Source organism: Rhinolophus hipposideros, assembly GCF_964194185.1.
Source record: "Rhinolophus hipposideros genome assembly, chromosome: 12".
NCBI lineage: Eukaryota > Metazoa > Chordata > Mammalia > Chiroptera > Rhinolophidae > Rhinolophus > Rhinolophus hipposideros.
In genome coordinates, this window is record NC_138058.1 from 43996535 (window position 1) to 44068623 (window position 72089).

General features: G+C 35.2%; 1 protein-coding gene across 2 annotated transcripts; it reads right to left on the minus strand.

Moving 5' to 3' along the window:
• Positions 1–5638: 5638 nt before the first annotated feature.
• FOXN2 (forkhead box N2) lies at positions 5639–54590 on the minus strand. Of its 2 annotated transcripts, none has more exons than XM_081069159.1 (6): positions 54379–54590; positions 29247–29797; positions 17828–17952; positions 16263–16327; positions 11279–11347; positions 5639–9995 (listed from the first exon to the last, which is right to left on the minus strand). In XM_081069159.1, the coding sequence occupies exons 2-6, from the start codon at positions 29781–29783 to the stop codon at positions 9472–9474; spliced, it is 1320 nt and encodes a 439-aa protein (XP_080925285.1). In that variant the 5' UTR covers positions 29784–29797; positions 54379–54590; the 3' UTR covers positions 5639–9471. The 2 variants fall into 2 exon arrangements, with proteins under 2 accessions (XP_080925285.1, XP_080925286.1); XM_081069160.1 differs by lacking the exon at positions 54379–54590 and adding an exon at positions 53914–54257.
• Between the last annotated feature and the right edge of the window lie 17499 nt (positions 54591–72089).

Genomic DNA, 72089 nt, shown 5'->3' on the forward strand with positions numbered 1-72089 from the left:
TTTCACTTAGCAATATGCATTTAAATTTCTTCCATGTCTTTTTGTGTCTTGAGAGCTCCTTTCTTTTCTTCCCTTCCTTCTCCCTCCCTTCTTTTTCCTTTTCCTTCCTTCCTTCCTTCCTTCCTTCCTTCCTTCCTTCCTTCCTTCCTTCCTTCCTTCCTTCCTTCCTTCCTTCCTTTCCTTCCTTCCTTCCTTCCTTCCTTCCTTCCTTCCTTCCTTCCTTCCTTCCTTCCTTCCTTCCTTCCTTCCTTCCTTCCCCCATCCTCTCTCTCTCCCCTTCCTAATTGTGGTATAATATAACATATAACATAAAATTTACCATTTTAACTATTTTTAAATGTACAGTTCAGTAGAGTCAAGTACATTCACATTGTTGTGCAACCAATCTGGAACTCTTTATCATCTTGCAAAACTCAAACTTCATGCTCATTAAACAACTCCCCATTTCCCTCTCTCCCCAGCCTCTGGCTACCATCCTTCCACTTTCTGTTTCTATCAGTTAGACTACTCTAGGCACCGCACATAAATGGAATCATACAGTATTTATCTTTTTGTGGCTTGTTTCACTTAGCATAATACCCTCAAGATTCATCTGCAATACAGTATGTGTCAAAATTTCCTTTTTAGACTGAATATTTCATTGTTATGTATAATACATTTTGTTTATCCATTTATCTGTCAAGGGCCACTTGAATTGCTTTCCTTTTTGCTACTGTGAATAATGCTGCAGTGAACATAGTAATAATAGTAATGATACTATTGTTTTTAAGATTAGTAGTTGTTTTTATTCTTGAAGATTTTCACTTTTACATCTAAATTTTTGTATATTTTTTTGCTAGCTTTATTTTTTTTGCTAGCTTTATAGGTGTACAAATATCTCTTTGAGAACCTTTTTTTCAATTCTTTTGGGTGTATACACAGAAGTACAATTGCTGGATCATATGGTAATTTTAGCTTTAATTTCTTTATACTTCCATATACTTTCCATAGCAACTGCACCATTTTATATTTCTACTCGCAGTGCACAAGGGTTCCAATTTTTCCACATCCTCATATGAGGTGGTATGTCATTATGGTTTTGATTTGCATTTACCTAATTACTGGTAATGTTTAGCATCTTTTCATATGCTGTTACCTATTTGTGTATCTTCCATGGAGGAATGTCGATAGCTCATTTTTTTATGGCTGAATAATATTCTATTGTATAAATGTAATAGTTTTTTATTCATTTACATATTGAAGGACATCTTGGTTGCTTCCAAGTTTTGACAATTCTGAATAAAGCTTCTACAAATACCAAGGAGCATGATTGCTGCATTATACAGTAAAAGCATGTTTAGTTTTGTAAAAAACTGCCAACCTGTCTTCTGAAGAGGCTGTGTACCCTTTTCCATTCCAACCAGCAGTGTATGAGAGTTCCTGCTGCTCCACGTTCTTGTTAGCATTTGGAATTGTCAGTGTTTCCGATTTTAGCCTTTTAATAGGTATGTAGTGGTATCCCATATTTCTTAAAATTTGCATTTCCCTAATGATGTTGAGCATCTTTGCGTAATGTTTATTTGCCATCTGTTTCTCTTCTTTGGTGTCTGCTCAGATATTTTGCCTGTTTTTAAAATTTATGTTGTTTTCTTATTGTTGAGTTTTAAGAGGTATTTTTGTGTATTGTTGATACCAGTCTTTTTTGGTGTTTTGTAAATTTTTTCTCCCAAACTGTGGCTTATTCTCTCATTCTCTTAATAGTAACTTTCACAGAGAAGTTTTTCATTTTAATAAAGTCCAACTTATTATTTTCCCATGGGTTGTGCTTCTGGTGTTCATCTGGCTGGAAGGTTTTTAAATTACTAATAATTATTAATTCAATTTTAAAAAGGACTAGATCATTCAGATTTCTAGTTCTTGATTTAGGTTTGGTATATCTTAAGAAAGTTGTTCATTTCATCGAAGTTGTTGAATTTATTGGCATAAAGTTAACAATATTCTTTTATTATCCTTTTAATATATGTAGTATCTGTCTTTGTCTTCATTTTTGATTTTGGTAATTTGTGTCCTCTCTTTTTTCCTGTTAATTACTCTGGCTAGATAGAGGTATCACTCTTATTGATCTTACCAAAAACTGTTGCTTCAGGGTCGGCCTGGTGGCTCAGGCAGTTGGAGCTCCACGCTCCTAACTCCGAAGGCTGCCGGTTCAATTCCCATATGGGCCAGTGGGCTCTCAACCACAAGGTTGCCAGTTTGTCTTCGGCAAGGGATGGTGGGCTGTGCCCCCTGCAACTAGCAATGGCAACTGGACCTGGAAGTGAGCTGCACCCTCCACAACTAAGATTGAAAGGACAACAACTTGACTTGGAAAAAAAAAAGTCCTGGAAGTACACACCGTTCCCCAATAAAGTCCTGTTCTTCTTCCCCAATAAAATCTTTTTGTACAGTTTTCTTAAGTTGTTTACAGAGAAGATTAAGTTTGATCCTGTGACTCCATTATGGCCGCTACTCAAAGTGTCAGGATAATCTCTAAAACTGCACTGCGTATACCTTTAGTGGCTTCCCTAGGTTCTTAAAATAAAAGTCAAATCTTTAATTTGACTGACTTGGTTTTGTAAAATCTGCTTCCAGCTTTTGCTCTGTAGCCACACTAGACTTTTAATTCACTGAAAAGCTCATGTTTTCTATCACAGGGATCTCAGTTGAATGCGCTTACCTCCACCTAGAACAATTTGCAATACATTCATTTCCAAGTTAATACCGGTTTAAGATCTCAACTTAAATCATTCCTCAGCGTAGCCTCCCGTAAAACCCCAGATTAAATGTTTTATGCTTTCTTAGTTCCCTATTCTTTTCTTTGATGGCAATCACTATAATTCACAATTGCATTTACGTTATTAAGAGTGAAATTGTCTATTTTTGCTTCTCAGTATATATTATACGTCCAACACTTAAGGCCCAATGCTTGAGTGAGAAGATGCTCAGTTCACCTCAGGTGTGAAACTTTTTCACAATTCCTCTCCCAATACACAAGATTACTGATATACAAAATTATCATCTGAATTTAGTTACATTGCAGAATACTTTAATCTGGCTGAAGTCTCTACTTAGAATTCTCATTCAGTAAACAGCGATTTTTCTTCAGTTTCTTAAATCTCATCTAAGAGATTTAAACTCTCTTTTCTAGCCAACTCCTCGTTTCCTTTTATTAAATTTTCCCAACAGGAATGATTTATAAGTATTTACTTGAACAAAAATCTCAAAGCTGAGAAAAATCTATAAGGGAAACCATTTATACAAATATTCTGTCTAAGAATCACTTTCAGTTAAGTAGGGATTTTTATTCACTACATTATGAGGTAAATAAGGCTTTATAATTTGCCTTGAAGGCCAATGAAAAATGTTCCTATCTTTTCAACAACATATTTGTAAACAACTTTTGGAACACGAACTATCCTTAAATATGAGTTATATTCTGTGTAGCACGTAGCTATTTAAATTTTCAGCTGACAGTTTCTAGATATTTCTAAACTTAAAAATTCATGGAGGGGCAGGCCCGGAGGCTCAGGTGGTTGGAGCTCCGTGCTCCTAACTCCAAAGGCTGCCGGTTCGATTCCCACATGGGCCAGTGGGCTCTCAACCACAAGGTTGCCAGTTCAACTCCTCGAGTCCTGCAAGAAATGGTGGGCTGTGCCCTGTGCAACTAGCAACGGCAACTGGACCTGGAGCTGAGCTGCGCCCTCCACAACTAAGACTGAAAGGACAACAACTTGAAGCTGAACGGCACCCTCCACAACTAAGATTGAAAGGACAAATTGACTTGGAAAAAGGCCTGGAAGTACACACTGTTCCCCAATAAAGAGTCCTGTTCCCCTTCCCCAATAAAATCTTAAAAAAAAAAAAAAAGTTCATGGAGTATAATACTATTATTTTTAAGATTAGTAGTTGTTTTTATTCTTGAAGATTTTCAGTTTTACATCTAAATTTTTGTATATTTTTTTGCTAGCTTTATTTCCAGTTAAAAGAAAAAAACTATTAAAATAGTATGTCCTGAAATTCTTGAAGACTAAATGTATTTTTAACCCTATTTTAATAACAGCTATTTTTCTAAACATGGTGTATCTTTCCCCTTCTGAATTAGTATGAGCTAGAAAATGGTGAATGCAATAGTGAGAATAAAACTCTCTTAAGGAACAAACACATGATTCCCAAATGGCTATGATTTTTAAATAACTGTGTATTTCAAAGGGATACCTTGGAAGGAGAGTTTAGGTTGGTGGTAGTTTACATTCTGATGGCTCTCTCATTTGGCTCATTTTAAATAAATGACTCTATGCAGCTAATACCATTTAAATAATTAGCATAGAACTTCAAAGGGAAATGGGTGGGTGGGGGGAACCAAAATAAAAATGTTGGTTGTCGATTAGATTATTCCATTTTAAAATGGATGCTTCGATTTTTAAATGTATGGTATTACTGGAATTCAAAAATAATCTTAGGAACAAATTGGGTGTTATACAATAGTCATGGGGATGTAGGTTATAGCCTGAGGAATATAGTCAACAATATTGTAATAACTAGGTATGGTGCCAGATAGGAACTAGATCTATCAGGATGATAGATGGGAATGGGGTTGGGGGCAGGGTAAAAAAGGTGAAGGCATTAAGAAATATAAATTGATAGTTGATATAGTATGGGGAATATAATCAACAATGTTGTAAAGACCATGTAAGCTGCCAGATGGGCACTGGACTTACAGGGGGATCACATCATAGACTGTAGATGCCTGGCCAATGCGCTATTCACCTGAAGAGCTGAAGTAGAATAATATGGTATGTCAACTATAACTAAATATATAGGTATATATCATCACGGGATGTGGAGTAGAGCATAGGGAAGATAGTCATTGGTGTTGTAACAGCTATATAAGATGTCAGAAGGGTCGTAGCTTGGAGGGGGGTGTTATCACTTTATGAGGGGTTTAAATGTCTAACTATTACGCTGCTTTGTATACCTGAAACTAATAAAAAAAAAAGTTATGTAGCAATTGAAAATATTATTGGACTTGAATATAAGAGCCCTTATTACATGCAAAAAAACCCCAATAATTTCATATTACTCAATTCTTCTTAGTTATATGCCAAGCTATCTCATATATATGTATGCAAATTAGAAAAGAAGCTCACGTTAGAAAGAGAATAATTTAATCAACACTGTTTTAGCTTTCAATGATTAAATGACATGTAAAAACCAGGGAAAACAATATTTAAAAAATCAGATTTTTTAAAATTCTGAAAGATTTTGTTACTAGACTTATAGTAATCACTTCTACAGGCATACAAATGTTGAATAACTATGCTGTACAGCTGAAACATACAATATAATATTGTATGTTAACTATATTTTGATTAAAAAATCTTTAAAAGAAAAACCCCAAACCCAAAACCACCCATTAAATTCAAACTTGCCAGCGACATTGGATTTACATACTTCAAAATAAATGCAGAAAATAGAAAAAAAAAATCTAAAATCAAAACTTCATTTTTCATCTGTATGACTCCAACCTTCTAGCACTAAAATGGAAAGTGTGTGTGTATAGGAGGATGAGTCACCCTACATCTACACACACTATCCGCCCCAAAAGAACAGAGAAAGCACAGCAATTTTATAAAACAAGGTTTATTCTGCAATACTTTATCATAATGAATTGCATCTCTTTGGTAAAAATAAACTTTATAAACATTTTAATAATCAGAGATTAGATACAAAAACTAAACATTTGTTACATTGTTTTTAATAGGAGCAAAGACTGGCAACTGAGAAGTGGTTCACTTGGACTGGTCATCTACTGGCAGTTAAAACTCAAACTCAGGGCAATGTTTATGCTACATTAGAAAAGAGGATAAGGAAAACGGTTTTAATTCAAATTTCTTGAACCAGATAGCATTCTTACACTTTCATTAAAAATAAATAATAGTTACAATGAATTGGCAATTATACATTTTTATACAATATATGATGGCAACATAATACTTTAAAATTAAACACTTAGTTTAATAAGAAATGTACAATTACAAAAATTTTTTGACAATGGCACTGGCAGTTAGGCAAAAAATGTGCTTTAAGAAAAAAATGGCAGGTGTAACATTAAAATACTCTGTTTTTCAATAAATATTTTGATTACATCATTAACATATTGAAGTAAACTTTGTTTAAATCAAAGCTTACACATTTCAAACTAACAAAAACTATAAAATATATGCAAACCAGAAAGCCTCAAATTTTCTTATTTAAATGCTATGGTCTTCACAAAAGGTTGTTAAGTTACTGTAGTATGTAAGACAGTAGTCTTTACAGATTTGTGAAGTATTCATGTATGTCGCTTAAATTGCTGGGAAAGGCCTCCTGGTCTATCAAGACACATATATTCCCTCTTTAACACTTTCTCTAGCTTTGAATTCATGCTAACATATATTTAACTGACCGTCTAATATGAACCCTTTACATAATGCCTCAGAAAGTAGCAAAATAAAAAAAATACATATTCTAAACTTTGCTATATACAAAGAAATCTAAGTTAAGAGAAGTCATGCTGGCTATAAGAAAAGGAAAAGCTCAAAGGTGGAAACAAAGGTGATCCACCAATACTTAGCTTTTCTATGAGTAATGTTTTGTTTCTCTGAATTTTAAGAGTAAATAAAATATTAACTAATTTAGTAATATATTGCACAAATAAATTTCAAAAATATAGAGTATTCAAGAAACACTGATTCTATTTGGGATGTGAAAGATGAAGATTGTGTTGAGGCAAAACTTTTACTAGGGATCTACTTATAAACTGGAATTGGTTGTAACGATTTATATTGATGTAAGGCAAATTATAGGTTAGCTTAAATCACAGTTTTAAAATATGTTGGAAAGTATATAACTTCTCCAGGATTGCCAAGTTGTTTTTATTACAGTAAAATTTGTTAGTAATATATTATTGGAAATACAATTTCCAGTCTATAAAACTTGAAATGACTTTCATTAATTGGGTGGTTATTAGCCATGTTTTTATCTCAATACACCTGAGAAATAGGATCATAATGTCTATGGAAGTAATAATAGGGGGCTGTAATTAAAAAGGTTCTTCCCCTTGAAAATAACTGTGTTGGTAAATCAGCAAATGGAGGCACTGAATTCTGTACAATAATTAAGTGTACAATATTGTGTAACCACTTCCTGTTAGCTTTTAGTGCAAAAGTGTTTATTGCCCTTACTAGTGATGAATATAACTTAAACTTTTAAATTTGTGGGAAAAGTAAATAAAGAAAGAAAATCAAGTTTAAAGAGTTATTGTTATTTATATTAAGACAAAATAATTTTGAAGATCCCCATTAGAACTGGGAACAACTCTCCCCCTCTTTAACTTAGATCATTTTCCTTTACTTACAAAGAATAATTACCAATGGACAGGAACCAGAGAGAACATCTGTGGTACACAATTTCAGTAGAACAAAATAAACTGGAACCAGATCATTGAAATCCTGTTACTAAGGTCAATCCAGAGGGCCATGGTAAGTAGCTTAAAAATATTGTTAATAAAATGATTTTTATAATCTGAGTACTATTGGATACTGTGGTTAAGTAATTTTCAGCATTATATTCATTGTCTAAAGTAAAAGGTGTTAACTTGGGTTAGCCTCTTTCTGTAGTAGAGGTGACATACAGGAAGGAAAAAAAATCCAATACCTCATCCTGCACACTCAGGACTATTTTTCATTATCAACAAATTTAAAAATTACCAAATTTCAATAGCACCGATTCTATTAATGTGGCTATCCAGGTTCAATTACAATTAAAACAAAAACAGAACAGATAATATTAATGTTGCTATCCCTGGCTTAACGTCTTGACAATTGAAAAAGATGTTTTCATTATGCTTCTCATTTGACAGTTTTTCCCTAATAGAATTTAGAAGTTAAAATATTTGTCTCTTTAAAAAAATTCAAGGAAATGCTTTATAGTCATAGAAACCACTGAAAGTAACAAATAAAAATCATGAGACTGAGTGTGTGTGTGTGTGTTTGTGTATGTATGAAATTGTCAGAAAATGAAAACAAGGTTACTATCTATGAAACAGGACGCAGCCTAAGACTGAACTTATAGAAAGTTGCTTCTGCCATTTGTAAAAATATATTTAAGTTTAGTTTTATTAGTATCCCTTATTCCATTTGAATAATATAGGCTATACAAATAATATGAAAAAATGTCTCACAAGCAGATTTGTTCAAATACTTAAAATGCCTTAGTCAATGCACGTTTGGAACTGTAATATAAAATCCTTTAGCATTGATTAATGGCGGTTAATAGGTATTACACCGCCTCCTCCAAAGGGTGTATTTATAAGATTTAATTTTATACAAATTTTGAAATCCATAAAGGTATTGTCTCTATAGTTTTGTTACATTCTTTTAAATTTAATTTGGCATACATACAAATTTAATTCATACAAACTTGGACAGAAGTTTCTTTCTAAATGATCTACCTTTATTTATGATGATGTAAGTAATAAGTATTCAAAATGTTTATATTAGATTACACTCCATTCCTATTACAAGATTCTCAAAATGCAGTACATTTAACAAGCAAATTAAAGATCCTCTTATTGCAAAAGTGTGTCAAATGGGTGTTAACTCTGTAACATACTCTATGGCTATATCCTCTCATGGGATAGTTTCTATTCAACAAAGAAAGCTTGTGGCTAATATTTAAACAATGGTTGCAAAGCACTCTGGGAAAGAATAAAAGGCCCCAATAAATGCTATGCAACATTTGGGAAGTAAAAAAATTCCAAAGAGAATACTGTAATAGGAATTGCAGTGCTCTTATTTGAAATTACTCCACAAAGCTGCCTTTTCTAAATCTTAGAAATCCTTGCTATATTCTCTGTCTGTGTAACCAAAAAGAATGAGACATCTAGGATCTTTTCCAATTTGTATTTAACTTTGTCAGGCTTCAACAACAAAAAAAATTAAGACAAAATAAAAAATTCAAATCTCATCCTACTGGAGTACATGTATTAAGAGGAATATGTGAGAAAGACATCAGCAAAAATTTTAGCTGGATCAGCAGTTGATTACAGATTGAAAAAGAAAACAAAGTTGCCAGTTCTTTCATTTTGATATGTTAATAGAGTAAAAGATTTTTTCCTACAAGTTTAAGACAGAGGCTAGGGATTTTCTTACATAAAAATTTCAAAATCTTGGAGACACCACAAAAATTATGCTTTTAGGACTTCACATCATATTTATGGTTCGGCATTATCCTAAGAGCAATTAGTTAATAAAAATTTAAAAACAAATAAAAATGTTTTGAAATAAACAAGTAATTAGCATCCCTCCTCTACTCTAAAACAAAAGAAGTCCATATGGCTTTGATATCCCTTGTAAAGAATTAAGTAGAAGAGTATTGCCGCACTTTAAAATAATTTCATACTAATAGGTATTTCTATTTTTTCCGCTGCTTTTGATTTTGTGTCTTTGCAGTACTTATTAAGGAACCCAGACATGTACGAATTCCAGCAAGGTGGAGCAGAGACCCAGCTGCCTCTTTAAGCTCCTCATCAATTTCTTGACATGACTGTTTCCGCATCTTTTTGCCTGGCTGTCCTTTTTCAGAGGTATCTGCACAAGCCTGTGACACATAGCCACTGTCTCCGAGAGGATCATCTTCGTAATCGACGTCTGTATCTTCTTCACTGCGAAATCCTTCACTGCCATCACTTCCCACATGGCTACTCTTTGGGATAAATTCATATACTTCATCCACAGAAGACAGGGAAGACATGCTAGACCGGGACGCACAACGCTGTGCTGCCATGCTACTTGCACTGTAATTGTGGTCTTCTTTTGGATCAATGCTGGTGGCTAACGAATCATTCTCCTGTAATCGCATAGCACTGGGATGATGAAACGCATTGCCATAACTCCTCTTTTTTTGCATTGCTGTTTTAAGAGGAAGAGGCTTCTCACCTGTGGAAAATAAAACTTCTACCGATAGGTCAAATGCATTTGATTGCAAAAAATAGGTCAATTAAAACTACTGTGTCATTCCTGGATAATAAATGCTATAGATTAGTAATGTTTTGTAGGTTATTTTCTTTTATGCAGACCATATCATCCTACAGGTAGGTATTCAACTAAAACATTTTTAAACCACTTAATGATGTCTTGACCTTCCCATGGAAAATATAATTATTTTGAGCTGCTTGCACAGAATGCCTCAATATGAATGTATCACTACCCTGAATGTACCGCTACAATGGTTTGCTAACCATTTCCTTCTTGATATTTAGGTTGTTCCTAATTTTTCACTACTACAAATAACACTGCAATGAAAATACTTCTAGACGCCTTTTCTCACACATATGCAAATATTTTTCTAGGAGAAATAACAAGAAATAGTTATTAAGCAAAGGTATCTACACATTTAAAATTATAGTTGGTATTTCCAAACTGCTCTCCGAAATGGTTGTTCCAATATATCCTACAGTATATAAAAATACCAGTTCCCATACTTAACACCTAATAGTATTAATCATTTTAATTTTTCATAATTTCATGGGGGAAAAAAGTATCTCAATATTGTTTCATACTGCATTTCCTTGATTTCTGGAAAGGTTGCATATCTTTTCAAATGTGTGTTGTCCATGTTATTTCTTCCTCTGAGACCCACCTACTCATATATTTTGCTGGCTTTTCTGTTCAACTGGTTTTTTATTTCTTACCTATAGGACCCTTTTACACACATATTCAGTATTACCCCTTTATTTTATACAGTAAAAAAAAATGTTCTCCAGCTGTTTTGCTTCTGTTACTTTTCCTAACGATATCTTTTGTTGTCAGAACTCTAAAATTTTGATGTTTAATTAAATTTACCCATGTTTTCTTTCATGGATTTTGCAGTTTGTACTTTAAAGGATTTTCCTATTGCAAGGATTTAATTATACTTTCCTATGTTGTATTTATAGCTTTCATTTTTATTTTTAAATCTGCAAGCTTAATTTCTCAATATGCTATTTATTTCGTCCTTTCTTGGTCAATGTAAAATGATCTATCATAGAATTAACCTCAATCTCTCAATTGCTCATCAAGTTTATGGAAATATAATAGAACAGAAACTAAGTTATTCATATGAAAATAATTTAGATGAAAAGCATAATTTTGCTATAACATTTAAATATCTTGCATTCTAAATCACATTTGAAAAGGCACTCACAGCAATGTATTTTAAAAAGACAAGCATGATTACTTACAGTCTAAAATCCCTTGCTGTATAGAAGTATTTAAAAGCATCATTGCAGTGGCAGCATCAATATCGGATTCTGAAAAAGAAAAAGAGCGACAACATTAATGTCTTTTAGCATAAGCATCTGTATGCACCCAAAGGTAACCAACGTTGAGATTTTGGTGTATATCCTTCTACTTAAAAATTAATTAATTAATTAAACAAAACATAGCACACATTATTTTGCAATCTTCATTTGTTCATTTAAAATTATGAATAGTAAAAAAAAATAATAAATAAATAAAAATAAAAAATAAAATAAAATTATGAATAGTTTTGCAAACAGTACTGTTGTGTAAAAGATTGAAAGATACTATAGATAAGAGTTCTCTTCTTTAGTCACAATGAAAATAAAAACCTAAACTGCCTTTCAATAAGGTTTGCCCTTAAACAGATTAAGTTACCTAAGAATGTACATTAAGGTATTATTACTTTTTAGCATTTAAAAAATATTCTTTCCTATGCATATCTGCAGTTATAAAGTACTGCATTAATCACATGCTAGTTACAGGGGATAAAAAATATGCAATTGGTCAGTCTAGATCATGTGAGTCTATAAAAGCCAAATGAATAATTACTGCCAGCACAAAAATATTAGTACTAATGTCTTTAGTCTTAATTATATATAAGCCTATAAGTACTACAGATTTATATAATACTCAAGAAGTCAAACATAATTATGGATATTCCGTAAGAAAAATGGGCTTTAAAAGACTAGTAAAATCAGCAGGTTCTACTCCAGATAAGGTCATTATACCCTCATATCTACTTTTATATTGAAAGCTCCTCTCTATCACGGTGATCTATTAGTCCGAATAATTGTGATTGAATAAAAGTGAAATGCTATAATCTAAAATGTGAAGAAAAAGTTAGAAAATATTTTAAAATGTTGATTACAAAGGATAAGTTTAAAATAACACTCAGATATGAAACCTCCCATTTCTATCTCAAAGCTGCAAAATTTTTACTATCCCAAAGTTTCCCATTTTACTTGTAGTATCTAATTACAAAGTTATTTTAGATAATAAAGCCACAAGGACATTGGCTTTTTTCCCTAACTTGACTGTAAATTCTGTGAAGGCAGGAAAATGTTTTTACTGTTATTGACTTTAATAAACAAGCTTAAGTAAATCAGAAGATGGTTGCCATAAGGGAGCACATAATATTATAGCTCTTTTCCCTTAAGTAAAATGTGACCTCATGAAACAGTCTTTACATGAATGTCTTTCCAATTAGACTGTCAGCTTCCTTAGGGTAGCAACCATGTCTTATCCTCTATCTTCCATAATGCCTGGATCAGTAGGTCCTTAATAAATGTATAAAAAACAAGTATATTACATCTTTGCCCTCTTTTCTTAGATTAAATTAATTATCACCAAATTACTAATGGTCTTGCCATGTTTTAAATATTATTAACTCATCGAATACTCACAACTTTATGATATAGGCACTATTAGTATTTCCATCGTAAAGGTGAGAAAACAGATATAGAAGGGTCTCTAGAAATGAGACAGGTAGGATTTGAACCTCAGTAGTCCACCTCTAGAACCCAAGGATTCAATTTGTACTCCACTATCATCCCTTAACACTTAGTAAGGATCCATGACTAGAGCAGGAAATTCTACAGAAAATTACACAATATACTGGATATTTTCTGTTATTCATTCGATACATTGAGTGTCCTGTTGTGAGCCTGACATCATTCCAGGCTGAGGGAATACAGCAAAAAACAAAACAGGAAAATCCCTAACCTCTCAAAACACAAGAAATAATTAAAATACAGTATGTCAAAGAGTGATAAACACTAGGGAGATAGAGAGTATTGGGAAAGGTGGTTGAAATTTTAAATATAGAGGTTAAGGAAGGCCTCTAGGAGGGGTAACAGTTGAGCAAAGATCTCAGGAAGGTCAGAGAATGAAGGCTATCTGAAGAAAGAGCATTTCAGGCAGAAAGAACAGCAAGTAAAAAGAATCTGAATCAATGATTCCCACATGTCATAGCCAAGAGGCTAGCAAAACAAAGACCTCTGTAATTCCTGTCTTTGAGAATGAGACCTGACCACAATTTGATAGAGGTTCAGTATTTTAACATGTTTTTGAAGAGGAAAAGGTACAGCCGCTCGCCCATATTGTATCTCTGTGTGAACTGGAAAAAAGGCATCTCTGCCTCCAGGTGCCTGCTTCCCTGTATCCAGGCACACAGCTTGAAGACTGGAGTGTGGGCTGGATTTCAGACGCCACTCCCTGTCTCAGCCATTGTCCTTGTGCAGGGCACAACTTGCATGGCATTATGCAAAGGGCCTTACAGAGGAGATTCCTGCTCCGTGAAATAATTTTTCTTTTAATAGAAAAAGGTCTTCCTTATTTTCAAACTTATTTGAGACTGACACTGAAATGCATTATAAAGAAACAATTTCAGAAAATTTCTAATCTTATAAATGAAACACCCATAAAACCTATTTAGAATTTTAGCATATCTCTAACTTGACTTCTTAAAGTAAACTTTCATTACAAATCAGGGAATCATATTTCTGAAAACTGTATCTAAAACTAAAGAAAACTGATAAGAGGCTTATCCTGACAAGAAAGTTTCATGAATACCATTTCTTTTCTTAGTATCCAAATATTTAAAGTGACAACAAAATTAGGTACTGTTTCTAGTTATAGAAACACATTGCTGTTAAGCAGAATGATATGTTCCTTAAATACATTTATTTCTTTTAGAAAATTTATTATAGCCTAATTAATAAGGACTCCCCCATGAAATTAGTTTTATGGAACCAAAAACTTCTTCACAAAAGGTTTTTATCTACATCTGATTGGTTTGGAACATTTGTAAATATGCTTCCCACAATGCCTTGCTATATAACTCTGATAAAAAGCTTTACTTCAATGTTAAAATATGCATTAAAGAAATGACCCATAACATTTGGTAATGAAGAACACCTGATTATCAATGATTTGTCCAAGATACAATCTGAACTTCTTGGAACAAAAACAACAAAAAATTTCTGCATAGGCTTTACAACAATTTTTATTTATAGTATCCAATCTGTCTTGGTATTAAAATTAAACTGAAAACTTATTTGTTTATTGTCACAATTTAAAACTTCATGTTATTTTTTCATTGGTAAATAGTTAACGTTATTTTAAAGGTGGCTCTATTTTTAAAACATGTACTATCAGCCATATTATCTAACATATCCAGTTCACAAAGAATGAAAATTTTGTTTTTATCTTTTGTATATATTTTCTCTGACATTTAGATTAAGCAAATAATTCACTTTCAGCTGAAAGTCATCTGTCATTAGTCTCAAGAGCCATCTGAATAGTGTTTTGTATTTAAAAAAAACAACAACAAAACTGAGTTCAAAGTCATATTACTTTCCTTTTTGTCCTTCATAGTTCTGACTAGAGTTCAAAACATGATACTGATTTAATAACTGGTTCAAAATAAATTTCTGTCAAAAGTGTTAACTTGCACCTTCCCTAGCCTTGTTGCTGGGAAATTATTCACAATAGTTGAGAAAAAATTTAAAAGACACCAATTTTAAGTCATATGGAAAACTATAACTGAAACTAGCAGGAAAGACTTGTGGAAGTGTCTGCTCCCCAAAGAAAGAAGCAGAATTTAGATGGAATGGAACAAGAGCAAGATAAGATCCTAAATAAACCCTAGAATTCGCAAAGAAAATGTTTTCAAAATGTATAGTTGAATTGAGCTTGAAAGACTAAGGGTTAGAAATTAATGAGGTAATAAAAAGATAAAGAAAATTGCAGCACTGCCAAGATGTAAAGAGAAACCACATTTATGTAGAAACCACATTTATGTAGAAAGAGAAACCATCAGGTACACGAAAATGAATACTTACCTTACGTTAAGACAACATATCTAAAACAGACTTCATATCTGCCTAACTTCTTTGCAGAGTTCTCTTAAGCTTTTTCACATTCTTTCCCTCCCTTATTTTTACAGACCATCACTGCACTGCTTCCTATGCTCAGCTTAGTAGTTCCAAAAGAAGCAAATGTCTCTGATACACAGAAAGGCTTTTGATCAGAGAATTTCTATTTTTAAAGGTCATAGGAATGTCTCTAGGTACCAGAGAAACAATGCTAGTAAGTTTTACATTAATACATCACTAATCTATAACAATAATTATGAGTCAGGGGGAAAAAACACTAATTCAGAATTTTGATATACTTTCAAAAAGAAGCCTACAAAATTCTAAAAGTTAACTTACTGTCTTCTTAAAGTTATATACACTTAAATAACCTACAAAAGAAATATTCTGAACTATATTCTAGTCCAGTGGTTGGCAAACTTCTTCAGCAAAAGGTGAGTAAGTAAATATTTTAGGTTTTGTAGGCCAAGAGGCAAAACCAAGGATAGAATACAGAAGTCTCTGTTGCAACTACTTAACTCTGTCATTGTAGCTAATTTTCATAAGCCTCGAAATATTATTTTCATTATTTTCAACCATTTACAAATGGAAAACTATTATTAAATTACAGGGCATAAAAAAACAGGTGGCAGGCTATAGTTTGCCAACCCGTATTCTAGTCTAAGACGTACCTGAAAAGATAACTCTCTACTGAGGATAGTACTAAGAAATATTTTCCTATTCTCTAGGGAAAACACACACATAAAAGGAAATGAAAAATGGAATATAAAACTGTATATAGAATATAAACTCAGTATTTGGAGAAAAAGTGTGTGTGTGCACGTGTGTGTGTATGCAAATGTATCTACTCATGTATAAGGCATAAAAAGGACCAAAGCAATGATCAAAATGTTAACATTAGAGTAAAGGGTAAATTTTAGTTTCTCTTTTATAAGTGTTTTTATTTTCCAAATTTCTGCAATAAATGTGATATAGTTTTATAATTAGAAAAAAAATTTTTTTTTACCTGAGTTTTTAATGATTTAAAATACATACACCTTATACATACCTTTGAGGGTTCGCACCTGGTTCTGCTTGAGTACAGAGCTTAAGTAGTGAGGTGATAAAGAGACACTGAAAAATAAAGAGATACGACAAATGTGCTTATAAAAATATTTATTTCATTTTTTATAGAACTTAGTCACAAATACAAGTAATTTGTTCAAAAAATCCACCACAAACTATTTTTACCTTGTTTTCTTTGCTAATACAGTTTAAGAGCATGCCAAAGTAGAAAGAGCTTAAGATCCAAAATTAAATCAACCATTTGAACATTCTTAGACAAAATAATTAATCTCTTAGTTTCTCCATCTGTAAAATAGGAATAATTAAACCTCTCACATAGGGTTACTGTGCTAATTAAATAAGAATAAAGGGTGTTTTTGATGGTATACAAAAAGTTGTGCCAACTGTCCTAGTTAATCTTTAATAAAAATATAGCTAAATAAAACACAAAAGTAACCACCACAGAAATTATCATTAGTTTCTAATTATTTTTTAACTGGAACATAAGCACCAACATTAACTAATAAAGAAGGTAACTTCCAAACAATGAGTATATAAACTCTGATAATTTTTTTCTAGATTTCATTCATAAGGATAAACCACTGAGTAGTTCTTGTTACAATGATCCTTGTATCTACTAATATGGTAAACAAGCTTAAAATCTCAAATAGTAAATATATATATATGACATTTCAGCTTTAGCCTTACTAAGTTTTTACTGTATTTGAACCACCGCCACTCCTCTAAAAGTTATCTAATAATACTTTAAGAAATTAACCAGTATATGAAATGGTAATAATTGTTGCAGCTGGGGAGTTCATTACTTATAACTTTCTCCCTACTTTTGTGTATGTTTGAAATTTCCATTCATTATTTTATTAAACAGCTTTAAAATATTTTCAAAAAACAAATCAACTATTACAGACTACCCTTAAAAGTACCCTGACAAAATGTGTCATTTTTAACTGAAATGAATGTAATAGAATTCAAAAAAAGATTCTGAAGGTTTCTTTAGGAAAGGGAAACAAAATCAGATTTAAGTATGTTGTATCATTTTCAGATGTGTCTTAAAATGAGAAAGCTATAAGACAAATGGGGAAGCTATAAAAGTCACTGAGTTTGAAAACAAAAGCCAAGGAAATACATTACAATTATATTTACCAGCAAACACAAAACAGTATGTTATAATAACAAACCGTTAATCATCTTATTTAAAAAAATTAAATATAGTTTTAATTTCCCACATCTTTAGGTCAGCATTAGTACTGCAGACAATTAAAATGATTTAACCTTTTGCACCTGAAATCATGTAACTTTCTTTAGAGTTTAGTTATAATATATTCAGTATTGATTACATTTTCCAGAATTTATGTTCTTACCTATCCAATATCCTGTTTTCTCATAACACAAGTGAGACTATAAGTAAAAAGGCCTTAGGCTAATGTCTTATCCATAAATAATTCTCTATACAATAAAAAACCCAAAAGCCCCTACAACTTTTTTAAGGGTCTCTATCTCATACAAGGAAGTCATAAATCACCACTGCTGCTTATATGGAAGATCCTGTACCTTTTTGGAGATGCAGGAGGGGTATAAATCGTTAATGCTGAGGAACAAGGCTGCTTCTTCAGGGCCTGCATAAGGTTGGGTTTATATTCTGGATCAACACACCATAAGGAACCTTTTCCATTAACCTAAAATAAAATGCACAAGAATTAATAACCTGAAATTTTAAGATATATACAATCAATCAGTGTCTGAATGTTTTTAATAAATGTGTGAGGGAAAAACCTCCTATACTTAGTACCTTTTGAATACAATGTAAAAGTTGAGGTAAACTTGCCGGGAATGCAAGGATTTAAAGCCATGGAATGCGCTGTGATTTAAAGCCATGGAGGCTGACTCCCTGGGTTCTTATCTCCAGATCTGCCATTTATCTACGGCTGTGTGACCTTAGGAATGTTAACTATCCTCTATCACTCTGGCCATTTGGCCATTATTCCCTCACTTGTATGGTAGGACAGTAACAGCACACACAGCTCATGGTATTGTTCTATAAATAAAATTATGCATAACGTATTCTGCACAGTGCCTGACACATAGGGCCACAGGACTGCACAACGCTAGGACATGCCATTCACATCACAGTCTGTGAGAATGGTACATCCCCAAGTGCTGCAGTGAACAGCATAGCATGGAGGGCTGTACAAGGTGGCCCTACACATGCTAAGATGTCAATAAATGTAAGCCATGGTTATTGTTGTTCCACAAAAACCAAAAAGAAAAGGAAAAAATTAAATTTTCTATGCAGCATCATCTCTCCAAGTGTCAAGGAATATGGTATTAGGTGAGGCATCAAAGAATAATTTTTATTTTTTAATGGCATTAACAGTAATGTCTTCATTTCCCATTTATATTTATAGTAAGTTTAAATTTAAAAAGCAAACAATTTAATGAAAAGCATGGCAAAAGAGGTATGGAAAAGACTCCTGTAAAAAACGAAGAGGAATTAGCATCTTTCCTTCCCTCAAGATGGTTAAGTTATAACATCTGAGGGACTTCCGGATGATATGGCAATGAGCACACAAGCCCAAATGCCATTTGAAATAATCAATAGAATCTAAAAATAATGGAATTTGTATGATTACTGGAAACTAGAGAAACTACAGATAAACGTGCCTGCTAAATTACAAACGGGAGGTGCCTGAAAGAAGGGTCTGCCTGATCCACAGTTCCGGTAATATGAAGGAAGAATGTAAGTGGACAAGATACCTGAAGAACCTCACTAATATCTAACATGCAGGGGAAAGGCCAGGCTATGGGATAATTCCTTTGAATAGGTTTGAAAATGCTGCATATTTTACCTTCCTCTTTCTTAGGTCATACTACATATTAGCAGATTAAGGGATCTAGTAGTCCTGCTATATAGTTAAAACTGCTTTATGTGGTTTCCCAAAGTTATTTGACACAGAACCTTTTTCTCCCAGGTAATATATGAGGAGTTATTAATGTTCTGTGGAATACCTAGGAGAAAAACTGACGTAATTAATGAACTCTTGTAAAATATCCTTTCTGAATATTAATGGAAAAAACTATAAATGATGATTAGACCATGATGAAAAATAAATTCCTCCTTAAAGATCACAATTTTAAACTCCAGTACAAAAAGAAAAAAAATTAATAATCCCAACAACAACAAAGTTCCCTGACCATTTGGAAATTTATAAACTCTTGGACTACAAAGACATCCAAACTACAATTATAGATTATCTAGTAAATAAAGGGTATAAGAAACATTGTTACTATGTGGTATATAAACCAAAAAGAACAAGACAAACAAATGAGAAACAAAAACTCATAGACACAGACAATAATTTAGTGGTTACCAGAGGGTAAGGGGGTGGGGGGTGGGTGATGAGGGTAAAGGGGATCAAATATATGGTGATGGAAGGAGAACTGACTCTGGGTGGTGAACACACAATGGGATTTATAGACGATGTAATACAGAATTGTACACCTGAAATCTATGTAAATTTACTAACAATTGTCACCCCAATAAAATTAATTAAAAAAAAAAAAAAAAAAAAGAAACAACAAAACTAAGCAGATGTGGCCAAAGCTCTACTTAAAGGCAAATTCATATCCTCGTATACTCTCACTTTTAAACAAGAATTGAAATATCTGAAATAAGCTTTTATCATATCTAGGGGGAAAATGGGAAAAGAAAATTAAGTAACATTATGTAATATAAACATGTTATATAAAATTATACAAAAAGAAAATTGATTAGAAATTAGGGAAAGAAACTGATAAATAAATGCAAGAGTATTCTTAAGAAACATCAATATGCTACAACACTAGTTGAGTTAGGCAAATGAAATAACTGAAGTATTTTAGGAACTGTCACATCACCTGCTAACTTCCTTCAAGATAAATCTTTTCTATTTCCTTGGCTGAACATCCCTACCTGCACATCCTGAACAGAAATCTGACTACAAGCATATCCCTACAAATGTACCACATCCACACACAGCTTACAAACAGAACTCCACAGCCACATAAGGAGGAAGTCTTCCTTATCCCACTGCCCCAGAGCTAAACACTATTTGTACAGTGGTTAAGAGTACAAGCCTTGGAGTCAGATGGTTTACTCTGGCTCTTTCACTTAACAGCTGCGTAACCTTTAGAAAAATGTCTATGCTCTCTGTGTATTAGTATGCTGAAACTATATCTATACAGAAAATAGTAACTATTTCAAGAATTACTGTGTTATAAAAGTTAATTCATAGGGCTTAGAACACTGCCAGACTCATAAGCACTCAATAAATGTTCGCTACTAGATATTTTTTTCTCTACAAATGTCGAAAATTAAATATAAGATATAAACTGTGTCCTCTCCCACCATGTGATGGACAAATCTTCCTCAGAATCTTAGAACTCATGAGATTAGTGAGATTCAAACTATTAATTTTTGTTTTTATAATAGAATTTTTCTATTTCAAAAACTTTCTTAAAATATGAATTACTTTAAAACTACATTAACAATTAGACAATAAAATTTACCAGTTTTCTGTTCCCCTGCTCTCTTTTGTTTGTATGAAATCCTTTATGATGTAAGCTATTATGAATGCCAAAGATTTAAAGTGATGAATTCCAGAGTGCTTCTATTTCCCAAACTCTTTTACATGGTAATATTAGTCTACTACTGAGGAGCTTTTATCTTTGAATATCATGTCATAATTATTATAGCAGAATGACACAATGAAAAAACACTGCTCCACAGATTTAAAAACTGAGTTCCTTGACACTGCTTATTGATTGGCTATGTGACATTGGACAAATCAGTTTCTCTCTCTGAGTCAATCCTCTCATTCATAATTTATCTACAAAATAAAACACCAGGCCACTTGACTGAGTTGTGATGAGATTCAAAGAAGATAATTTATATGTGTGTGATGTAAAGCTGCAAAATAAATGAATACTAAGGGGTTAATCTGAAATTGGCATACGTATATTGAGAGTTTATATGGTTTAATAACAGTATTATTTCTACTCCTTTATTTTTAAGAGACGATGGAGTTTTTTAAGTCAACAACAAAAATCAATTAATTCTGAATAAAAGACGAAAGTTAGGTAGGAGAGAACAAGGGATAAACTAAATTTAGAAGGGAAAAAAGCTCTTGTCTGTAGAAAAGTATCGTAATTAAGTGTAAGGCAAGGCAGTTTTTAACACCCTAGCAACTTAAATATATAGGAAAAGAAAAACCATGGAAGTCATATCAAACTAATATGGAAAGAAATACACCATATATTGGCTTTCAACAGCAAGATATCACATGAACTACACTAAACAAGTATTTGAAATTTGGGTTTTTATCCCAAAGGAAGTCAAGTTTTATAAATGTATTTTTAGATTAAATGATGAAACTTCTTAAATTAGACATATATTCAATCACTTGGCCCAAATGATATGTTTTGATGATAAAGAAATAAAACTTTAAAAATGTTAGCACCCACAACATTCTTCAGTTTCATAGAGAAAAGTTATGCCTGAATTATTTTTCATATATTGACTAAGAATTATTTTAATAATTCTAGTCATGTTCTTTCTTGGTATTCCTGAGATTACACTCCAGGAAATTGTATAGCTCAAGTCTACTTTTCAAATTCTATTGTGAGAGAATTGCAAATTGTTTTGATCATGGTACAATTGCTATTTCCTTGAAATAGAAAATTAGAAGAACTGGTACTAAAACTTAAAGTTTGGGGCAGTTAAGTATCTTGAATCAGGTCTCCAAATAACAGTCTGGTTTCTGTTACCATGGAAGCACTTCCTTTCACTGGGTTTGTTCATGAACTATCAGTAACAAGAGATAAAACTACGTATTTGCTAATCTATGTTTCAGAGTCTACAGCAAAAAGGAACTTATTTTTAACTAACTCTCACCTAAAATCTTTGCCTCTTCACTATTGTGCTTAGGTGATAGAAAACAAGTAATAAAGAGCTTTAGAAGTTAAGAATTGTTTTAAACTAAATTTGCATGAAACAAATCTTTTGTACAATGGCAACAGGAAATGTGCATTCTCTCATTTACTATTATACATTTTGGAACTCTAAGGCTTCTGGACTTATTTGGTAGAGAATCACTGAAGATTTTGAAGAAACGAGGAATATACTAAAAGCCAAACTTTAAAAAGATTTATCTACTGGAAGTTGAAAAGCATAGATTGTGAGAAGAGGCAACAACGTTCACTATTCCTGAAATGTTTTTAATGTACTTGCACTATACATTTTAGTAGAGTTTCTCCCACCTTCACTACCTTTTCAGTGGTTTTTAGTACAACTGAATTAAAATGAATTAACTAATTAAAAATGGTATTCATAATTCTTGCTTATAGCATGAACTTTTATAATTGTTAGCATGACTTTTTTCCCTGGGATTCAGCTATCGAAACAAGTCATCACCAAACAAATATACAGACTAAAACTGTACTAAACCAGGTAAAATGTCCAATTTCATCTTTCACAGCTAAAATCTCAGTATGTTTTGGTTTAGCTTTATAAAGATTTGGAAAAGTAGGTATAAGGCTTGGATGTTAATGTTTAAAACAAAAACAAAACCAGAACAAAAAAACCACCACGTCTAACTTTGTAATTTTAAAATCCAGACAGACAGACACCAAGCCAAGATAATTTAGACGTGTCTTTTGAGAGTAATAACTATGGTATGGGTGATAGAAGGAAAAATCTAAACAGCAGCTATATTAGTTGGTTGGGTATCACTTTTTCTTTGTAGTTTGACCTGGACCTCGTCATCTTGCCTTCTTTTTGACATTATCATCTCTATATAACAGCTATTCATCAGACAATTGCTGTCAAGGTTGCCAAATTCGTTTCCAACATTTAATGGCAACAAATATAACATTCTGCAGATTTGGAAGAGAAATACTGTCATTTTGAGGCATGGATTCAAGTAGTATTTCATAAATTTAAAAAAATCTATAAGCATTCCCAATTCTATTTGAATGTTTTACTTTCTGTCCAAATTTCAGACATCTGAGCAAAGTATTCTATTGATTTTTGTTTATACCATCAACTATAAGTTCCTTCTTTCCCACCCTGACTTGTGATAGCTTGTTAATTTTTGTCCCAACATATAAAAATTTCTATATTTATCCTTGTATTCTTTATCTCATGATTTCTTTTTCTTTATCACACTCTCCCTGTACTCTGAACTCTATGCTTTCCCATTTGCTAGCTCTTACTTCCTTAATTACTTTCTTTCTCTGAGCATTCAAAAACACTCATGAATAATGCACACATTTAAAAATTATGAACAAGAACAAGTCCCTTTTCAGCACTACCACAAATCGTACCACACTGGACGTATTGTTCTACACGTTTTATTACAAATAATACCACAGTGAATATTCTTACATACATCTCCTTGCATGCTAGTACGAACATTACTTTAGGGGAGAAATCAGAATCTGATCCACTAGATCAAAGGATATGCACATTTTTAATTCTATAACTTCTGCCATGTTGTCCTCCAGACTGGTAATACTAATTTACACTTCTTTGTAATCAATGTTGTGAAATTATTGATACTGATTTATTTCCCCATGTCCTCATCTAATTTGATATTATAAAACAAATTTTTTTGTATTCTAATAGATAAAAACTGATCTTTTGTTCTTTTAACTTGTATGTCCCTGATTACTAGCGAGGACGAACATCTTTGCATATGTTTATTGGCCATCTGTATTTCCTCTTCTGTGAACTGCATGTTCATATTCTTGTTTATTTTTCTATTAGGCTTTTCTTATTGAATTATATGAGTTCCTTACATACAGGGTGTGCTGCTGACTGTAAACATCTCATCAACTTCACATTTAAGGTTGTTAGCTTGAAATTGGCCATGATGGAAATACTTATATCATAAAAATCTGCAAAAGCTAAATCCCAATCCCCACCTAATTGTTAAATGTTTACCAGCACACCACTGCTAATATATTTTGAATCCTAAGCTTTTGGCTGCAACGTCTCAATGACTTTTTAGCCAATCATTTTCAAGTTTTCTGCAACATTTGCTCATTCACACTTAAACCCACCCTCCTTGGCTTCCATTACACCTTTGCTTTCCTGGATTCTTCTACTGAAAAATCAATGCTGAATCCCACACTTACAGCTTTAATCCCAAAATATCACTACTATTCCTGTACCACATTTCTAAATACCTAGTAGACAGTTCACCTTTTAGGTGTAAACACAAACTAGAAAAGAATTAAAGTGATATAATTAAAAAAATAAAATCTAACGATACACGTGGAAAGGAAAGGAAATATCCAAAATTTCCAATACTTACAGTCATCTGAAAGGAACACTATACTGGGCTGCAGGAATCTGCTTTCAAGATGGCTCACTCACATGGCTATTGGCAAGAGGTCTCATTTCCCTGCCACATGGGCCTCTCCATAGGGTTACATAAGTGTCTTTAGGATATAGCAGCTGGCTTCCCATAGATCAAGTTATACGAGGGCCCAAGATGGAAGCCATGTTTTTCATGATCTCGCCTCTAAAGGCACACTCCATAATCTCCACAATATTCTTTGTTACACAATTCAGCCCTATTCCGTATTGGAGGCAACTCTATGAGGGCATGACTACCGGAAGGCAGAACTCATTTGGAGGCCATCTTGGTGGCTGACTATAATAAATACAACCTTTGAAATTACTGAGGCTTTTTTAATGGCACAGTACATAGTTGGTCTTCGTAAATATTCCAGGTATAGCACAGAATGTGTAACATAGCAATTTGTTACATAGCAATAGATAACTCATAGAACCTCCTGTCAGTTAGCTGTAAGATGATGGTGTGTCCTAATGTCTTGCTACAGGGTGTGTCCATGGCATCAGGATCGGGAGAGCCTGTTAGAAATGAGAGCCTCAGTATCCATCTTAGATTTGCTGAATGATAATTTGCATTTTAATAAGATATCCAGGTGATTAGTTGGTACATTGAAGTTTGAGCAGCACTATACTTTAAAATCATTCACTCACCTACAAATATAATTATTTGCCCTTTCAACTTTTCTTTCAAATAAAAGTAGGAGACTTTTGCTACCACTTTGGGTATAGAAAGCCATAAGAGAACATCATTCCCAGCCTAACACGCAAAAACAAAATAATCTACAAAATCATAATTTTTTATGAGCCCATCCAAGAGTTAAGGCTGCAAGACAACTAACTGAAAGAACTGAATTCTCGAGTGTGACAGGGCCCTATGAGGAGAGATGGAATATATAAACTGTTTCAACTTTGGCAGAGCATAGAAGAAGGAGCAGTCATAAAAGAAGGTATATATATATATATTTACTAGAAATTTAGCAAATTCTTAAAAGCCAAGTGTGAGCTAGCAAAATTTAGCATCCTTGACAATCTAGACAGGAGGAGGGTCTGCATCCACTGATCTTTTGTCCTTTTAAATCAGCCAGCATTTTACCAGGGGCCTCCATCAGTGCTCCAGAGGAAGACTGAAAGCAGGGCAGGAGATCTAAAGGAGACACCCTTGGAGATGAAGAAAGATGTGTAGAATCTACCAAAGTTTGAAACTGGAGTAAGGATATCAGACAAAGTTCACCATGCTCCAGGCCCTGAATGAGCATGAAGTGAGATCAGATGTCACTGTGGGACAGGCAGGCACGAAACCTGCTTATATCCTGGACAAAGTTCCAATATGAAGCAAAAGCTGTCTGCCACTTAGATAGAGACAAAATACCCTACCCTCCTCAGTCCCAGGCAAAGGATGGCTGTTGCTGGGAGAGAAGTACAAAAATGACATATCCTCACACTTCACTGACACTAGGCAATATGCCATGTGTCATTAGGAGACGGGCAGAAAATCTGCTCATGCCTGTATTGTCCAACGATACAAAGCAGAAATCTGCTGCCACTGAGAAAGGAAATGGCCACTCATTTGTACCCACGACCTCCCACTGATATTAACCAGAGTTTTCTTACCATGATGGGAATGAGCAGGAAGTTGGCCTGAATTCTGGAACAGTGCTATACAGGACTTTCTACAATGACAGAAATATCCTATATCTGTGCTGTCCAATACGCCAACCCCCAGCCACATGTAGATCATTGGCTATTGATGAATGCAACACTAGATTCCACTCCAAGTAGATGGGAGAGATTGTCTGCTCCCGGAGGAGGCATGAAAAGACCCGCTCCAAAGGCATACAGAGCCTGCTTGAGAGTAAAACTGGAACAGAAGAACTAAGAAACCCATGCGGCACATCAAAAGCCTTGCACCAAGTAATAATCAATAACAATAACAATCTCTTGCTATGGGAAGGGCAAGAGCAAGGAGAGAAATGCCCAAAGTCTCCTTCTGCCCCTTAGTGTGGCACAAACTGTAAAATGAAGGTGAAGTAGAAATGCTGAGAAACTCCAGTCCTTACACTAAGCACAAAGCATTAGCAGTCTGTCTCTTCAGGAATTTGAAGACTGCGGTACACTGTAGGTAACTATGACAACCACAAAACCCAATCCCAGTTCCATTGTTAACTAGGTTGACCAACACCTTCACACTAACAACCTGACAAAAGTGGAGGCATGACTATTTCTTGGTAGAAAGATTATTTACCTCAGTCTCTCTCATTCTTTCACAACCAATCTAAAATTATGAAACACACAAAAAACAGGAAATAAAAGTCACCAAAACCAGACCTAGGGATGGACCAGATATCGAAATTAGCTGGTCCGAAGGTAGTGAGTTATCTCAATTGATTGTTCAGAGTCAGTTACAGATATCGAAATTATCAGACAGATACTATAACTATAATTAATATGCTTATGGATCTAGTAGGAAATTTTAGCAGAGAGATGAAGGACTATTTTTAAAAAGGCAAATGCTTTTATGTTAGAAATAAATGTTAGAAATAAAAAAATATGAAGAAGTCTTTTATCAGGCTTATCAGCAGAATGAACATAATATAGGAAAGACTGAACCTGTGGAAAGATCAACTGAAATTATCCAAACTGAAACAAAGGGAGAAAACAGGAAGAGAGGCAGAACAACTAAAAGGTGAGACAACAGTAAATGGTCTAACATATTTTTACTTGGAGTCCCAGAAGTAGAAAGTGAGCCACAAGAAATATTTGAAGAGGTAATAAGCAAAAATTTTCAAATTTAATGAACGACAACAAACCACAGATCCAAGAATCTCTAAAAAAAAAAAGAAAAAAAAGCAAGATAAAAATAAAGAAAAACATACATAGGTCAAACTGCTGAAAAGAGAAAAATCTTGCAGACAGACAGTAAAAAAACATTACAGAGGAACAAAGACAAGAATGGCAGCAGACTTCTCATTAGAAACTATGCAAACCGGCCAGGTGGCGCAGGCGGTTAGAGCTCCATGTTCCTAACCCCGAAGGCTACCAGTGGGCTCTCAACCACAAGGTTGCTGGTTCGACTCCTCAAGTCCCCCAAGGGATGGTGGGCTCCGCCCCCTGCAACTAAGATTGAACATGGCACCTTGAGCTGAGCTCCCAGATGGCTCATATGGAAAAAAAAAATTTTTTTTTAATAATAAAAAAAAAAGAAACTATGCAAGACAAAAGACAAGACAGCAACATCTTTAAAGTACAGTAGTCCCCCGCTTGTCTGTGGTTTTGCTTTCCACAGTTTCAGTTAGTCATGGTCAACTGTTGTCCAAAAATATTAAATTTCCCCAACCATAGACATTGTCTAATCTTCAGGTCCAACCATTGATGCCGTCATGGCTCAATGACGCAGGATCACCCAAAGCAGATGACATGTCGTCAGAGGGTTAATAGTTTAACGCTAAGTCACAAAGCCTACAGCATCCACCTCACTTCATCTCACCAGGCAGGCATTTCATCATCTCACATCATCACAAGAAGGGTGAGGACAATACTATAAGATATTTTGAGAGCGAAGAAAAGAGAGCGATCACATTCACGTAACTTTAATTACAATATATTGTTATAATTGTTCTACTGTATTATCAGTTGTTGTTAATCTCTTACTGTGTGTAATTTATAAAGTAAACTTTATCATAGATATATATATACATATATATATACAGGCAAAAACATAGAATACAGGGTTCCGTACAGTCCGCAGTTTCAGGCATCCACTGGAGTCTTGGAACACACCCCCCATGGATAAGAGGAGACTACTGTGCTTAAAGAAAAACAAAAACTGTCCACTGCGAATTCTATACCCCTCCTCGACGAAGAGATTGGAAAACAATTTCATTGCTAGCAGACCTGAACTATAAGAAATGTTAAATAAACTTGTCCAGGGGAAAAAAATTGATACAAATAGGACATGAGAATTAGTCAACTTTTTCTGTAAAAGGCCAGATAATAAATGAAATGGTATAATATTACTTGAAGGTAGACTATAATAAAGATATATACTGAAAACTGTATAGCAACCACTAAAAAAAAAGTAAAAGTTGATAAGCCAATAGTAAAGACTGAATCATAAAATAATACTCAATCCTAAGGAAGGCAGGAAAAGAGGAGAAAAAGAAAAAAACAGCAAACAGAAACAAATAGCATGTTAATAAATTTAAATCCAACTATATCAATTAAATTAATGTAAACAGTCTACACTCCAATTATAAGGCAGAGATTGTCAGACTGAATAAATAATATATTGATACAATGATAAAAACACTATAGAAATTAAAAGAAAATTGGAACATTAAACAAATTAATGTATGTGCCTATTGTATGTAGACAGAACATAATTCTGCTAAATTTATATCAATACTCAAAATAATTAAAAACATCTCAAATGAAAGCAAATGATGAACATAATGAAGCTCAAGCAGAAGTAATCTGACTTGGCTATTTCTTGTCTTCCTTTGATTTCCCCGTATTGTAAGGTCTCAACGTTAACTCTCCCCCACCTCCCCAAATACAGCAATGTTCATAAACACTGACCTTGCCATGACTTCTTTCCACTTTCTGAAAACATTTATTCAGGGACAGATTATGTCGAACAGAATTCTTCCAGCCTGTTGGTGCAGTCGCAAAATATGGGAAGTGGTCCAGAATCCAGCTATAAATTTCTTTGACAGGCAAACATTTATTTGGAGAGTGTTCTATAGCCATATAAATGAGAAGACTAAAAGAGTACGGGGGCTTTGAAGTTGCTGATTTTTTTTCTGGGTTCTGGTAGCAAGACGGTCCTAAGGATGGCACATCATCTCCCTCTATGTCATATAAGGGACTAACAATTGGCAGACCCTCACTTCCGAAGCTGAAGTTTGTTAGAAGATTAGTACTTTCATGAAGCCAGTTCAAGTTTGTGAGCTCATCATCTGCTGACTCACTGTCCACTAGAGTGGCCTTTGGCCTGGCAGCATGAACAGCTTCAGGCAAGCTTCCCATTTTGTAAATCTGGCTTAATCCTGCAACCTTTTCAGCTCCTGGAGTTTCCGCTCTGTTTTCTGGAGTCATTCCAATTATTGGACCCATTTACTCTTACAGTTCTGCAAAAAAGGAAATAATTATCAATCATTGTAATACTTAAGATTCTTATGTTCATGGAAAAAGAAAATACATACTTAAATATCCCCAAATCAGAGAAATTTTGCAATCAATTATTCCACATAATATTTAAGCACAATATTTGTATAACAAAGACACTAAAGGTTACAATATAAGGAAGAGAATTTATTTCATATTATTTGAAATGGCTGTAAATAAAATGTAGCATTATAGCAGCATATGTATGGGTGATATAAACAAAATTAAATAATGTACTTTGAATACTTATTAAAGCCCCTAGCCCACAGTAAATGCCTAATAAGTAATAGATATTATTATTAAAATTGAACAGACTATTTCTTTGAATTATAAGACTTTAAAATCTATTCATTTTAAGGACCTATGTCTTTAGTATAATAGTCATACATATTGCTCAATACAGAAAATCACCAAATTTAAAATATTGCTTAAACAATAACTCTAAGTAAATGCTTTCCTCAAATCTGAAATATTTATTATAAAGAGATAGAACATTTCTAATATTTTTATAGCATATCATACAAAAAGATAACATTTCTTATTCACTAAATTCATTATCAGCTAAATTATATTTACTATAAATTATTTCTTTGGAAATTCCAATATTTTTTTTTAAATTCCAGTATTTTTAACTTTGCATTCTATATTATCTCAAGTACTGATACTGAAAGGCTGACATTCTCTTATAAAGTTTGAACTGTCACTGTATTTTCAAAGAGAAAAACCTGCTTTCTAAACTATCCTTTTTTATTTCTATTTTCTCAAATGACTTTTGTTTTGCTTTCTAAACACACTTCAATTCAAAACACTTATCCTGGGAGAATAACTGACCAAAGAGGAAAGTAATAGCACTAATGTGCTATTTAATTCATTTTCAATGGTCCATAAAGGTACTCATTTCTGAATTCAGTGGAAAACCTTGCTTTCCATTATCCTATTAAATTTACTTATGCTTATTTAACTGAAGTAACAGAAGTACCTCCAAAGTTTTATTCTGCTTAGACTACGACTATAACTGTCAGGTTACTCCAAGAATTAAGAGAAACAGTTAATTTTGATGTAGAACAGTCTATCTAGATTCTGGTAACTCCTAGTAGATGTAGTCTCAGAGCACTTAATTATCAACAGCATTAGCTAATAATTTGGGGGCCAGCCATTGTGTTAAATGCTATACACAATATCTCAATTAACCACCAATTAAACTCTATAATAAAGTAGATACTATTATTAACCCAATTTTATAGATGAGGAAAATGACTCATAGAGGTTAAACATCCTACCCTGTCTGAGGTCACCTGGCTAGTAATTGGAAACACCAGAATTTAAAGCCAATTAAATTCTGAATTAAAACTCTAGCTACTACAATATCCTGGTCACAGTATATATGTGTACACATCACATGAGTCCCAATGACCCAAACCTATCCATTTAAAATTTTATCATTCTTCTCTCCATAGCTTGTTCTTATATCTCACGCACACCTATAACTTCACACACCAAAACACTGAAAATGAAAAGATCAAACTACAAAAAATTTAGTTTCTATTTCAATTATGAAAGCCACACATACATAAACATATGCACATGTGCACATATCAGTACACAATATATTTCAGAGATGAGATCCTATCCTATGTAACTGACCAAATTGTTCATTTACAACAAAGTCTTTCTAACCATAATTTTAAAAATGTGATGGATGAGAGATGAGAATTCATTGGTTAAAGAAAGTCTTGCTTCCTTTTTAAAAAAAAAATAATAATACTCTTACAGTGTTTCCCCAAAAATAAGACCTAGCTGGACAATCAGCTCTAATGTGTCTTTTGGAGCAAAAATTAATATAAGACCTGGTCTTATTTTACTATAAGTTGGAGTCTTATATAAGACCCGGTATATCATATCATATCATATCGTATCATATCATATATCATATAATAATATAAAACAATACCCAGTCTTATATAAGACCCAGTCTTGTATTAATTTTTGCTCCAAAAGACACATCAGAGCTGATTGTCCGGCTAGTTCTTATTTTCAGGGAAACACGTAGCACTTTGTGTCCAAAGGAAATAACTAATTTCTAATTGCCCACTTTTGCCTTTTCACCTGTATCTCCATTTATCTTCAATCAAATCTAGAAAATAGAGTACCAAATAACACTGGCTAACATTTACTGACATTTTACTATAGTACAGACACTATGGGCTTTAAAAATGCATCATCTCTACTTGACTCTGCATTTCTACTTGGCTTTACATATGGTCCTTTCTTTCTGACTGTGAATTCCATTAAGGGGCAAGAGTCTTTTACTTTTGTATTCCTAATGAATCTTAACAAAATGTTGGTCATAATCAAAGCACCCAAAGCATAATTATTTTAAACTGAAATTAACTTACAATCAACACAGGAGATGTCTACTATGCACCAAGAGCTGTGCCACCTGCCCTAAGAGTTATTTTATTTTAGAAACAACTCCTTAATGCTAGGAAACATCCTCACTTGGTAACATATGGAAATGGAAGTGAAGCAAGCCATTTGCCTCAGGTGCTAAAGCTAATAAAAAGTAGAGCCAAAATTATAAGCCCGCCTGAATTCAATATTCAAGTTTTTTGTCCACTGAAGTACACTAGGAATTTATATTTTAGCAATACTACCTAAAACAGATAGATATTGACAGATATTCTCCTCAGAAACCAATTTAGATGGTTGCAAATGTTATTCCTCTGAATTACAAGTTTAGAATAAAATCTTATCACTTTAAGATATAAAGCAATATTATGTCAACAAATATGCCAAAGATTACACAAAGTATACAGTCAAGCAAAGTTAAAAAATCAAGTACTGACACTGAAAGGCTAACATGCTAATCTTAGTAAGGTTTGAACTGTCACTGTATTTTCAAAGACAGAAAAGAGCTATTTCTAAACCATCCTTTTAAAATACTTTAGAACACCATCCACTTAGAACACTAAGTCCACCATAATAAATAAGCAAAGGATCTTTTCTCACAAATAAATATAAAAATAGAAAACAAATATACTAGAAAATATTCAACTTCACTGATTACAAAACATGCAAAAATGTAGTATTAAATATAATGTAGCACAATACCTGATACGTAGTTAGTACAAATATTAGTAATAAAAATTGTATATCTATTTTTACCCAAATTAGCAATGGTTTAAAAAAATATGTAATATATAGTTTGGGGCAAGGAACTAAGCCCATTTTGGAGGGCTAACTGGCAATATGCACCTAGAATCATTAAAAATGTCATATTCTTTGACGCAATAATTCCATTTATGAGGCACTTCAGTGAAGTACTTCTACGTAGGGAAAAAGATTCTCTCTCTTCTCTTTCTCCCTCTCTTTTACACCATGCACACACACAAAAAGACACTCATCCAAGAATATGAAAGATAATAGAAAACGACAAACAACTTACGTATCTTTTTATAGAGAAATAGTTAAGTAAACTAAAGTACATCTATCCAATCCAATATTTAGTAGCCATTAAAATGACTTGAAGATTGTGAAGTAAACAAAAAAGCTTATTAAGAACTGGTTAAAAAAAAAAGTAGAAAATATACAAAAAGCTAACAGTGGTTTATATTAGTAACTTGGTAATTTTTCTTTGTTCTTCTGTTTCCCAGTATTTCTTTAATGTGTTTATTATTTCTATAGTTTAGAATTAAAACAAACTCAAGGGGAAAATGTTGTGCTAGATTATTTTTAGTTGTAGTATTTCCATTCCACAAAAAAATCAAATCACAAAAACGTCACGGACTTATCAAAGGCCTCAAGTCAAAACTAGAAGCCACCTCTTAAATTCTTAGTACAGCCTATTCTGTTATCAAGCTTTTCTGTCACACGAATTAGCTCACTAGTAAATAGGGGAATGATTTTAGTACAATGTGAAAATCACTTTGGTTTGTACATGATTTTTCCCAGCCTATGTTTTTGTACTACTAAATAACAACAGCTGAACCCAAAGTAGGCTAACAGTGGAAAGCAGCAAGCTGATGAAAATGCAGTACTGTATACAATTCTCATTCAACCCGTGTTCTTCCTCTTGGCACAGCTTGGTCATATGCATTTTCCTGGAAGTGCTTATTGAGCTTTCAAATTCTTTATGCATTTTATTCTGGTCTCTATAACCCTGTATCTTCAATCCTTCCTAGCACACACTTCCATCAGGCTACCTTCACCTTTTTTTAAAAAATTGACTGTAGCACTTTTTTTATTTGTAAAAAAACTTAATAGATCTTATAAAATATTCTAGAATTCTTATTAAGATTTTTGATAGTGTTCTTGTTATAAAGCTTTATACGTTTTGGATGAGTTGACCCTATCAGCTGTGCACAACTTTAGTGTTTTCAGAAATATACAATATGTACTATTACAACAGAAAGTTCTGTGTATTTCACACCAAAATCAAGAAAATTTTTAGTTTTGTTTATTTGGAAAATTCTAGTTTTATGAGAAACTACTTCTTAAAATGAACTAAAACCATTAGTGGCAGGCAGATCATTAAAAATGTGCATGAAAGTTTAATTCATAAAGCAAAATAAGTAAAGAAATAAAAGGAAATCTGGGCTAGAGATGTAATATTTCCTTTGATTACTCTTTTAAGAAAAATACTTTAACAAACCACACATAATTATTACACATAATAAATGTCACTCAAAATAAGCACTTACGGCCAAGAGAACATGACAGATTTGAAAAATGTACTCTAACTTCTTAGGTGTATAACGAGCATAACGCAAGTAATGACTACATCCACTAATGAACCAACTTCTAAAACTAAGACATTGTTACCAAAAAAAAAAAAAAGCAGGTAAATGTACACGACAATTTAGCAAATACACATTTGTGTTAAGACTCCAAATGTTCTACATTTTAGAAAGAAGTTTCCTCTTACAGGAGAATTTTAAAAGTGGAGAGTTCAAATAAACCCAGTACAATCACTCTGGAACCTGTCTAGAGCTTCACTGTATAACAGCTATGGCAGTATCTTGAGAAGAGGGCTCAGGATTAAAATGTACCATTTTTTTCACAGCTATGCAGCTCACACATCTTTCAAAGGTGTCTGCATATTATGTTCAATATTAGTGATATTCTACACTAGGACAAAAACAAAATTCCATATGGGAATTCTTAGATCATTCCCCAAAGTTAGAGAGCACTTTTGCTTAGGTTGGTATTAACACTGGTGTGAGAGGAAATGCTTGACAGAGACTAAATGAGAAGGGAAACAAAAGCAAAGAATTTTCAGTATTATCTAAAACATAAAAGGTTGCATTATACAGTATTAGAGGTGTTGCCCAAAATAACTAAGAAAACCTCTAAACCGAAAACAGACTCCCTGTGATCATCATTCCTTCTTAAAACTCAGACTTTCTACCATTTTCCTTCTACTTAAAAAGTGGTTTGCTGGTAAACTTTCAGGTTTTATTTCTCTGAGCATGTGTTTATTTAGCCCTTGTTCTTTAAAGATATTTTTGCTAGCTATAGAATTCTAGCTTGAACTACAATAATTCATAGTTGTTAGATTTCTTTTCACTGAGTATATCATTTCATGGTCCTCTACATCCACTATTATTGAAACCTAATAGTCCTTTGAAGGTGTTCTGTGTTTTCTCTTTATATTTTCCCTTTTATTAACCTCTTTTATATTTTCCATTTTGATGTCTGTTTTACATTCTGGATTTCTTCAGAATTATCTTTAATTATATCAATTTTTCTTCAATGGGGTCTATTACTTTTATCTATTCCTTGAATTTTAATTTCAATTACTGTATGTTTTCATTTTTAGAATTTTTGATTCTTTTACAAAGCGTTTCCTCTTTTCCTCATTTTTAAGCATTCATTGAACATACTAAATATGTTTTAGGTTTTACATCTGTTAATTCCAAGATGTGAACAATTTTCAGGTATGATGCTGCCGATTCTTTTTTATTGTGCCGTTTTCCTAGATGGTTTGTAAATTTTTGTTATAAGTTAATAACCATTTTCATTAGAACTTGACCAATGGGAATTATTTGATGATGATCTGAGTTGCTTCTATCAGGATCCTGGGAATAGTAACAATCCAGGACCATTTTAAATTTTGAGCTTGATGTTTAGTGTGAATTCAGACTGCAAACCAGTGTGAGTGCTGGTTTGTCGTAATAAATTTTCAGTAGAGATTTTATTTTTCCCATTAGCAGAAATATTCTAGAAAGATAATTTTCTCTGTTATCCTTGGGTACACTAAGAGAAAGAATTTCTAGACCACTCTCTTTACTTAGAAGGTACAGGCCGTATGAAATGCCAAATTAAAGGGGAAGACTATTTCCTGCTTGATGCTTTACCTTGGCTGTGTCTGGGCTTTGCTTCCTGATCCCTGAGCCCGACAGGCTATGAAAACAGAAGCTTACTTGATTTGATAAATCTCCTCAAGGCAATAGCCAGCTTTAGCTTACCTCACTAGGTTTCCAATTAGTGTTTGGTCTAAATATTTACTTTTGTGCAAGAGCACTGAGGCATTTTATCCAACATTTTAGGTTGTTTTCAGCAGAAAGGTTGCTCCAGGTATTTAGTTCGCCATGCTGCTGGAAACAGATGTTTACATTACTTTCTGATGGCAATATTTCTAACATACATTATTCTGATCTTAGAGCACTGTTGTTAAGGTTCTTCTGCCTCAGCACTCTTGAGAAACTGACTTACTCCTATCAGTAAAAGTTGCTCATTGGGGTGGCCGGATGGCTCCGTTGGTTGGAGAGCTAGCTCTGAACAGCAGGGTTGCCAGTTCAATTCCGGCATGGGACGGTGGCTGTGCCCTCTGCAACTGGGGATTGAGGACGGCGACTGGACTTGGAGCTGAGCTGAGCCCTCCACAACTAGACTGAAGGACAGCTGCTTGGAGCTGGTGGGCCCTGGAGGGACACACTGTCCCCCAATAAAATTTTTTTTTAAATGTTGTTCATTATGACAGTGATTTCCAACTGGAATTACGTAGGTAGAGGACATTTCCCTGGAGGTTGAACGTGATTATCAAAAACTCAGCACAGATTTTTTAAAAGGATGCTTGTTCTCATCCCTTTTTAAAACCGTACGCTTTAAATACAGTGAAGATATTTTAATCCTTTAACTATGATTTAGGTCCATCATTACAAAGACTTCATAAAGAATAATCCTTATAGGGGCTGCTCAAATTTATAAAACTATTTGACACTTTATCAGTGTTTCTCAAATCAGGGTGTTCCAGGGATATACTCTGGGGGGCACAAGTTTTATAAATTTTCATTTTGTGCTTTCACTTAATAACAGCATAAAAATGTATTTTACCATTTTCAAAAAGAAAAATGAAAAGACTTAAAAAAAAAAAACTACCTGAGGTACTAAATTCGGTAATTCTCAAAATGGCATCTGTAATTTTTTTCTTTAGAAGCAATCCATACATTATTATTCAAGTTGAGAAATACTGCCCCACACTAAAAGGCCATTAAGCTGCTATGCTTGCGTTACTGAATTAATCTGCTTAGTTCTATGCCCTAGTCCTCATTTGTACTGTAGTCACTGTACCTGATTATACTTATGTAAAATCCATGAGGGCAGATACATTTCAATTCAGAATATTTTGGGTTATAAAAAGGGAGCTACAATGAAAATGATATGCTACGTGGTATGTCAGTGAAGTCTCAGGCAGCACCCCATAATAAACATATTAATATTTCTGAAGCAAAATGTATAGTCACACTAAAATGGTACCATCAATAGTCTTAGTTCAGATGTTTTGCCACTAAGTAGGTTAAGAGAAAATTTTTGGTTTTTCAGAGCATTTTGGATTTCTAAACCATGAAGATGGAATTATATGACCATTATTTGCTATAAACTAGAAAGCCAGATAAATTTCATTAGAATTTCATATAAGATAATACTAAGAAAATCTGATAAGGGTAAAGAGCTCGCCTTAGGTGCATGAATTTAAAGCACAAACTTTGAAATTTTTTCCCCCTCAACTATTTAGGAGTCTCTTTTTGTCTGTGGTTCAACAGAAAATGAAGAATAAGTAAACTGACAAGCAGAAGATGTATTATGAATTCTAAAATGTCAGAAGTGCCTAAATGTATATAGGAATTTAATATACATTCCAAAGCCAATGTATTAACCAAATTGGATTATGATTACAATAACTCTACAGCTAGCACTGTGGATAAAAGGTAGAGAAAGAGAAGTATAAGAATATACTCTTCAGAATAACCTCTCCTGGTCCTTTTCTAAGAGCTTCAAAAAGAAACCTCTTGGGGCGGCTGGATGGCTCAGTTGGTTAGAGCACAAGCTCTGACTGAACAAGGTTGCCGGTTCAATTTCCACCTGGGATGGTGGGCTGCGCCCCTGCAACTAAAGATTGAAAACGGCGACTGGACTTGGAGCTGAGTTGCGCCCTCCACAACTAGATAGAAAGGACAACGACTTGGAGCTGATGGGCCCTGGAGAAACATTCTGTTCCCCAATATTCCCCAATAAAATTTTTAAAAAAAGAAAAGAAGAAACCTCTCTCACTCCTACCTACACTCATGGCTCTGTTGTCATCGTTGTTATTCTATGGCAAAATAGTATAAAACTGTAAAATGAAAGGCTTCTTTCTTGAGAAAGGAATTAATACATGGAACACCTAGGAGATATTAAACAGAAGCTTGAGGGGGCAGTATATTTGAAATTGTGAAGGGTAAGCAATTCATATAAAAATCATAAAAATAAAATCTAAATCATTATTCTTGGTATAATCACATCTGAAGGCAGTGAAGCACAGGGTTAGGAGCATAAGCTGTGAAGAGATATTGCCTAGGTTCAAATCCCAGCTCTGCCACTCAGTAGGCTGTAAGACCTATCAAATTATAATTTTAACAGTACTTACTTTTATAAGATTGTTAGTACAAATTAAATGAGAATAAAATTAAAGCACTAAGAACAGAAGTAGAGATTAATATACAATAAATACTAGCTATGGAGCTGGTAATTATTATTAATTTTTAAAATTATTACTAGCGTTCTTCCTAAAGTAATAGGTTTATAAATGTAGTATGTCTCAAATATAAAAATTAGGGTACAAAAGTCAGTAACAATACTTTGTTTCAAAGTCTGGAAATTAAAAAAAAAAATTATAGTATTAAAGATGGGTCTCCTTCATGACCAATGACACCCAACTGGCAAGGAAGCCAACTGAAACAGGTCTTCTCAGAAGAGTGCTGCAGTAACAGTTTCATCATTGTCTTTATGATGCGACTTTCACTTCCTTATTCTATTTGTGTCCACACACTTTGTTAGGTTTTTGTATGTCAGTATTTTACCAAACATGCTACATGACAGAACCCTTCAAATCTCTCTAGTTTAAATAATAAAAAACAACTTAAACCATATAAAATTTTAGAACTGTTTTAGTATTTTATTATTTAATGGCCTTCCAAAGTCTAAGTTCCTTTACTAACAGCTCTGCCTGATACTAACATTCTATCTCTCTCTCTCACACACACACACACGCGCGCACACACACACACACACACACACACACAAAACAATTTATAAAAAAATAAAGAAAATAATTACCCTATCTCTGAAATAAAATGTTGAGTTTTCACTAGTAATGACATTTTCAGTAACAACAAAAAACAGTGGCAAATATAATGCTATAATCAAAACCATATAGAAATATATATATATATATACATATATAGTTACATTCATTTGTATCCAACTAATTCAGAATCTACTATCCTGTTAAAGAATTCTTATCAAGTTAAAATATTCAAAATAATAATTTTTCTCTACTCTCAACATAATACTTTAAAAATATGGGTTCGTGAACATAAAATTTAATGACAAAAAAAATCAGGCTCTCAGTCCAGCAATTCTCATGAATGTAAAAAGTTGTTTAGTGTATACTTTAGTAAGTAATATAGCTCCATAGCAAATAAGGAATAATTGCAATTAACTCAGTTCTATTAATGATGTTTAATACTTTTAAAAAGTCCTTTTCAACTTATATTATTCAATCTCCTGTTACATCTTTCAATTTTAATTAACTTTTTTACCCATAGTATAATTCTTAGAGCCCTAAATCTGTTATTTGCAAGATAATTTTTAATTGTTAAAAATTTATATTTAATGCATTATATTACCTAAGAATTCTTATTAGGAAATAAAAAATAACCCTGAAAAAAGACTCAGATCAAAATAAAGTGACAGGCAATTCTTATATCACAACGCAAATTTATTCCAATTTATTTTTTCCTTGCACCCCGCCAAGCCAACCATTGAATATTTCTTTCCTCATTACCCAGAAAGGGTAATAAGAACAATCAATTCTTTTTTTTCTAAAGAGCTTTTACTACACTGGAGTGAAAAGGAACCATGCCATCTGTTATGTTCCACCAGAACTGGGAAGAAGTTGAAACCAACCCTTGAACAATTATACCAAGAAACCCTGAAGAAGACTTACAGTCAGTCCCATGTTAAAGCAAGGGATGATCAACCTTGAACTACATGTAGCATCTGACTTACAGATAAAGTTGTTTCTCACCATTTTTACCCTACTATTCTGGCTTCCTACTTAAAATCATCTCATTAAAAATACTTTAAACATCTGAATTCCTAAAGCATGTGACAAATGATCATGACTTTTTTTGGTTATATTTAATTAAATATATTTACAGTTTCTAATTGTCTTTTTTACATGATCGCAAGACACATGGAAACTTTATTTTTATTGACTTGCCATTTTACCTCCCACCAAGAACTCAACGTCATCAGTAAATCAAACAATCTCATAAACGTCAAAAGAACAACCCATCTCAATTTGTGCTTTTCCTATCCAATCACTTTAAATTAACCAATATTAAAAACCATTTGACTTGGGCTAAGATAACCCTGGCAAAGGGGAATAGCAGTCATTCACTTAGTTCAGATCACTAAACAATATTTTTCATATAAAAAATATCTATAACAGAGCTATAGCATAGCATAAAAATCCACATGTTAGTGCATTTTATTAGAACTGCCTGGCAATTACCTCAGTTCTTTAGTATAATTTAAGCTTTGCTTCGGATTAAGATATACTACATAATAAAAGAAATGTCCTTTCAATTTCCCTCTCCTTTCCTTACCTCCAATCTCCTTAGGAATGAACCATTTTTATTAATTAACTATAATAAGATATCATTTCTCTGAACTGGAAGCCACTGCATATCCTAGATTTATTCAACAGTATAATAAGCTTATTTATAAGCTCAACATAATCAACATAAAATATTTTAGTAGTTTAGTAAATATTCAGATACTAATGATTTTCTAAATCTTGAATTATCCATTTTTTAAAAAGGAAAACAATTTGGTTAATTTATCACATTCGTAGCAAAAATAAAGTGTAACATTTATTGAGCACATATTATTTGCAAAGCATTGTGTAATAAACCTAAAATGCCAGCACTTTAAAGATATTCTATTAACTCAAAATATCTCATAACTTTAGTAACCCTTAGTAAGAAAAAAAATAAGACATAAACGGAAGGAACTCACAACCTTGCCTATTGAATTAACAATACATTCTTTGTTTTAATTAAGATTCTCAATTATAAATACTATCCATCTCATAAAATCCAATACTGAGATTAGCGGGTAGATTCAAAGCCCAAATGTATTGCAAAAAGACGTATGTTTGATTATAATGCTACATGATGTCATGTATCCAGGACAACTGAAGCATTATGGTCTCTTAGGGATAAAACTGACTCTTGGTCATAGATTTAGGTGACACAGCATGTGATCCATTGTCTCTAAACAAAAAATGTGTGCAGCTGCATTTTCCAGTCAAGAAAGGGGGGTGGGAACAGAATACAAAAGGGTCAAAGATTTGTCTCATAGGGAAACTGTTTTTCAAATAGGAGTTTAAAAAAAGAAAAAGAAAATTGAGTACAGAAAAAAATTCTGTTGTGGTGACCTTCTACTGAATCCACTTTTCTTCTACCCTAACTTGTCCAGATACACCATATAAACTATGGTTTAAATGCCACTTCTATCTAAATAATTCTGTACTATTTGTATACAGTATTTATAGAGTTCCTGCTCAAATATTTGTTGTCTGACAGACCTTGGTTCTAGCTCTGCTACTGCGTAACTTCATATCTATAAAATGAGATGGTTGGACTTTTATTCTAAAATAATCTATATGCTATTAAAAACTGAATCTCAAATACTACTAGTTTTCCTGCAAATACATATTTGGTAAAACCTACATTTCCTTCCTATGTGTACATTTCCTACATGTCTGAGTGTGTATGTATAAATTATATACACATAATTAATGTAAATGTGAGAAACAGTACTTTCTTACATTAAAAAATACATTGAATGCTTACTGATACCATACATCATTTTAAGTGCTTCACTAGTACTAACTCCTTTAACCGTCCTAACAACCCTACCAAGTAGCTACTATTATTAGTGTCCATTTTCTATGTAGAAACTGATAAAGACAGATTAAATGGTATGCTCAATATCACAAACCTTGAAGTGGCACAAGTGGGATACAAGCTCAGGGAGTACGGCTCCACAGCTCACATTCTTTACTATGCTAGCTGCCATCCTGCCTAGATTGCTTTGTAAGTATAAAACGAAAACTGAAAAAAAGCACATACTACCTATCATCAATAAATCTGTCTCAATACCTACATCCTCAAGCTAATGCTCCTCTACTTGAAGTTAGTCCAAACCAAACTAATCCTGTTCAAATACTTTCTGTGCATTTCTCTATTTATGTGCTTGCTCCTACTAGTCTAACCTCTGGATTGTCTACCTTCCCTGGTACAATTCTGCCAAAACACTAATATTTAAGGCAAAACTTAGTGACAACTCCTCCATGTAATTCCCACCGTAACCTCTTTTACAGATTGTTTTCTCTCTTCTACTAGTGTGTTCCAATTGCATTTATGTCCTCTTTTTACTGTAGTTTTACGTCTCAATAGCTCAAAAGGTATAACTGACATGAAATTACTTCATAAACACTAAAGATCTATATAACTTATAAAATACTTAATCCAGACTAAAAAAAAAAAACCCGGTGAAGGAGAGTAGAAAACAATGGACACAACAGTTCTAAGCAGAGTACTTCAAGCAAATACAACCTAGCTCTAACTTGTTGCCAACAAGATTAAAAATGCAAAGGGAAAATTATACCATAGCGTTAAAGTTTTCTTCAACTAAACCAAAAAGATATTTTTATCATGCTATATGGAACAAAAACTTGAAAGGTAAAATATGCTTTTAAAAAATATTTACTGCACAATCAACATTCAAGTACAAAATACTAAGCTCGATACTGTTTTCCATTCTGCTTTATGATCTTTTCACTTCCTAAATTTCAGTTCTCCACTTACATATTTGGGAAATAGTATTATCACAAAAGAAAGCTTTTTAAACATTAAGTATTTTAATTCCATCTGAATAATATGCTATTTTGAAGTAATAAGTGAAGGAAGTCAACAGTAAATCCATTTGTGGAAAAGTTTACAAAAACAAATAGAGGTAAGTTTATTAAAAGTAATAAACAGCATTAATAAACATCCATTATGACTGGAAAACCCACCCACCCAATCCCAATGCATGGAAAAAATTAGTTCCTATTTTCTCTGTTCCCACAGTACTCTTGAATCTATGTCTAGAAGGGTATGTCTCACAATGCAATTACTTACATGCACCTGATTCTTAACACACAGTAAGCATTTGATATTCGTTAAATGAGTACCTTCACCTAGTACAAATTATGTAAATCTTTTTGTTCTTCTAAACATCAAGAGAATTTCCCATTAAGGAAATTCTTATTTCTAATTATTTTGTGTTTCTAATTATCTTTATATAAAGGAAAATCAACAACTAAATTCTCAAAACCATAACCAATTAATACTAAGCTGTTAAACCCAATTCTTTCTCCATAATTTAAGACTGATCCTAGATGTACACAATGAAGGTTGGCTTTTATATACTGGAAAAAGCTAAAGCATTAAATATCAAAGCAACCAACACATATTCGCAACAAAAAGATAATCCCATGACCCTTTCACAATTTTCTAAAGGATCTTTAATAAATTGAATAAAATGCTTTCCAATTAAGAAGAAATAAGGCAAAACAACAGGTTCAGAGCTTTGGGACACGTAAAAATCAGTGGACAGCCTTAAGTGGCAATAATACCAGAAGAAATGAAAGTTTTTTGCCAAGATTTTAGGAAAAAAAGATACGACCACTCCCCAAATTAAAATCATCAGGGAGAGGATTATGGGAAGATGGCAGCTGCGGTGGCAGAAAATTTTTGATTCCGCGTGAATCTTCACATGAAAACAGAGCAACTAGAGAGCAACCCCAAAAACCCATGAAGTAACCTTTACAACAAAACTACTTGACAAATTCTCCCCACAAACCCCAAAATACAAAGGACTGAAACAAACCACCAACAGCTACAGACTTCTTTTCTATCAGTGTCTAAGTGAAAGCAAAGGGAAGCAATGAGGTGTCTGAGAGACTTGAGAACAGAAGCACAAAATCACCAACAGGTATTCTGGAAAGCAATAAGACACAATTTGTGAGCAGAAGCTGAAACCACTGCAATAGTGGGTGAGGGCAGGGGTCCACAGCGAGGCCTATAGGCACCAGGGGTAGTCTAGTCCCTTAAAACTCTTGAGATTGACACTTGGGGGTCTTTTCCAAGATAGATCCTATACTTAAAGAAAAGTACTAGGAATGGAAATAAAATTGAACAGGAGACAAACAAAATGAAGGAAAGAGAAAATCCGGATACAAGTGCCTGAGTAGAAGAGAGCCAGGATGTCTCAGAAAGCCATCCACCTTTTTTTTGTTTTTAATGATGCACAAAAACAGCTGAAGAGAACTCGGTGAGGTTAGAAGAGCTTTCTGAACCAAGCCTCCTCCTAGAAGTTCAAGAAAATCAGTTTCATACAAAGAAAGGAGTCAAAGTATTGATGCTGAATGTCATACAAAGTTACAGTAAGAAAAAAGAAACAGAAAAATAGTCAAACTCATAGAAGCAGGGGAGAGGGGGAAATGGGTGAGTTGTTGTTCAATTGGTATAAAGTTTCCATTATGCAAGATGAATAAGTTCTAGAGAACTGCTGTACAACTTATTGCCTACAGTTTATGACATTGTACTGTACAGTTAAAAAGTTGTTTAATATGGTAGATCTCATGTTAACTGTTCAAATCACAATAAAAAAATTAAAAGAAATGAATAAAAAATAGGGGGGGAAATAACATCCTACAGACAATGAAAGCATGCCAGAAAGAAATGCTCACAGGAGAAAAATTAGCTTCTATTTAAAAATGAGCTTAAAAGAATCATATAAGACATGCAAAAAAATATGTATCAGATTTAGAAAATCAAGTGACAGAGCTCAAGAAAAAATTTCAAATAAAATTTTTAAAAATCATTTCAGAAATAAATAAAGGAATACAAGAAAAAAATAAACATATAAGATAAAGCCTTAGAGAAACAGACTGTGAAAAGGAAGAAAGCAATCAAAAAGAAATAAAGAGGGAGGTTTGGGGGGAGGGTACAAGAAGGCTTAACTATAGTGTCTACGGATACATACTTAGGTAATAAAACCAAAAAGAAAATTAAGTGATTTTCAAAAACATCAGCATAGTGGTTATTTTTCAAAGAAAGGGAATTATGTTTGGGAAGAGAAACATGGAAGGGCTTCTAAGGTGCCTGGCAATGTGCAATTCCTTAATTTGAAAGATGGCTACAGGGGTGTTGGACTTAAAATAATAATACATTAAGCTACACATTTGTTTTGTGTGGTTTTCTGCATCTACAGTTTATTTTACAATAAAAGGAATAAAAAAGGAATTTAGGAAAATAAAAAATTACAGACAATTTAAAACAACTTCTAGATGTCAGATAATTCCACACAACAAAAGCTTTTGGAATTAATTCTCTTCAAGCTAACTTAACAAAATTACATGGCAAACCAAGACACCAATTTTCCCATGTTCTGTCCTGATGTTTGGCAAACAGGACAATGAATTAAACATCTACTATTTTATTATGTAGTATCTACCTATTTTGTTTCTCACATGTAACACATGCTTTAGAAGTATTTGACATTTACTTATTCTTAGAATAAATTGCAACCAATACTTAGAATGTATAGAAAAGATTTTTTTCAGTTAAGATGTACTCTAAAACTGAAAACTAAACACCTTTGTGACAAACAAACGTGGTAGTCTTAAAATAAATTCAATTAAATTCAACAATCATTTACCTAGCACATATTATATATGAGGTATTTACAATTTAGTTGAAGGGATAATACATATAACTATAACAGAAATTTATATATAGTAAATACTATAAGAAATACAAATCTCCATGTTTCAGAAGAAAAGGTCATCTTACCTATACAATTGCATTAAAATTCCAACCAGATCCTTCTCATATTCTTCCTATCTACCTTTTCCAATACTGGCAGAATGATATTTCAAAGACCAAAATCCCCTTTTAAAACCACTTCATGAAGGACAGTACACAACAGGCAATTACAATGCCTTACTTGGACTAGGTAGGGAACAAATGAATGAAACTCATCTGGTGTAAGACAATGGAGACTGCCAAAAAGAAGACAGCTGCTTACAAGCTAGCCAATTACCACTATGTAGGGACGTGAAACCAACATTGTCACAATGTTCAATTTTTCAAGAGATGACAGAACTCTAGATATTTCGTGTGAAATGCATGAATATTTAAATGTTGGCAAATAATGCAAAATTTTAAAAAATATTATAAGCCAAACAAAACATAGTTATAGGTAATGTTTGCCAATTATGGCTTACAGAAATGGGTCTGATATTAATATTTCAATAACTGGTCCCTAAATGTCCTCAATGAAAAACAGTTGTCTTCCTAATTCAGAAAGGAAAAGTAAACAACTTTTTTCCTTATCTTTTCTTAGAACTTTAGTACTACTATCATTAGTCTGCTAGCAATAGCCAGCAGATGACAAAACACACACAAAAAAGTAGAAAAAGGAACATTTTAATCACTTCAAAACTGCTCAACCATTTTTTGGTTGTGATTGTTTTTATCAACAGTTGTGCTTATAGTCACCATGTCATGCTTCATATATGTTATATGGTCAATTTTTCTGTTCCTAAAATTGTTTCCAGATTGTATGATAGAATCAAATATATAAATGTATTTGCTCTTCACAAAAGAATACCACGAAACTCCAGAAAAATCAGAGGCCTAATAAAATCTAAAATCTTTGGTACAGTGGCCTACAAGTTCCCTAAAAAATCTGGCTCTGTTTGCCACTGTTTCACACCACCCCAGGCTTCCGGAATATACCATATTCTTTCATTCCTTCATGCATTTAGATGTATTTAAGGCTCTCTGTCCCACGTGTTAGAACTGCTGGAAGTCATCTCTCTGGGAGCCTTGAATTATTTGCGTTTTCCATTATGCATCCTATACAGAATCCTACTATAGAACTTAACTTGCCATTTCTGATTATTCACAATTACCTGCTTACACTACTATCTCCGCCACTAGATCAGTAGTTTTCAAACTTTTAATGCTATCCCCCAATAAGCAATACATTTTTAGAGATCTACTATACACATACATATGTAACTGAAACAAAATGAAATAAACTCTTTTATCCTTACCACATACAACACACAGAAATTTTCTTTCTTTTTTTTTTTTTTTAAGAAATGCTGGTCACAATTTACTACAGTTTCCATCATCTACTTAAGAAATATTGAACTACAATATAAATCCTTGTAGGCAGAACCCCCAATACATTCACTTTTATGCTCCAGCACAGACCATTTAGTAAGCAAACATTTAAATGAAAGAATAAATATAGCAGCAGCCTGCACTAAAAAAGTGAAAAAGGCTTCAAAATAAAGCAGACCCATCAGTCACCAAGTTACTTATGCATCTTTGACAAATGACTTAACTTCCTTGAGTCCCAAGAAATAGCACCATTTACTTCTCTCACTGTACCAATAAAGTTAGTAGCATTCCTGCCACAGAATAGGGTCTAGAAACATCCGTTTCCTCACCGTACTCTGTATTCTCCCCTACTCCTTCCGGGGGACAGATGAAGATGCAGGCATCTAATACTGGCAAACAGCCATTTTTCAAAGACTTCAGGTTACAGTACAAAGAACATGAATTTTCAAAGTCTGACAGACTTGTGTTCAAATACCCAGCACTGCGTTCACATAACATCTTATTATGCTTCTTTATCTGTAAGAATAAAAACTTTCCTGTAGGGTTGTTATGGGTAATTAAATTATATGCTCATGTGTCTAGTGTAATACCATGCCAGAACATAGGAGGCACTCAATAAAAGGTAGTAACTGTGGCCATGATCATTCAATATGATTGTTCAGTCAGCATAGAGGAGGTCACATTTAAACTAGACTTTTAAGGATGGAGGAGCTGGACAAAGGCATGGGGCAGGCATAACAAACAGTAAAATCTTAATTTACAAGAAATCTCTTCCCTTTTTTTTCTGTATTTCCTCTTTTAAATAAACCACATGGATATAAGCTTATCAATTTCCTCACTTTTTTACCTCCAAAGTTATGAATATAACTCAAAATTATATTGTTTCAAAATTCTAATTTAAATATTAAAGTATGCTCAATGGGATGTACAATATAGTATGAAAGCTGTAAATGCATTAATACATTTCAGAATTTCAATAAGTTCGAAGAGTGCTTTGTAGTTAACCCAGTTAACTAGAAAAAATTAACTGAAATCCTCATTCAACAAATCTTTAATCAGATTTTATTCCATAAAATTGATATTGTTTTATTAATAATATTCCCACTGAGTCCCAATGTTAGAATGGCATCACTCTTCTACTGTTCTATTAAGTACAAGTGACTTGCCTCCAAAAGATTTCAACACTTTCACAACTTTGATTAATGTTCTTATTTCCCTCAATCTCACTTTCTTATCCACAAATAAATAATTACAGCCTCTCATAAAGAAGAGAGCTCAGGGTCTGTTCTTTTCCTAATGTGTTTTCCACAACACACCTTTCAAATCTCTTCTCAGAGAAAAAAAGGCTGCTAAGTGGCAAAAGCACCAAATACCTCTGAAAATACAATCAAGAAGCCAAGAATTTCCTTATACCATTAATTATTTTCATATCTTACAAAGAGAAGCCAAGAATTTTCTTATACTACCTGCAAACTTTGTAAGATAAGAAAATAATTAAGGGTAATTAAACTGTCCTGGTAATTTAACACTAATACATGTGCTTAGGGAGAATCAAAGTAATTTTCCATTATCTATGTTGGTAGCAAAAAGGTGGTTATTTTTATGGTACATACATTTAACCTTTATGATAATAGCGTATCTTCTGAGTAACTCCTTAAGAGCTTTATTTAGACTTTTATGCCTTACAGTACTATGTTTGTAACTGCCAGTGAAATCAAGATCTGTGTAGGTGATAGGATAAATTCTATTTTATGTTTACATCAGGCAGACTCCAGAAGAGTATAAATGAAGTCTCTAGCTCACCACTATATTCTTAGCACTTAAATACAGCAGATGCTCAATAAATAGCTGAGTTTAATGTTTATTTATGGAAAACTGAATTAGGTTGAGGGAAATAAAAAATATGCAAATCAAAATTAGGTTAATGCCTAGAGCATGGGCTGTGCTTAGTGGCTTGATTCAAGCGTGGAGTATGGAATAGGTGGGGACGCTGGGTGTGAAACCTGGCAAAGAGGTGATCAAGGTTAACATAATCAATTTTATCTACTGTTAATATGTACCCTTGATGTAATATGATGAGAATGGATGGCACTTCCCCCTGTTGTCTTGCTCCCTAAAACCCAAGACTCCAGTCTAATCATGAAGAAAACATCAGACAAATCCCAATTAAGGGACATTCTGTAACATTTCTGACTAATACTCCCCAAAACTGTCATCAAAAATAAGAAAAGTCTAATAAACTGGAATTCTAGAACAGAAAAAAGACACTAGGGAAAACTAATGAAATCTGAACAAAGAATGTAGTTTAGTTAATAGTAATGTAGCAATTTGGTTTCCTTAGTTGTGACAAGTATAAGAAGTTAATAATAGGAAAAACTGGATGACATATACTCTGTGTACCATCTTGTAACTTTCCTGTAAATGTAAACTATTCTAAAATAGTTTATTTAAATAAATAAAAAGTTAGGGTAAGGGAAATAAGGAATAGATAAATCAAATCACTTGAAGTAAATGATAATAAACATTCTTTTGGTCCCTTTATATTTGGTGGTAAGACAGAGATAGCATTCTCATACAGTGGAAATAAAGTTATTACTAAAATAATATAGGTATTGTCCAAGTCTACAATATTAATTATGAAGTCACATACGACCAAAGCAAATGCCCCTTGAATTCTAGCTTCCCAAAGCATCATTCTTAGTCCTTAACACTTCAATTATTAACTGTGACTAAAATTTGTATGTAACATTAGCTGTCAGCTCTGTATTGACTAGATTATCCACACCTCTAAACTCTAGTAACTAAAGGTCAAACTTAACCTTGATATCTCCCACTCACCTTACACTCAACTAAACTCACCATCTTATTCATGATGCTATTTTTCCAAACCTTCTTCTCAAAGTCACTCATTTTTTTATTCAATAGATCTCTCTCCTTCCCATTCCTCTCCATTCCCACAGTAAATAATCCTGCACACTGCTGTGAAATGAAACTTACTCAAATAAGGATTTTATCATATCATTCCCAGGCTCAAACACCATCTTTTTCTTTTTTTGGTACTAAACCATATTTAAATTCAGAAGTGATGTCTTCAAGGCCGTCCATAATTGTTTATTCTTTTGTGCACTTCACTTGTAAAGAAAGACCTTTTTGTCTGTCTCTCTCTACCTTTATTCAGAAAATAATCAAATAGTCACAATATATCTGAAAAGATAAGAATTTTCTGCGTGGTCAGACTTTGTAATCTTGGGATAATATAACCTAAAAAGATAACTAACAAAGAATACGGGATTTTGCCTTATTCAAGTCTGGGTCCTCAGTTCCTACAACAGTGCCTGGCACATGTTAAGAAACACTTATTAAATGAAAACAAGGCAGGGGCAGCCAGTTAGCTCAGTTGACTAGAGCGCAATGCTTATAACACTAGGGCTGCAGGTTTGATCCTCGCATGGGCCAGCGTGAGCTGCGCCTGCCACAACTAGATTGAAACAACTACTTGACTTGGAGCTTATGGGTCCTGGAAAAACACACTTAAAATAAATATGTTTAAAAACAAAAAATGAAAACAAAGCAGTACATAATGCTACACCTCTTAAAGAATTATGGGCTATTAAATAAGGGAAAGAATTTTCAGCCAGAGAGACGAAGGCAGGTCTAAAAGTCTATTCTAAGGATCTCAGGGCAATCAAAATTTCAGCCAAGCCTCAAGCTTGAGTAGCTCTTCAGTAGTTAAGAGGATGTGTGTAGGTATGTTTCAGTAGAAAAATGTTATATCAGCAAAGGTAAAAAGAAGTAAAATTGTTATACCATGTCAAAGTAGTGAATAATAAACAGTTCCCATAGGTTAGTGGAAGATAAGATCGGAAAAATCAGGGACCGAAGTTTGAAAAGTCTTTAGAAGAAATTTAGTATTCATGCTATTCATAAAAGGTTTTGGTCATTAAATACAATCTTCAGGAAGATTAATCTAATGGATGTAACATGGTTAGAATTTAGAAAGCAAGAGCCTTATTTCTTCAAGAAGCCTCCCCTGTGTATTCAAGCCCTCTAGTTTTCGTCTTTTAACTCTTATGCACCTGCCTGCATCATACAATTTAACTCATAACTATATTCTCTCACATTGTAAACTCTTATTTTCATGTGTGTTAATCTAGTCTCTTCAAGAATTGGGATCAAACCTTAGACCTCTTTTTCTTCCCTAAGAAATAAGCAAAGCACTGGGCCCTCCAACCTTTATGTTTGTTTGGAGGACATTTCTGCATGTATGCAAAACTCAGTTACTAAAATGACAACAATCAAAAAGCAATACACACACACACACACACACACACACACACACACACAGAATGAGTAGCTAAGCAAGAACCTGCCATAAGAAGATTAAGTCCTGTTTGGAGGGCACTTTTTAAAGTTGCATTTGATAGTTGGATCCCATAACTAACAATGTAGTTACCTTCCAGCATGGTTTTCAGTGCTTTTTGCTTTATATATTTCATGACCTCATTTACTTTTCTTTCTTTCAGTGGTCAGTGCACATACTCATTTCTCAATTGAATTATCTTTTCTGCACTGAAGCCTCCTCAATATTTTTATTTAATAACTTCACTGATTAAGAACCACTGTCATGGCATAATTAAAATTCTAATAAATGATGCTGCCTAACTTCTCTACACAATTTTTTATTTTTTTACACATTCTAAATGTTTCCTGTGGTTTAGCACTCTTCAGGTAAAATCGATTCAAATAAAAACATGTTATAGAAATAATTCAAATCTACCAAAGCATTCACAAAATGAAACATGATGCATTAGTAACCAGGGATTGTATCTAAATTCTAAATTTTTCCAAATCCAAGTTTGGATTTTCTATCTTCAACCCTCAATTTACTTTTATATATTCTAAAATAAATTTCATGGCTTTAAAATAAAACCTGTTCATGTTCACATTCATGTTAACTGCTGATATTTTTCCAAAAAAAGAAAAAGCTTAAGAAAGCACACACAAAAATCAAACGAGTATTTATTTCATCCCTAAACAACTACTTTCACTGGTAACATATTTATCTCTCTTCAGGTCACAGTTTTTATATAAAAAGAAAAAAATTGAGATTTTGATAAAACTACGAAAACGAGGTCCTCCAGAATGTGATCATTTCTGATTACATTAGAATATCTCATTAATGGTTTTGAAAGTCAAACGATTTTTATCCCAGAGTTGGGAAACTCCATAATGTACTATTCTATTCCCCACCACTCCTTAATGGTATCTAACGCTGCTGAGATTTTAAAGATGAATCATCCAAAGGGCAGAGAAGGGCAAAAATGTCAATAGGACTGCAAGGAAACAGGTAAGTCTTACGACTCAGATATATATGTACAGTTCAGCTTTTTCCATTTCCCCATCTCAGAAAACACCCAAATAAACGTGGGTGCCAAGCTACAGCACGGTTACAAAGCCCCTGGCTACCGGTGAAGCCTCAGCCCTAGTGGCGCTAGGGGAGTCTTTTACACTCGGCCGGCCACGTGGCTGTCACAATCAGAAGCAAGACAGGAGAAACAGCGTAAACTAACCTGAAATAAATAACCGCCCTCCTCCCCCACCTTGGAGTTGGGGTAGAAGAAAGTGTCATTTTTTTTGCACGCTAAGGCTTTTTTTTTTTTTCCCCTGTAAAGAGAAAGAGAAGTACAGGGCGGCTTTAAAGAGACTTTAAAGAGAAAGTCAAAGAAGATCCGCAGAGTGTGCCTCCCATGAATTAGATACCCCAGCGCGCGAGCAGCAGTGGCACAGAGGCGTTCTGCAAAGGGGTCACTGCGGTGGAGTTGAGTAAGATGGAGCGTTGTGCACATGGGCCGCTCTCCCCGGACTCCCACGGTCCGCGCAGGTCCCACACTCGCAGCTGCAGCGGTGGGGCGAACTCAGAAGACTGAAGGGGCTCGCAAACTCTCACCTTCCGAGGAGAGAGGACTAAATGGCAGAGGTAACCACGCTCCCAAGAGAGCAGCGAACAGGAAGTGCCCATATTGCAGCGCTGAAACACTTAACTCCCACCCAGCCAAGGAAGCCACGCTCGGAGGCCCGCAGGGCGCCCGCTGGAGGAGGGGCCAGAGGGGCCCGGGGTCTGCCGCCCCCACGTCCACACCCTAACCTGTCCACCCAGCGGCCCGCCGCCGAAGCTCCCCTCTGCCGGCGACCGGCGCCTCCCGGGACACTACTTGCCCCGGCCCAGCCAGTCCGCCTGCGGCCGCGAGGACTCCACGCCCCGCACGTCTCGCTCCACCACAAACCTGGGGAGGGGCGTTGCAGAGACGCCCAAGGGGCTCGGGGCACTTCCCCAAACAGCAGATGCACCGAGCCGGGCGCTAAGCGTCCTCGGGGCCACCTCCGAGCCTTCCAGGACCGACGGCACCCCTCGCCGCGGTTTTCGCCGCGAGACACCCGCTCCAGGGGTGTCATTAACTCTCAGGAAAAACTCCGAACTCTTCACGGGGCCGCACTCCCCTCAGTTCGACAGTCTCGCGGAGCCCACACACGACCCACGCCACGCACTGGGGAGACCCCCGCGCCGGCGCCAATGCCTCACAGGACAAAAATGTCCGGGCGCGTCACGGGACAGCTGCCTCCGGGCCCCACGCCCGAGGCCGGTCGCACGCGCTGCCTCAGCGCCCGCGAGCGTGGCCGCGGGCCGGGGCGGGGAGCGCGGAAGCCGGGCTGCGCCGGCCCGGGAGGACGCCACTCGGACCAGGACTCACCGTCAGCTCGGCCGCCACAGCGGGGAGGCGAGGGACAGGTAGGGGAAGATACAATATGGCAGAGCACCGCAGCTGCTCCCGGCAGCTTCCAGAAGCCGCCTCCGGGAAGACGCGGCAACTAGCAAGCAGCGGCAGCTGCGGTGGCGGCCGCGGCAGCACCACATCCCCCTCCGGCTCGCTTCCTCCCTCTCCCTCAGCCCGCCCCCGTTGCCAGGGCAACGCGGCGCCCAGGAGATTAGCCCCACCTCTCCCTCCCGTCCCCGCCTCCCTTGACCTCTCGGGAGGGGTGTTGGGCCCGCCCCTTCCCGTCCCCTCCCATCTCCTACCGCAGGGCGGGGCCCGGAATCGGGAGGCCGCCCAGGGCTCCGGGTGGAGGAGGAAGGGGGTGGCCGGAAGGGCGGGGCTCGCACGGAAGGTAGGGCGGAGACGTGGTGGGTCAGTGCGGGTTTCGGGCTGAGGAGGGGCTGGGGAAGGCGGGAAAATGGAAAGGGCTGTCCAGTCCTGGAAAGGACCTATAGGAGTGCGGCGGGGCGCGGCGCGGCCGCTGACAGGCCGAGCAGGCACAGGGTGGAGCGGGTGAGGGTGGCAGCCTCGGGCGGTCGGACCTCGGTGCCTGCGCTGGGAGTGCAGCGACAGCCCCCACCAGCCCGAGGTTTTGTGGGTTTCCCCAGGAGCTTTCCGCAAGACCTTTCCGCCTTTGGCGCGGTTCTTTGAAAGCGCTTTAGAAACGATAAAGCATTAATGTTAACTTAGAGTATTATTACCCTTGCTGACTGAAATTTGATGTGGAAACTGAGCTCAGCGTGTTGGTGGTGAAAAACAACGACTTTGGAATCAGAACCAGAATTTGTTAATAGAATTTACCGAGCGCTCGCTAAGTGCGAGGGACTTAGTCCTACACGACGTTGTCCTAACCAGAATGCTACCACATGGTGTTGCCAGGTGAAATACCGGAATGCCCAGTTAAATCTGAATTTCAGGTAAACGTAGAATAATTTTTTTAATGTAAGAATGTTCCATTTGGGATATTCTTACCGTTTGGGGAGTTTCGTTTGTTTGCTAAGTCTGCCGACCCTATTCTAAGTCTTGCAAATTCCCACTTTACAGATAAGGAAACTGAGGCTTAGAAAAATAACCTGTCAGATATAAGGTGGCAGAACTAAGGATCCATTTGATTATAATTATGATACTGATGATTAAATCTCTGACTATCTAATCCACATCGTCAGAGAGCAGTGATACATCACAAATGTGTTGAATGGACTAACAGACAAAGTATATGAAAGAAACTTGGGCAGTGACTGTTGCATAGTAGGTGGTAAGAGAAGTTTGTTTCCTTCCTGAATAATGAATGTTAACTGGATATTCGCTGTGAGCCAGGTTCTAAGTACAAAGTGAGCTGCGTATGGAACACGTTGTGCACTGACAATAAAACAAGTCAAGCTGCGGGGATGACAGAGATGTGGAAGAATTAATGGGCATCGGACTGTATGAAGACAAAACTGTGTTTGATTTCCTCACCCCACAAATAAAAACGACTGCATTTATATGATTTGTCCAAAGGCATCTGCTAGTTCCATTTGTTTTTCATTATACCGTCCTGAAGGGTCTCACAGCAGCATTCAAAGTAAGAGACTGTGAGGCAAATAGACAATGCACTTCAGCTGAAGCAACAATTGCTTCAATATTCCCCCTTCAGAGCAATTACTGTCGCCTTCTCATGTGGACCAATTGAAGGAAGTTCCTGAAGGAAAAGTGTAAAGGAAAGGGAGCAGAGGAAAGAGGAAGGGAAGATTGAGAGAAGGTGGCTTGTGGAGAACCACAGCCTCCTCCGAGACACGAGTCTCGTTGTATCTCTGCTGGCCATTGTCCTGGTGGCCATTAACATAATAAAGGTCTTCATCACCTTACAGATTATTGTACTAATATCTTATATATTGAACTTAAGGTTCTGTTTTTCCTTCTAATCTATTTTAAACTCTGGTGGCCAAACAGTCCCCCTCAACTCTAGAAGAATTGGAGAATTCGAGATCTGGAAGTTATATATAATTTAGAGGAATATCATCTAGGAACCAAATGTATCATGGGTAAGAAAATCCAGAAACGATATGTATCTTGTCAAAAGCCAAATCATCATTCACTAAGTTATGTGTACTGGTCCTCTTTACTCACTGATTTACCCCCAGAGAGGCGGAGCACATTTAAATAGTCTCTGTGGGTAAGGTTCAGGTCTCTTAGGAAATCTGCTACACTTGTCTAGAGTCCAGGGACACTAGTGTACTTAGAGGCTTTTCTAGAGAACTTTGAACACATACCGAGGAAAAGCTCTGATTAAATGTAATGATGATTCAGAGCGAGTAGCTTGCCCGAGGAGTTTATAAGAGTAAGAAGATTTGGAAACCAGAATTTAACTCTTTAGGAAAAAGAGGATCCTGGCATTCAAGATCTCTTATAAAGTTGTATTATTATTTCTCCAAAATACTTTAAAGAAACATATTCAATAGTACACTTTATTGCAAGACAAATGCGTTAGAAAATAAATTGTTTAAAATGCCCTCGTGTTTAGACTGAAAAGTGATAGGAACTCAAATATGTATGTTTATATTTTAAGTGTATTTATCATTCTATTACATTTATTTAACAAAAGACTTTTTGATCATAAATTGGTCATTCTAAAAATAACCAGTTAACTGATAAGGAATCTAGACTTCAAGTCTCTTGAGATCAATGATCATGTCTTTAGACTAAAAATTAGTCTAAATTCTTAGAACAGCTTTTGGAACAGAGGTGATGTTCAATAATACTTGTCAATAAAAGAAGTAACTTTCCTCAAATTACATAGTATTAGGACTAGCATACAACATTTCTAAGTATTGGTCTGCCTGCCACTTGGGTTAGAAAGGTAGAATTGTGAGTGAAAGTCTTTTTCAATGCGCTTCTTAAAAGCAACTACCTGTATTTAATAATATCTGCATGTCTATTAAGTCCCGGTGTTGGCAGTAATATGAACCAAACCTCCTAGTGAGGACACTAGAAAAACTCAACAAAATATTTAAAAATTCACTAATTGAAAATAAGAACTCAATGATGATATAATAGTATATTAGATACAAATAAGATAGAATTAGTGAACTATAAGATAAGTCAGAATAAAATATGCAGAATGAGGCACAAAAAAGAACCCAACACAGGGAAAAGCATATAGAAAATACCATGATAAAGTTTAATATATGCATAAATGGAATTCTAGAAGGAAAGAAAAGACAGTATTGGGCAGAAATAATATTTGAACTAATGAATTCCCTGTCAGGATAATTTGTTTTAATTCACACAATTGACATATAGACACATTGTGAAAAAACTGCTTAAATCCCAAGACAAAGAGAAAAATCTTAACAACAGCTAGAGAAAATGAATTGATCTTTAAAGAAATAATAATTACACTTATAACTTACTTTTCAACAACTATCTGAAGCCAGAAAATGATGGAATGATAACTTAAAGGATTGAAAGCAAATAAGTTAACAATGAAGGTGAAATTAGGAAATTTTCAAACAAACAAAATAGAGTATTTGTCACTAGCATAATGGCATTTTTTAGGTAAAAGGAAAATAATCCCAGTTGTAAGGTCAGAGATACATGAGGAAAGACAGATCAATCAAAATGATAAATATATGGCTAAATAAATGAATATTGATATTGTCTATAGGTATAGAACAATAATAGTAATGTCTTCTGTATTTAAAAATATATAATAAAGGTATAAAACTCGGGAGAGGATAAATCAAATCAAGTGCATTGTCTAAGAGGATGGAAAAAGTTATAGTTAATAGTAGACTGATAAGTCAAGATTCATCTTGTACTCTCTAGAAGAATCACTAAGAGAATAATAAAAAGCTATCTATTAGTCAAGGTTTGCCAGAGAAACAGAACCAACAGAATGTATGTATATACATATATATGTATATACATATACATATGTATACATATGTATATATATGTGTGTGCGTATATATATAAATATATATGTATGTGTGTATATGTATATGTGTATATATATACACACACATATATATGTGTACATATATATATATATATATATATATATATATATAGAGAGAGAGAGAGAGAGAGAGAGAGAGAGAGAGAGAGAGACTTATTTTAAGGAATTTGCTCAAGTAATTGTGGAGGCTTGGTAAATCCAAAATCTGTAGGGTCGACTGGCAGGCCGGAGACTCAGGGAAGAGTTGCAGTCTGAGTCCAAAGGCCGTCTGCTGGCAGAATTCCTTCTTGCTCAGGGAAGTCAATCTTTGGTCTATTAAGGCCTTCAACTGATTGGATGAGGCCCACCCACATTATGGAGGGTAATCTGCTTTATACAAAGTCCATCAATTTAAATGGTGCTTTCATTTAAAACTACATTCATAGATGCATCTGGAATAATGTTTGAACAAATATCTGGGCAATGTGGCACAGCCAAGTTGACACATAAAATTAATCATCACACTATGCAATTTTCCAATTTAAAAAGGAGAGAAAGGGAATGGAGTAATAAAAAGTAGTCAATCTAAATGCAAGATAGGAGAAAAGTGAGGACATATAGCAGTTAGGACAAATAGAAAGTACTTAAGACGGTAGATTTAAACCCAAATATATCACTAATTACCTTAAATGAAAATAGGCCCTAATTTAATGAAAAAGATTGTTTTGGTTACCTATAGCTATGTAAAAAACTACTCCAAAATTTAATAACTTTAAACTACAGCCATTTTATTATATTTCATGATTCTGTGGGTTAGAACTTTAGGTAGGAAACCAAAGGGATGGCTCATCTCATCTCTGGGTGATGACTACTGGGGCTAAAATGTCCCAGATAGCTTCTTCTCTCTCATGTCTGGCACCTCAGCTAGATTGGCTCCAATGGTGGTGGTAGGTGGACCAGCTTGACTGAGAACATATGTATGGGTCCTTAGTTCTCACTTTTGATTGGGTTCTTTGGTTTCTAAATAAATAGTTCCATGATGTTTTCTTCTCCACATGGCCTTTCCACATAGTTTCTCCAGAGAGATAGACAGACTTCTTACACATAAGCTCAGGGTTTCCAAAGGATTAGATTTGGAACCAGAATATTGTCTCTTATGCTACATCTATTAGAAAAAGCAAATTACATGCCCATCCCAGAGTCAAGGGGCGGGAAGTATGTGAGTATAAATATTAGGAAGTGTGATAAACCTAGGGCTACCAATCCACGTAACCAGGTAGCACACACTGTGAGACTAGACAAAAAAGAAAAAAAATCAAAAATCATCTATATAAAAAAAAAAATTAAAAATTAAAAAAATCATCTACGTGTTTTTTACAAGCGATATATCTAGAATATAAAAATAAAGAAAATTTGAAAGAAAGGGTAAGAAAAAATCGAAACCATGCAATACCACCAAAAGAAAGCTGGAAAAGCTATATTAATATCAGATTAGGTAGACCCTAAGACAAAAAACACTGCTAGATATAAACAGAGATTTTTCATAATGATGAAGATTTAATTTGCCAAGAAGATAAAAAATTTAAAATTTTATTCTCCTAAAAACATAACCTCATGGTACATAAAGCAAAAATTACAGAACTACAAGGAGGAATATAAAATCAACAATTTTAACAGGAGATGTTACTATATTCAGTAAATAATAAAATAGGCAGACAGAAAATTCACTAAGAATATAGGTTTGAACAACATTGTTAGCAAGTTAAGTGTAAAGGCATATTGGGTACATTTCTATAGTCCTTTACATAGAAACAAATTCATCAGTTTCTATTATTTCTGTTTTGGTTCATGAAGCTGGAAGGAACATCTAAAGATCCTGAATCTTCAGGCTGGCGAGAACCTATCTCTATTTTATAGATATATTTCCCCTGTGTACCTTTACCTCATTCTTTAAATAAACATATTAAGTTCCTACTATGTGCCAGGCCATGTACTTAGCACAGAGATGAAATGTATAATTAAAACTGCAGACAAGCAAATCAGAAAATACAATGTAGTATGAAAAGTACAGCAATAGAGCTTTACATAAGGAGCAATGGGAACGAAGTCTTAACTCAGCTACAGGAGACAATGCTTGAGCAAAGTTTGAAGAAAGAAAAGAATGTGGAAGAGAAGTGACAATGTGGGTGTGGAGAGTTGAACCACACCTAGCAAAGCCTAGTTGTGTGAGAACGTGACAGTTCGTCAAAGAACTGCCAGTCATTTGGAATGTCTGGAATATAAAAGGTTGCTGGAGTTAGGAGTTACTTGTTGCAAGAAACACAAGCTCATGCCAGTTAGCTAACGTAAAGGAGAAACGAATATAAAAATAGGCAGGGATTATGTGAGACAACTGTGGGAAGCACAGCCAACATTAGAAAAGGTCTTCCTCCTTTCTCTTCATCTGATCTCTAGTCTCAGCACTTCTTTGTACGTCTGCTTCATTCCCTCTGTAGACTGGCTTCTTTGCTCACTTATCTGCTTGCATGTGGGCTACTATTGCTGTCCCAAATAGTGGCTCCAGCTCTCCACCTCTGGCCCCCATCCAGTTTGCCCAACTTTCCAGTTTAGCAACCCACAGTTATTACTTAACTCAGTCTCAGGATCCCAATTTCAAATTCCCAGGAGCTGTAATCTGATTGGTATAATTTCAACATGCATGTAGATCAGGGGTCAGCAAACTATGGCCTGGGGCAGAGGGTGGACTTATCTTCCACTGTTGTAAGTAAAGTTTTAATGGAATATAGCCACACACTCTCATTTACATATTGTGTATGGCTGCTTTGGCATTATAAGGACAGAGTTGAGTGTTTTTGACAGAGAACCTATAGACTGCAAAGCTGAAAATATTTACTATCTAGACCTTTACAGAAAAAGTTTGTTGACCCCTGCATTAGATAGTTGAATGTGGAGACGTACGGCTATATAGAGGCTTAGTAGGCGTCAGCTCTGGTAATTGAAGCTCTGAGAGAGGATCACCCCTCACCCCTTTTTGCAGAGAAAAAATAATGTGGGGAAAAGGCAGCTGAGGAAATATTTTGAGAAAGGAACAGTTTGAAGTCTCTAACATAAGAAAGAAAATAATCAGTCTCAAGTATGCACTAAATTTTTTACACAAAGGGTGGAAGAGTGCAAGACAGTTTTTCCTTAATCTGGAGAAGTTCATTAAGATGCTAAATTTAGGAGAGCATATCACTGTAACTACCTTTAAATAACTCACTGGTGGCAAATTTCCCAGACCCTCCATAGTTAGCTCTTGCTGAGATGAACCGGCTGAGGCACAATGTTCACTTTACAGAAAGATTTTTAAATGCATGTTCAGAAGGTTAAATGTTATTTACGTTTCAAAAAAGGAGAGAGAAAAGAGGCCCTGAAATAATGAAACAGATAGATGGAAAGACAGAAGCAGATAGACTGAGACTTGGGGTCAGGGAGAGAAAAAAATCTAGAATGTACCTTTTTGGTAAACTTAATATGGTTGTGGGGAAAATCTTTCATAAGCAGTCTTTTTGGTTGAGTAGAAAAACGATTAGAGTTTTAGTAATCTTAGAGATCATTCTAGTCCTTGCTACTCAATGTGTGGTCTGAGGATACTCAGCAGCATTGGCATCACCAGGGAGTTTATTAGAAATGCAGAATCCCAGGGCCCATCCCAGACCCACTGAATAAGAATCTGCATTTTTAAAGATCCCATAGGTGATTCATATACACATTAAATGATGAGAAATAAAAGCACTGAATTGGCATAGTAGTTTTTAGACCCTTCAAAGTAGAATAGTTGTGGTTTTGTTTCGTTTGACTGAAACCTTACATGGAGTCCAGCTTTATAAAACAGGTCAAAGTGGGCCTGCTCTGATCAAAGATGGGCAGATGCTGAAAAGGCAGAGAAGGACTAGAAAACCTAGGCATTTCCATCCAGTGTTCCTCCAGGAAAACAGTTTGAAAACCATTGATCTAACAGAATGAGCCGAAGTAATAGAATCTTCAGGGCCAGACTCTGTCAAACTCCCAGGCCTTCTTCTAGTTCCACTTCATTGAGAACTTTGTGCTACAATGAATCCCTATTAGTGATGGGATATGTCCTGTCCTGAGAGAGTTGGAATTTTTAAAGACTTGGAAATCACTGTTTAGATCCCTTGTCTCAGCTTAAAGATGGGGAAACTAGGGCTCAGAATGTGACTCATGAAGCACCATTAAAACACAGCCACATTTCAAACTATACTAATTGCTAAAAGAAGATGCTGCTGTAGATTGAATGCTTGTATCTCCCCAAAATTCACATGTTGAAATCTAATACCCAACGTGATGGTATTAGGATGTGGGACCTTTGGGAGGTGATTAGGTCATGAGAGTGGAGCTCTAAGGAGTGAGATTACGAAGATGGCAGTCTATGAACCAGGAAATGTGTTCTTCTCACTGAATGGTGGGACTTTCTAGTCTCTAGAACTGTGAAAAATACATATTTATTGTTTATAAGCCACCCAGTCTATGGTATTGATAAAAGTGAACTGACATCTTGGGATGGTTAACCATGGAGCTGGGAGGATTGTGGGGTGGAGCTGGGCCCCCCTCTAGCCCTGACTTCCTGTTGAACTTTGTGGTGACTTCGGGGGCGGGGGAATGCTAATAAATAGACTAGCCATCTTGGAACCGGTCATTATTTTCCTTCCTCATGTGGGAACTGGTTGGAGCCCCAGGTTGGAGGTGTGTATGTTTCCCGCTCTGCAGTGGTGGTTTTTGTTTCTTTTTCCTTTTTCCCCCCCGAATAAACCGTTTTTCTTGTGGATTTATCTGGAGAGTTATTTTTTGCCAGTTGACAGTATTTTGGTATAGCAGCCTGAATGGACTAAGACAGAGGCAATTGAAAGCTTCAATAATTCTTAGGGACTAAAGAGGTTCAGAACGTGCTTCTCTGAGATGTGCCACTTTAGCATGTGAAGTAATTTTAGCTGAAGGCAGTCGTGACTCTGTGGGCTCATGAGAAACTTTTACCTCTCCTTAAAATTTGGGGCTTTCCCCATAATAAGAGTTATCACCAGGAATAACTTTTTGTGACCTATCTGTAGGGCAGGGTAAATTGAACATTTATTCTTCTTATCATCCTGCAAATGACCTTCCTCTCATTTGAAGCCCCACGATGCCTTAACCCATCCTTAGCTGAGAATGCCATATATATCTCATTTTAACTTTCTGTCTCTGAATCTCTCATATATGTGCGGTCTGTGACTCTCTCATGTTCTTGGGGTTCCCATACATAGGTATGTAATTAAATTTGGTTATTTTCTCTTATTAATCTGTTTCATGTCAATTTGATTATTAAACCAGCCAGAAGAACCTAGAAAAATAAAAGAAATTATCCTCTCCCTCATAGGACAAAAATATGCTAAAATTCAATATCTCTTCCCTGGTCCTTCCCTACTTAGCAATCAAGTGTTGAGACAGGTGTGTGAATTTTTTAAAAGCACTAGACTTAGACTCAGATTTGAATCCTGGCTCTACTGCTTATTAGCCCAGGCAAAATATTTCAACATTTTCTTAATCTCTTCATGTCTAAAGTGGAGATAATTCCAGGCTCAGAGGGGTGCTGTGAGGCAAATATACCGTGTATGTGAAACAATTTAGCACATGGCCTTGTGAATAATAAGTGCTCAATAAATGTTAGCTATTATTAATATTATTTTTAAATGATAAACAACTACAAAGTCAACCTACTTCAGTTTAGCAATTGCCTAAAAGCCTTACACATGTGAAGCTAAAGACTTTTATTTTCTACTACTATAAGAGTAAAACACATTTTATTTGCAGCAACAGGTTATCTAGTCAATAGAGTTTATTCAAAATTACATACTGCAGTTGTCGGGCTAGCCCGGTGGCTCAGGCGATTGGAGCTCCGTGCTCCTAACTCCGAAGGCTGCCGGTTCGATTCCCACACGGGCCAGTGGGCTCTCAAACAGAAGGTTGCTGGTTCGATTCCTCGAGTCCTGCAAGGGAGGGTGGGCTGAACCCCCTGCAACTAAGATTGAACATGACACCTTGAGCTGAGCTGCCACTGAGCTCCTGGATGGCTCAGTTGGTTGGAGCGCATCCTCTCAACCACAAGGTTGCCAGTTCGACTCCCCGAATCCTATCCAAGGGATAGTGGGCTGCTCCCGCTGCAACTAACAATGGCAATTGGACCTGGAAATGAATGGTTCCCTGCACAACTAAGATTGAAAGGACAGCAACTTGACTTGAGAAAAGTCCTGGAAGTATACACTGTTCCCCAATAAAGTCCTGTTCCCCTTCCCTTAAAAAAAAAAAAGAAAAGAAAGAAAGAACTTTAAATACTGCAGTTGTGAAAGTGGTTTTTGATAAATCTGGCAAATATTTAGGAATGGCAGTAAGTATTAAAGTAATTCCAAATTATATTATAGAAATGTAACATTGTGTTCTACAAAGTGCTGTATTTAGAAACTATCATCTATTGCTTCAATCTGCCTTTATCGTTGTGTAAGCCCCAAACCTTGGAGACATCCTTGGCTCCTCTCTTTCTCCCATACCTTCAAAATATGTGTACAATCTGACCCCTTCCCCTCTACCTCTACTGCCACCACACTGCTCAAAGCCACAAGTCATCTCTTACCTGAGTGACTTAATTGCCTCCTAACCCCCTGCTTATACTTTTGAGCCCAGGCAGTATTTTCTTACCACAGCAGCCAGAGTGATCATCTTCAAATCTGTCAGTTCATGCTACTCCTCAGCTCAAAACTACTCAATGGCTTCCCCATTTCACTCAGAATAATTTAATGCCCAAGTCCTTATAATAGCCCACAAAGTCTTACATGGTTTAAACCCACCACCACCATTGGTCTACCTGTTCTTTCTTGACAACGACAGGCACACCCTATCCTAATACCTTTGCTCTCTGCCTGGAATGTTCTTCTCCCACATAGCTTACTCTCTCCTGTAAGTCTTTGCTTAAATTTTTACTTTCTCAGTGAGGCTTACTTTGACCTCCTTACTTAACACTGCAAATTACACCGACCACATTCTGGAAATCCTAATCCCCTTTCCCTGTTGTACTTTATTTTCCTCATAGCAATCATCATCTTCTAACACACTAGATAGCTTATTTATTATGTTTTGTTTAAGTCTGGCACCACCACTAGAAGGTAAGCTTCACAGGGCCAGCAGTCTTTGTTTTGTTCACTGATGTATTCTGAGCATCTACAACACTGCTTGGCATATCGTACACACTCAGCAAACATTTGTCAAATTAATTAATTAGTTTTGTGATTACTAATTTTGTGTGTGTGTGTTGCACTGTCTTATTTGGGCAAATACTTAGCCAAATTGACAATAATTTAACAAAACAAATAATCGCATGAGTTGGAAATTTTTCATTTTCTTTATTCTTCTCTTTGTTTTCAGTTTCTTCTTCATGCTACAATAAAATTCCCAAATGTCTTAAATACAACTCTATTTTAAGTTGATGTGTACATTTTCTCACCTAACAATCCATGCTACTCATGTTGTTTAATATATACTTATGCCATTCCTACTCCTTTTCTAGTCCTCAGCCATACTCAATCTATGCACAGAACAGATGGTTTATGTCCAAATATCCATTATGTTTAGGACAATCTAGTCTTATATATTGATTGAGAGGCACTCATCCTCAGGCGCCTCAGTCTAGGTTGGGACTATTGCAGTAAAGAATGGAGAAAATAGGAGTAGCAATGCATCGATGAAGATGTGGGAGTTCTTCCCTCTATGGGAAAATGTTGACTCTCTATTACCCCTCACTGCATGAAAAAAGAGGAAGAAGAAGAATGGGCATTAATAACATTGTGTGCTATAGGCTGTAGCTTATAAAACTCTCCCTTGTCTCCTTTAGAAAATCTTCAACAGAATCTACATTGCTTATAAATATTTGAAGGGTGGATTTTCATTGGAAGGGTGGATTTTCATATTCTGATTCCTATTTCAAGGCTGACAGGGGACAAAAATGGCAGGGCTACACAAGAGAAATTTTAGGTGTAGGATTAACAGAATTAATAAGGACCTGTTCAAGTAACCTAGAGAAGTGTTAGGAGAGGGACCATAAACATGACAAAAATTCGCATAATTGGAGTCTTAAGGTTAGGAATCTTCCAAAAATATGTTTCGATTGTATAAATGTTGCCAACAAAGGGAGAAATTGGTAGGGTGCATCTCATCTTTCATTAATACACTTGCTGAGGTTAGTTAGCTTTTTAAATAAACGGTGAGCAAAGCCTTGAGAGAAAAGGCAAAAGGAAAGTATTTCAAAATTAGGATGGAACAGAAGTTTCATAAATGTTTGGAGGCAAAGTATACCTCCAACAGAATTAAACGGGCATTGGCACCACAGTGTGTGCCCTGGCTATGGGGGGGACGGCGTAGTTGAAGGTGCTGTTCTTTTGTCTTAGAGGTGATCGTGTTCTATTCGATTGCATCACCAATTTTTGCCTAATTATCATTCTTAGCCTGAAGTTTTATGATCATGGATGTCCTCATCTCCCGCTGTCCTTTTATTTCCAATGAAGATCTTGCTCTCATTTAAGCAAGTTCTTAACAACAAAAACAATTAGGAGCCCTATTTTTTTTTTATTGATTTGGCATATAAAATATAAGGCTGATTATTAAGCCATGAGTAGGGAGATAAAGAAATAAGCACAGAAAATACTGGAAGATCCTAGTTTTCTTAAATAAAGTTCTGGTTTAAAAACAACACATTGTTGAAAGGTAATGCACAATAAACAGTGGTAATTACAAGACAAGCACATTTCATATGACTTTGGAATAGTTGGGGAAGGCTTTAAGGAAAAGATGGGATTTGATTAGACATTAAAGATTAGTGAGGATTACTAAATAAAGTGTGGGAGAAGAAAAAGAAACGACATTCCATTCCAGATAGAAGAAATTGATAGTTTCCTGTAATTGAAGACTTGAAAGCCTCTAAAAATCAGATACATAATTGTCTGTATTTCGGATTGTAACTAAAAATCCTTTTAAAATTTTGAGCATTTTGTACACAATGTTTTTCCATCTGTTTCTTTATCAAAACTGTATAATGTTTTTGGAATAATTACCTTTATTATTTTGATGGCTTGGCACTGTAATTTGATTTGAATCATGCCAGCAATAGTTTTTTCATCTAAAAAGGTATTGCAACACAGACACAAACATAAACATACACAGGTATTTATGATTTTATTTTTGGCAAGCTCTGAAAGTAACTCTAGTTGGGTGGGCAGGGCTGGGTTCACGGGCACGTGACCAGTACAGTGGTGGGGGCCTGGTGCTCAGAAGGGCCTGCCGTAGGGGTGTACTGTCTGTACTCTCTGCTTAAAATGTTTAATAATTTTATTTTTGAATTTGTGTTTTGTTAAGATTGATGGGACAATGGAGCATATGATGGTGACTTAGATCTTTAGCTCACATGTGGTCCCACTGCCTGCCATCTGCCTGCCTCCCACGATAGATTCTCAGCTGCTGGCTCCTCTATGCTCTGGCACCACAAGCCCCACCTGGCCTTCCCCTCTTTGTCCTTGCCCAGGGTGACAACAAGGTCATGAAGGAGTGGGGGGAAGTTGTGTCCTGCCAGCACCTTCAGCCTCCATCAAGGGCATGGGGAGGGTTGAGGGTCAGGTTCATAAACCCAGCAGCATCTTGGGGGAAGGCATGACGGTGGCCAACCCTGCTCTGGGCTGGCATTGCCACAGTGTTTGGTGGATGTCTTGGCTGGAGGGAGCTCTCACCCAACCAATTTGGGTACCACGTCCCTCCTCTGTGTGGAGGTTGCAATCTTCTAGGGGTTGTCTATGTGCCATGGGTTGAGGTGGCCCACCATGGGAAGGGAGGATAAATTCCTGTCCCTGCTCAGGGCGCAGCTTGTAGGTCCTGCGGCTGACAAAAGTGAGTGCACAGTCATGGGACCTGCCCCAGGACCCACAAGTGGCTGCATTCTCCCTGAAAGTATCCCCATGCAAGGGAGCAGACACTAGGTAGCAGATAAAAAAACACCAAGAAGAAATGAGAGAGAAAAGAAGAAAAAAAATGTTTTATATTCTAGTATCTTTAATATTGTAGTGTGTTGGCACTTTTCCTGCGTTTTGGACATGGCATCGCATTTTCATTTTTCAAGTGAGCCCTGCAAATAATGAGGCTGGTCCTGCCTGTAGGCATTCTACTTCATTTTCCTTTCCAAGTAACAGACTATAACGTCACAAGTGATGATATGTCTTCCATTAGTGAAAATAAGCCAATTTTTACAACACATAGTATTTTCAATCTTCAATTACCTTTGATGGGTTTAACAAAGGGGAAGCAATTTTTCCCATGCCCATAAGAATTGCTGTACCATTAAATTCTCTTTATTATATGATTTAAAATTAATAAGCAGGGAAGAAAATTTAGTAGTTGTCATTAAAATTCCATTTTAAATTGCAGTAGTTTCTTTTCTGGATGTTCTTGATAGCTAGCAATCATGATATAAAATGTTGATTATATGTAAATACTATATTACATAGGACAATTTATTTTCAGTTCTGAGACACTCAAGTCTTCTAAGAATAAAATAAACATTAAAATAATTGAATCTTTGAAATATGCACTTCTTGCTGATAAGATTGCTGTCTCTTGTGTTAGGGAAGTGGTATGGCTTGGTAGAAAGAACCCAGGATTCTGAGTTAGAAGAAGAAAATGGTCAAGTTAGTTAATTTTTCTGGCTCTGAATTTTATATTGTTAAATGAAGACCTTCAACTAACTAGAAAATTTCTCAGGTGTCTTCCAACAAGGGAGTTCAATGACATTTGAATAGCATGCTTTAAATACTATACACATATATAATTTACTGAATGAATACAACTACTATTAAACTATCTTCAATCACTATGGGAATAGAGCCCTATTAAATTTGTTCAAGTAAAATGTCTTTTTCTCCTTTTGATAAATTGTATCATGTAGAACAAGATTTATGAAATACACACGTATGAATATTAAAAATAACTGTAAAGTAATCACCACCCAGACTAAGATATACAGCACTGCTATACCTTATTAGTCCCTTGCTTGGACCTCTCTGAAAATATCTATCTCTCTCCCCTCCAGAGGTAACCATTATATTGCTTTTTTGAGATAATCATTCTCTTGTTGTTCTTTATAGATTTTAACATCTGTATAGGTGTCATTAAATAATATGTTATTTTAAAAGGAATTACATTATGAAAATATCATTTTGCAGTCCACAAAGAAACAGGGACAACAGAGTCACAAGGACAGGAATCTGTACATTTCAGGACTCTCAGTATCAAGACTTTAGAGATCTTACCTCTCCTGCTCCAGCATTAATGTGCCTCAGTTACCAAAGTATTCAGATAGGAAATCTGATTGGCTGAGATAGCTTGCTTCTCATAGTCAGATGCCCACCTTTGATCTGATCAACTGTGGCTGGGGAGAATGTGGTATACTAGAAACAGGGCAGCCAAAACAGTCCCAGTCAGGATTTATTCAAAGATAATAACTAGATACAATGTATAATTCAGCCAATGATGATATCTGAACAAGTCTGAATTACCATTGGCTTTACCAGTTATTTGTTAACAATTGGTGAATCTGAATGAAGGGTGTATGGGAATTCTTTCTACTTACTGTTCTTGCAACTCTTTTATAAGTTGAACATTATTTCAAAATAAAAAGTTTTTAAAAATAAAACATATCTTTGAACTAAATTCTCCCTCTATCCCTTAGCTTCCAGCCAAGATCAAACACAACGACCAACACAAATAGAAAACCAACTGGAGAAAGAAAAGAAACATAATTTTTGACCTACTTGTCAGGTACTGTTTTTCTTTGTTTTATTTAATTCTTGTAACACCCTTAGAGCACTGGTTCTTGACCTCATCTATACATTACAATCACCTAGGGAGTTTTAAAAACTCCCTATGTCTTGGCAACAACCAGACTGATGAATTTAGAAGCTCTGGGTAATCATCAGTATTTTTAAAGTTCTCTGGGTGATTCCATTGTATAGCCAAGGTTGAGACCACTGCCTTGGACCTAAAGCTTTATTATCTCCCTTTTACAATTGTCAAAGTTGCTGCATAGGGAGGTTCAGTAATTTGCTTATGGTTGTGTAGCTTGTGGAAGTGGCAGAAAGTAAAGGTGGACACGGTCACACAGGAAAGGAGGGGTGACCATGTGACCCCATTTTTGTGCTCTCTCCATCACACCTTCCGGCCTTCTTGGGTCTTCACTTGGCTTTTATGAGTCTGGCCTGAGCTGGATGTTGCAAAATATAATCAAACCTCCTTTGGATTTTCAGGAACTTATAAAATGACATGAGCATATGAAAGCGAATGAATATTAAAAATTCTACAGAAGTGCAAAGATGCTTTGTGAAAAGGTGAGTTCAGCCCATGGGAGTAGGTTCAATCAAGAAAGGTTTCTTTGATAAGTGATCAAGAAACACTGATATCTCTAAACATTCCTTCTCATGAAAACATATCTCCTTTCAAACTTTTATCCCTGTCTACTTTCCTCCTTGGCTCCTCCTTAAAGTTCCCTCAACTAGAAAAAACAGAACTAATTTTTTAAATTGTAACATCATAAATTTCAAAAAGGCTTTATTCCAAATTTAGAATAATTAAATATGTTTCCTTTAAGCCATGTTTCTCAATAACTAATAAATCATTAGGAAGAATGATCTCAGTTTAATCCATCTATTAATTTTTCATATTGCTGAATAGATAATGTTCATGTAATAAACCTTAATTGTTGCTGCTGCTAGGTTTCCCAAACACTTAGAAATAAACCTTTTCAAGTCTATTTAAGCTGAAGAAGAAGAAATTTGACCCACAGTTTATCACTTAGCTCATTAGCATACTAATGTGGCTGCAATTTGCATTTGACTGGGGGTTGTTCTTTCACCCCTGTAATCTTGTTGGCAGACTATCAGTTTTTGATTGATTTTAAAAACAAATTATCTATGTACACTAGGGAAATAGGTGATGTTAATACAAGAAGCTTGGAAGTGAATTAATTGCTCTGAAACAATCCATGTTGGTTTAGCCCCTCAGGTAGTATTATTTGCACAGTTCTCAGAAATGTTCAATTCTCATTGGCATTTAAGCAAAATTAACCCTAAAACATTTCTCACATGATTCCATTTTTCTTAGTCTCATGTTACCTAGCTCCTGCAGTGACCTAAGATAGCTCTACTTGGATAAGTAGAAGTGTGGCAGAGGCTTTCCAATAGATTTTTCAGGTAACTAGCTCTTTCTAGCCATTTACCATGCAAAGCATTTACCTTGAGTGAATAACATAGGGAGGAAATTAAATGGACCATGTTGATGGCAGTCTTACTGGTAATTGAGATTTTTATTATTAAAAATGTAATTAAATGTTTTTAAGTAATAACAAGGCCTGTAGTAAAAGCAGACTCACTGTATAGAGAGGTGGGATATCTCTGGTATAATGATGCCATTGCTTTCTGTATGAGCTATAGACTGAATATTTGTGTCCCCCGCAAATTCATGTGCTGAAACCTAATCCCCAGTGTTACGGTATTTGGAGATGGGGACATTGGGAGGTGATTAGATCATGAAGATGGAGCCCTCATGAATGGGATTAATGCCCTTATAAAAGAGACCCCCGAGGGCTGCCTTCTGCTTTCCACAGTGTGAGGAC

What these genes read in the sequence shown, in the direction of transcription:
- FOXN2 (XM_081069159.1), bottom strand. Translation starts at nt 29,783, where the DNA reads ATGGGTCCAATAATTGGAATGACTCCAGAAAACAGAGCGGAAACTCCA. An exon ending in TGGAAAGAAGTCATGGCAAG is followed by an intron (nt 17,953 to 29,246) that starts GTCAGTGTTTAT and finishes ATTTTATTTTAG; the next exon opens with GTTAATGGAAAAGGTTCCTT. An exon ending in CCTCCTGCATCTCCAAAAAG is followed by an intron (nt 16,328 to 17,827) that starts GTACAGGATCTT and finishes TTTATTTTTCAG; the next exon opens with TGTCTCTTTATCACCTCACT.